This window comes from Pyrgilauda ruficollis, unplaced genomic scaffold (genome assembly GCF_017590135.1).
Source record: "Pyrgilauda ruficollis isolate IOZ18807 unplaced genomic scaffold, ASM1759013v1 scaffold6, whole genome shotgun sequence".
Lineage (NCBI taxonomy): Eukaryota > Metazoa > Chordata > Aves > Passeriformes > Passeridae > Pyrgilauda > Pyrgilauda ruficollis.
In genome coordinates, this window is record NW_024527710.1 from 1,086,159 (window position 1) to 1,158,247 (window position 72,089).

The 72,089-nt window shown below is 38.6% G+C and overlaps 1 protein-coding gene across 2 annotated transcripts; it reads right to left on the reverse strand.

Annotated features, from left to right (window-relative positions):
- Window positions 1-5,503: 5,503 nt before the first annotated feature.
- On the reverse strand, window positions 5,504-31,690 carry PLPPR4 (phospholipid phosphatase related 4). Of its 2 annotated transcripts, XM_041483578.1 has the most exons (7): window positions 31,571-31,690; window positions 19,722-19,907; window positions 15,344-15,473; window positions 13,451-13,646; window positions 10,269-10,326; window positions 8,815-8,988; window positions 5,504-6,841 (listed from the first exon to the last, which is right to left on the reverse strand). In XM_041483578.1, exons 1-7 carry the CDS (start codon window positions 31,646-31,648, stop codon window positions 5,504-5,506), a joined length of 2,160 nt encoding a protein of 719 aa, XP_041339512.1. In that variant the 5' UTR covers window positions 31,649-31,690. The 2 variants fall into 2 exon arrangements, with proteins under 2 accessions (XP_041339512.1, XP_041339513.1); XM_041483579.1 differs by lacking the exon at window positions 8,815-8,988.
- Between the last annotated feature and the right edge of the window lie 40,399 nt (window positions 31,691-72,089).

Sequence of the window (72,089 nt, forward strand, 5' to 3'; positions counted from 1 at the left end):
ATTGTAGGTTTAGCTGTCTCCTTCTAAACCCTGGATTCAACATGTTAACTTTGTGTTGTGTGTGTTTGTGTACACATGTATGCAGCTGGAGTTGCCTTACTCTCATTTTGAATGTGGAGTATGGAGACATTTGCAAGTTTTATCCCACCTTTGATACATTCCGTGCTTTAAGGTTTGTGAAAAGATTTTATTCATGACTTTATTAAGTCATGAGGTTCTAATGCCTCTAAAATGTTCCTGCTAAATTAGGTGTGCACTGATCTGTCACACAAAAGGTCTTCATAAATCTGTACCAAACTGATTCTGGTAGTCTTGTCTTACATGACTTCTTATATCAAGACCTCTGAAGCTCTTAAAAAATCCAGCACAAAATAGATTTAAGTTTCAGTTTAATCAATCATACCTTTGTAAACCCCTTTGCATGATTACATTTAGTCATCAATCTGGATCACAGTGAGCTCTCTTAAATTAGTGACACTCTTGCTGTAGCCAGAATGGTCTAAGAGAATGTGAGAGGATTTGTTAATAGAGGTACTTTCTCATCTTAGATGAAGTTTTATAATATAATCTCTGCATCAAAGATACCAGTCAGACAGGGGCTTTGTTTTTAACCAAAATTCAGATGTTTAAAATGTGCCCTTTAAAACTGTCTAATTGTCTAGGCCCCTTTGTGATCCATGGAAGGGGCCATTCCCAGGGGAGAACTCATCAGATTTGCATTACATGTCACCTTTCAGCAGTCCTACCTTAGTCTGTTTTACTCTCTTGCATTTTTACAGGGCATCTCTCAGCCATACCAGCCATCACTGTCTGTAGCTTTCCCAGGCTACCAACACATGTCCCAGAGGATGGGACACCTTAACCTTGGGCATATAATGGACTGCCACAGCAGCATCTGCTGAGGCCAAAGGAGAGGCCTCTCCTGAAACTGGCTACTTAAGCTGTGGTGGCAGGGCATTCTCCAGCTCAGCCACAGGAAGATAGTGCTTTCTGTCACTACAAAGGGAACAACTGTACAGACTCTTCCCTTTCTTTGAGAGACAACATACTGGTTTTTGATTCTCTTTTGCTTGAGGGCTCCCATCTTAACTTGTCATGAAAGTCATGGGACAGGGGTTGCCAAGTGACCCAGATTTGCACCACAGCTTAAGGCGATGTCAGTGCACCCTGCTGCCTTGGCGTGGATCACGACACATGTGACATGTGACATTGTTGTACCACTCAGCGCTGCGCTGCCTGGCTGCAGTCAGAAGTCACAGCAGCTGCCCAGTGCCCCCCAGCCACAGCAGGTTACCTGCTCCAAGGACACACAGGTACAAAGGGGCAGCCTACACTTGGGAAAGCTTCTCAGTCAGTTTGCTGCACTGCCATGCATTGCAGGGGCTCTGCTACTCCCTGTGGTCCTTAATTAGGCCATTGGCAATGTCAGTGCGTGTCTCAGCTACAGCTGTGTCTTCCACCCCAGGCACATGGGCCCTGCTGTTGCTGTTTGAGGGTGTTTCAAGCCAGGCTTGGAGACAGTCTTTGCTGTCTGCTTACCAAATACCTTGTGTGCCTTCTAGGTAAGACTGCTTTTCAGAGTGTGCTGTTACACATAAGGTCTTTCACTGTTGCCAGCAAAGGGTGTATGACACCTGCTGACTCCTGCATCTTAACTTCTTCCCCTGAGAGCCTGTCCTCTCAGTTTGCCTCTGACACCTGCCCTGTTCTCATTCACAAATCCAAGGCTGGCCTCACCATGTCTGGCCGCTCTACCCAACACTAGCAAGGTGGCTTAGGGGCATTAGAGGCTTAGCAATGCAGCAGGTGCTGCGGAATGACTGAGCAGGCACACCCCCACATGGCTTGAAGTTCCCAATTCACTTGGGGTTTTTTTGTAAAATGCTTTTAGGTTAGAGAAAAGTTTGTTTGGACACTGTTCCTCATAAATTCTTACCATTGTGCAAGGTCTCAAGGTTTCTCACTGATGACCCCCTTTACACATCATGAGATACCTAATATTGAAAAATATTTTGGGAGAAGTGGGACTTTGTTTCACCACATAGATAAACAAACATCGATGAGGAATTTTATCTTTATTTCATGATGTTAGCACAATAAACTCACACAGTAGCATTGATCTGTACTTATTTAACAAAATACATTTATAGCAATTTACAAATTATTTTCCATTTGAAAACATGGCATAACATTTTATTAAACACAATACTTTATATAGAGAATTCTCATTTAAAAACATATTTTATTTTTAAGTATTTTCTTTTCTCAGTAAAGCACAGCCTAACAAAGAAAATCGTGCCTGTTAGCAAGTAAGAAAATCAGAACACTAAGAAGATGTCACCTGTCAATTTATTTGATTAATTTTAAATTAAGGTACCAGTGGAATGTAAACAAAGAGTAATTTTACAAAAGGCTCCTTATCAAATATACATGCAGAGGTCTGAGTTCCAATGTATATATTATTACATTTCTGCTCTCTAACGTAATATAATTTGATAAGCCATTATTAAAAACAGTAGCCTTTGGCACTTTGAGTAAAAAAGAATATATCAATATTTATGTATAGAACATAATTTCAATGATTACACAAGAGCTTTAAAATCTTTTCTTAAGAAATAGGAAACTTTAGGAAAAATATCACACTGCACTTGAAATAGTGCAGCAAGTTTTAGAGTAATAAAAGCAACATATATGCCAATATATATCTGACTAAAACCAAGGAATAAAGAACAAACACTCCCACCAGGAATCCTGCTGTTTCCAAAACAGCTAAATTGCCAGAGGGAACGTTTTCTAATCTTTGCTTTATTGCCATTATTCTCCATTTCAATTTTCCTTTATTTCCAGGTTCATCTACTTACGTTCTTTTCCCCTGCACTTACAAACTAACAAATGATTGCATCTTATTTCCCTGCACTGATAGGCCAACAGTGTTTGTGTCTTACCCATTCCTTTAAAGCTAATCCTACCTCCTTTACCCTGTACCTAAACTAAACTAAAGCCAAAGGGTTTTGTCCATGACAGTCCAAGTGTTTTTAATTCCTAGGAATCTTGTACAAAATTTCATATTAAATACCAAGGACTAAAGATACATCCTTTTGAAAAGAAAAAACAACTCCTGACTTGTAAAGACTAGCATCTGAGAACTTATTTCTAAAAAAATTACTTTTCTTTTTCTCCTGGTATTTATGATTATTTTCCCCAGCTGATGTGCCTTAAAGTGTGTCTTCACACATACAGTGCTTTTAACATACACAATATGCTGCAACCCTACTGGGTAGCTTCTTACATGCAGCCTGCAGAATACTTTCTCCCAATCATCCTAAGTGTGATGGGGTCATCTTGTGTCAATAACAGAAAGAGTGTGGTGATTTCCTTAAGGACTGACACTCTTCCACAGCACTGGGTGATGGACAGGTGAGGGAAGCATAGCTTGGCACAGTTGGCTTGACAGCAAGCATTCAGCTAAGCCTGGAGCACCTGTAGAACTGGGAAGTACACGTAAAGCTTTCCATTGACTCGCAAACACCATCCTCATACTTGTGAAATTACTTAGGTTTGGGGCTGGGTTTGGGATTTTGTTTTGGTTTGGAGGTCTTTTTTTTGGGTTTTTGTTTTGTTGTTTGGTTTTATGTCATTGGGTTTTTTTGGTTTTTTTTTTGGTCTATGTTTGTGTTGTGCTGTTTATCTTCTTGAACAGGATGATTCTTACTTCTACCTCCTACGTGCCTGGGGTAGGGAGGGCTTTTCCTTAGAGTTCTGTGGGGTAGGTAGGGTCTGTATACAGGTTCTGACTATAGAGAATGTATCTGGTTCTCTGATACCCTAAATGAAAAGAGGACTTAGACCAAAACACTTCTCTCAAGAAGCCAGAGAACAGACCTGATCTTCTACTTCTTATTCAGTGAGAGGACTGCTAAGCCATTCCCTTCCCCTTCTAGCAGGGGAGCTGCCAGGTGACTGAGAGTAGCTCTTTTTCAGGTAGAAATAGGAGAGAATGAAGAGCTGCAGTGGGTGAGCACTGCCCCTGGCTTCCTTCAGGGTTTAAGTCAGAGCCATATGAAATGAGGCATTTCTTCTAGCAGGCCCATTCTAGGACATGCCATACTTATTCCTTTCAGAGCTTATCCTTTCAATAATTTTTGGCAATGGAGATTTTTAGCAGGCAAGTTTTTTCATTATATCCAAAGCTCAGTTTACTAAAGTAATTCATGTTTTCTCAGGTGCAGAGACCTTTTATATTCTTAAGTGGCAGTGGTGGAAAAAATATCATGCTTAAGAAGGTTCTGTAGGGTGTCTCAAGGGAGGTGAACTGTAGTAGTGGCACAATGCAACACTTGTTCAGTGGTTCTGCAATACCAAGGCATTCCATTCTTTAAACCGAAGCACAAATCCCCTGTGTGATGGTGATTGGGATGAAACTTGTGATTGTTCTTGTGGCATACTAAGCAAGTGAGGTGAATGACTGCTTCTAAGTGTGAGCTATGATATTAATTCCTGTCTCCTTGGAAGCTGGTCAGGAAAATTGCCATCTACTTTTATTTACTCATGGCTCACCTTTCACATTTGCACATCGTGCAGTTACTGGTGTCCTGCATTATTTGTTTAAAAACTAATAGAAAAATGGAAGGGTCGCTGAAGGACAGAGTAAGAAGTTTAAAAATGTAAAATCTAAATCACTTGTAGTACTTGATAAGACCCCTTAAAAATGTCATTTAAAACAATTCTACAAGTTAGCCCACTAAGAAGCAGCCTCTTCATTAGTAGCACCTGTTCTTAAACAAAAGTTGAGCAGTAGCAGCAAAACTATTCAAAATAGATAGTCATTCCATTCTAATGGAATGTCACCCACACATTTTTTGTTGCAGTAGACATCTTAAAGAACTACACAAAACCTTTGCAATCTTTGAATGTGACAGATCCACTATAACAAAGCTGTAAATATTTCCTACGCTAAATGAATGCAGCCAGCATCATCATAGTATTAGCAATATTACTTGTAAAGTAACTGCACATCAATATGTCATGTTTGCAGAATCTAATAATTATGCAAGTTTTCAAAACATGTAAAGTTATCATAAGCACCATCCTGTATTAAAGATTTGGTGCAAATTCTGCAAAGGTGAATATATACCACTGATACAGCCTTTGCTGTGAAAAAGGTAGTCAATTTTGGACACAAATATAAAATAAAAAGTTGGCACATTCAGGAAATACAGTGTGTTCAAGACCATTCTTTTAATTGACATCATCACCCTCAGATAAAAGTTTTGAATCTGAAGAAACAAGTTGCATGAAAATGTTTCACATTAGTTCTGGCATTGTGCTTTTCCCCCCACCACATGCTTTTCACAGGCTCATGCCCATTGCACATCAGCAATGCAGGGCTGCTGGTCAATAATTTGGCACATAAGGGTAAATATCAGCTCAAAACAAAGGGAGCAGAACCTGTGTCAAGATGTGTTTACTTTGTGGTGGCATGGACCAGCTGATATGTCTCCTCTCAGTCCTTGTACGCTCGTGTGGGGGATGTGCCTTTATAGAAGATGTTTCTGGTGTTCTCTGGACTGCTCCCTCTCTCAGGGATTAAAATGATGTTACCTTTTCTTCGAAGTGTTGAGTCCCGGCTAGAAGAAATGGACAGAGTCTCTGAGCCAATCTCACTTCCCTCCACTGGTGTGACTCTTATTGTAGTGATTCCATGATGGTGATGCTCAGTGTTATCTATGTTGCTTCTTTTCCTGTCACCTGACCCATAAGTGTCTTTTAAGGAGTCACAGCTCTCAGAGTCTCTGTTAAGATCATTTAGCTCGTATGTTTGACGAAGAGTGACTTTTTCAGGACCTTTCCATTTCCATGACCCACTTCCTTCACCTTCTGATGGCATCTGAATTACAGGTCTGTTATTTTCTGGATGGGCCTCAACTCTAACAATGCTACTTGGCTCATGGTCTGTCAAGGTTTTATATCTGATGGCTCCTGTACAGGTCACTGTGCTTCCCTCCGAACTTTTTGGACTGCCCTGAAGCACTCCTTGCTGCTTAGACATGGCTATTACTTGCATGATTCTTGGCTGGCTATTGCTCCTGCATGCAACACTCTTCTCAGCAGCTTTCAGCCATTTAGCTCTAGCTGAACTACTTTTGGGTGATGTGTTCACGTTCTCCTGAGTCTCTTCAGGAATGTGTACTAGCTGGGATGAGCCAGGACGGGACTGAATAGAGACCCTTGGCCCGCCAGTTAAACCTGAGTTGTTACAACCTGGAACACTGCCAGGTTGGATTTTCAGGTATTGGCTAGTTGGGCCATGATGATCACCATTTACACCCACTCTGGAGGGCTCTGAGCTTGACCTCATTTCGATAGCCCTTGGTGGTGACTGGCCAGATTCAGTCTCTATTACTTGCAGGGACAACTTTCGATTTTCATTCTTGTTCTTCCACTGGGACAGCAGCTGTTTGGAACGGGCAGAATCCATTGATGCGTGTATTGTTGCATTGCGTCTTGCTGGATCTTCCAAGGATGGTGTGTTGACTCTTGGCAAAGTGTTGCTGAAAGTAACCATGTTTTCCTTTCCCATTGGGCTTCGTGGTGTTATGATTTCTACATCAGCATTTGCCCTCTTGAGATTGGTCAGAGAGCCTGAATCTCTGTGGTTTCTATTCAGGATGCTTTCTGTACGGTGAGAGACAATGCCGTCGCTGCTGCTGCCATTTTTACCTGGCAGGATTCTGTTGGCATCTTGACTGAGGTCTGTCAATGACCTTAGAGGTTCTCTGTGAAAATTTGGGTGAAACACATTCTCGTCACTTGGTAAGAAGTTCCCCACAGCATAGAGGCCCTGATATTTGGACAGAAGCATCAACAGTTGGTTAAGAAAGTTAAAAGGGACACATTTTAAGGTACTTTAATTGCATTTTGCTTTTAAATAGAATTCAGTGACATAACTACTTCAGCTAAACTGATGAGTATGCAAGTAAGCATACTAGTATATTTCCTCACTAGTATAGCCTGAGCCCAAATTCTCTCCTCAATCTGGTACCTCTAGGTACATGTGAAGTAGTCTCACTAGGGCATATTATTCATGGCAATAAATAGTTGAGATAAGGATTTAGCCTCCGTGAGCTTTCTTCTTTTTATCTAGCAACAGGTACAGATACAGAAATAATGTTTTGTTAGAAAAATAGCAATATAAGATGTTTGCAATCTCTTAGGCAAATATTACCATTTACCCTGATTTACCGAATCTTGTTACAGCTTGAGTTTGTTCTCTGCTGTCTGCAGATTCTTTTTACTGCACAATAACCATGTAATACAATATCTACATCATAGAAAAATTTATCAACTTTCAATCAATTGCTTTCCAAGCTGTGCAGAACTTTAATAAGATTTACTTCTAAAACATTTTCCTAATCAGAAAACTCACTGTAAAATGCTGTCATTTTAAAAAGACTCCACTGAGAGTGTTCTGTGAGAGGGTCAAATATCTGACTCAATCATTTGAGTTACTAGTTCTTTATATTCCTTTCAGAATTATTTGTAGTTTCACATTATTTCTCCTCCCCATCCTCCTATTGGTGTGTAGTTTTGAGGGCAGATTTACTGAGCACTGAGTATCCAGGAAAACATACTCTCTGCTGTATGATGTCACACAACAGTATGTGAAGACCTAACAAAGTATACTTGTTTGTGCATTTCAAACTGGGGGCAGCAGCTCCATTTAGGTAGATCTACAACAGAGAATCATTTGAAATAATATTCTCAACAGAGTGCCTTTCTGCTGACAGTGCAATCATAGAAGCTGACTTTAGTAGCTCATGGCATTTCTGTTACTATCCTGACTGCTGTTTCTTCAGCCACTGTGAAAGCCATTTTTCCCTGGACACCTTTGCAGACCATCTGCAGGTACATCAGGTTATGCTATCACAGAAAAAAGGGGGTCAGGAAATAAACTTATTTTAGCATGATAGTAAAATTCATCATTGAGTTCTTGGGGGTAAAACCATCCTGCTGCCTGCTAAGACTCTTCTCTTCACCTGCCTACACTCAAGCAGTGATGTCAGCAGAAGCCCTGATTGCTCCCAGGCACCTGTGCTGCTCTCTGAGCAACCAGGGCAGCAAATTCCTGCTGGAGACATACTGAGAGCAGCAAGCAAAAGCAAGTACTTGATGAGCTTCCTACTGGCAGATATGACCTACATGCTTCCTTACAGAACCCTTCCAAGGTGCTCCATCACTTTTGACACAGTACAGAGGAAAAGCATAGGAATAACCTGATTTGACCATCCTTTTTCCCTTGCATGGTTTCCCTAAGAACTCCAAAGAATGACAAGTGTATAATATATTGCCTTTAATTTCCTGCAGATTCAGCAATTCGCTCAGATGAGTTGCTCATACTAATGCAGTAATTTTTTGAGATCATAAAGCAGACACTGTCAATATCAACTCAGGTCAGCAATACCAATTAATCAAATATTTATCTTGTGTTATGCTTTTAAGTGTGGATTAGAAAAGATGAATATTTTTAAGTATTTAATAAAGTACATAAAGCTAGAACCATTTCTGTATACAATGCCAGATGATTATATTCCACTTTATGCACTGTTATGGAACTTCACATTGAAATACTTTTTTGCTTTTTCCTGTTGGCTTTTAAAGTCATTATCCCTAATTAATCATCTTCAACACATATTGACTTTATTTATACTTATGGCATGTGAGCATGATGGAAAGTTTTCATAAAAATAACCAGTACTCTTATTCCAGCCTTATAAGTTTAATTTTTTAAAACTTAATCATGACTATCATATTTACCAAATAAAGAGCAATTCCTCCTCCTATGAGAAAGCCACAGTAAACATCAACTGGATGATTCTTATACTGGGTGATACGAGTCAGACCGCATATAATTCCACAGATGATAAAGGCAAAGACCAAGAGTGGTTTAAGAAGCTTTGAGGAGTCTGTTAATGTAGAATTGAAGTACATCTTAAAAAAGAAAGAAATAAAGAAGCGGTTGAAGAAACCTAAGAGGATTTTAATTTCTTATGTTCAGTGTTTCTTTTATATACAGATCTCTAGTACACAGTAATATTACAAGTAATCCTTTTAGTTTTACTTTACAGCCCTGTTAAAATTTGCTCACTTTCTGCAGAAAATCTGAAATCACAAGGAATGGATTTCCAGAAACATAGGCAGTGTTGCTAATTGACATCAATTAGGATAAGTATTTTATGCCTCAATACTGTTCCAAATCAGCACCTAAATGTTCTATAAATGTGACTAAGGAACCACCACTTGTGAAATACAGAAGCCAGATGTCACGCCAGATGCACGCAATAACCTGTTCCAAGAAAAGCTGCCACCAGATGCTTTAGAGAGCCATTTCTCAACTGAGGGCCATAATATCAGGGAGGTTACAAAAATTACGTGGAGGTGGTTCATCAGTGTTGTTCCAAATTCTGGCCTTTCTCTGGGCAGAATAAATACTGGCAAGCTCCCAGTACATGCACAATACTATTATCTAATGTCATTAATTGGTCGTTACTGTTGTTTTCCTCTGATTTTTACAGCATAAGTGATGGAATTACTTTTTAAACTTCAAGTAAGTTGTCTATAGTACAAACATTGTGGACCACACTGAAGAAAAGTTACTGTTCAGAAATGCAAAATCATCTGTGATTGTTGCAGCATGTCCCACAATTCTCTGCTGCTGACTGATGGGTTTTATTCACTTGCTTTGCAGTAACACCTTGAAGGCCTCTGGGAGTGATTGTGCCATTTCATCCATGCTGCAAATCTCTGGAGGTGAAATCAAACTACATCACATCAATGTATGGCCCTTAATGCCTCAAGTTTAAAAGCAGCAAATCAAGTGAAGACAGCAACAAAGAAAAGGCAGCATACATAACAGTTAATTTGACTGGTAAGTTAAAATATCACTCTGTAACACAGATAAACACTGCATTTTATATGAGGATAATATGAGGCATCAAACATACCTTAACATAACACTTTTGTTTGCTTCTTAACAAAGAATATGAAGCAGTTGAACCTTTTCCTTATTCTTTAATAGCTACAATAAAACTAGCTTTATTAGTAGTTTTATTTTACAAATTTATAAATTTTCAGATTATTAGGATAAAAACATCCATCCGTCCATCCATCCATCCATGATATCAAGGCAACACATAATTTTACAATATACAGGAAATTACTTTCTGACTTTTGTCTCGTATAAATGAAACTGAACAGAGTTGGTTACTCACCGAAATGTACACTGCTGCAAAGGCTGCCAGGGTGGCATGTTGAGAAGGGAATGACTTTCTGCCAAGGAAGGACACTCAAATTATACTGCTCAGTTCAAATGTACAGTGCTAGTGTTCATTGAAAAAAAACCACTGGGTGGTACAGCCATCTTATACTTCCTAAGCAATATGTGATCTATCAGTAACATTTGTCATTAGGTGACATTTTTCTCAGAGAAAGGCAAACTACATCTTTATTTGCTATGTCTATAGGTTTATTTTAAAAAAAAATTCAGCACTTTACATCATGACAGAAGCTAATGGAGCACAGCAACATAGGGAGGGTATTCTAAGAATTACTGGGCCCCTTCTTGATGGCCAGAGAAAGAGAATAAATGAAAACATGTCCAAACTCTGAGACAGTAGGCAATATCAGGTCTGCTCTTGAAGGGCCTTCTGCTCCCATTGAAAGTCTGGAGAATGACCACTTCAATTATCTAAAAACAACTAAAGAAAAGTGATGCGAATGTGGAGGTTTTTACATAGTAGAGAGAGAAAAAAAGCTGGGTTTGAATTCAGTAATTCCTGCCCTGCAGCAGACATCTAGATCACAGAAGCCCTAAAAAAAGTCTATGACCTCTGAGCTCTAGGAATGAGTCAGATACAGTGAGGATTTCTCTCCTTACAATGGCATAGATATGTGATATGCTGCATGTCTTGGTGAAGAAGAGTATGTTTACCTTTCAGTCACAACAGCAGCTTTCACCTGAGAAAGCTCAGCTTGGGATAAATACTTCAACTATAATTTGGCTTCACAGATGGGTCTTGCCATCCTAACTGGGCCCCATGTACAGTCAATTTCCTAGCAACACCTGAGTGAGCTAGTTTCTAGTTTAAAATAGCAGAGACTGAAACACAGTTCTTTAGCTTCAGACAGACGTTTGTTCTGCAAAGCAGCAGAGTCTGCTTTCTAAATTTCTTTCCTATGCATTTTGCCTTGTCTGTTCTACATAATTAATTGGCAATTAAAAATGTGCATGTAGTTCAGTGTGAATGCCACTCTGCTGACCTCAATTTGAGCCTATGCCTCCAGCAGGTTCATGACTCTGGCCAAGATGAAATCTGCATGGCTCCATTTGCATTTCTAAAAAACAGACCTAAATTCTTCTTCATCTTATTTTATTTTTAACCTCCCTGAACAAATCTTTCACAAATAGAACAAGCTCAGGTTTGAGGACCGGGGAATAAAGACATGAAAAAAAAATAGGGTAAATGTTTATAATAGCCAATCAACTTCTTTACCCTTTGCAGGCTTTAATGAAACATACATCTATTTAGAGTCTCTGTGGGGCTAATGTGTATATTTGAGTCCTATGAACTTTTCTAGCACTTAACCTTAATTTGATGGCATTTTAATAGCATATGAGGTGTGTCACAATGGCACAGTCAATTTTCTCTTTATTCTCTTTTCTATTCACATTGCTTTCAGGGCAAACAGACTAAATGCACTCTCAGTACTTTCTAATCGTGTCACTGCTTTTGTTCCTCTATTTGTTATCTTTTAATCTCAAATGAAAATAACTCCAGCTAAAAATATGTAGCCTTTTTGTATGGCTCTGTATTGAAAAGGTGAACAAAGGTCTCAAAGAAAACATATCCTGAACTCAGATGACAGTATAGCACTCTAAATCTGCATGCATGAGGCTGTGTAGAGGGGGAACAACAATGAGAGTCCTACTGAGAGAGAGAGAGTCACACTGAGTCAGAGCATCAGAGATGACTGAGGACAGAGACCTCACTAGAGAGCTGAACAAAAGTGACTGAAAAGGCTGTGAAGATAATAGAGGAAAAGATGGACAATAGGAACCATTGGATATTTGGGGATGTTGCAGAAAAATTATTTGATGTAATCAGTTGGATAATTATGTGCTCCTCTCTATGCCTTCATACAGGAGTCCAGAGGCAAATTTCTGGAGCCAAAATTTCTGGGAAGTACAAATCAAAAATGAAGGTCATTAGCAAACTCAGAACAAGTTCCTTCCAAACTGAAATTATTGAAGTCAAATTAACCTCCTGTACTGTAGAAGTTGTACCATAGTTTCTATATAGGTGACTGAAGGAAGTAGCAAGTACTACCAAAGAACCAGTAGCAAGTGCTGCTTGCTGTGATAAAGCTGAGACTGGCATAAGGAAATAGCAACATAATAAAGGAAAAATGCAACAAAATTGAATTAAGAAGAAATTGTGGGTGGTGCCAGAATATTATAGAGAGACAAATATATCCTCTGTGATGGGGATAACTTTGAGATATCAAGATATGGTTGTTTTTCTAGGGAAACAGAAACACCCAAAACTTGATTGCTTAGTCTTAATATGTTACAACTAATTTCACTGTTTTTTTAGAAGTGATGGTATTTAAACTTAAGAATGATTGGTGATTTTGGAATGGCTACAGGCAGTCAATTCAAAGCAGTAGACATCATATTTGAGATAATGAAATGAATGAGATGTAATTGTGAAAATTTTTCTGCCTGCTCCTATGTAATCATTTCCTGATTTCTCTGGGACACCATGCAGTTGCAAGACACTGCTTGCAAGCATCAGGCTTCACTGTCAATATCCCAATAAGAGCAAATGTTTATGGGGAAAGAGATAAAAAACCACTTAGAAATACCATGCAAGTAAAGACAGGTTTGGGAACACACAGCTTTGTACTATTGTGGTATTTCCTCTAAAAAAAATTTTTTTTTCAATGCTGTTTATATAAAAAAATTAATTAGAGAAACAGAAAACAAACTTGCCCAACAACTCCCAAACACCCAAGCTGTAATGTATGTTATACAGAGGTCTCAGACCAAGCACTTGGGAGACTTCTTCCCCTGCCTGTTACAGGGAATTTTGTTCCTATACCACTTCCAAAAGCAGTAAAGCTATACATAGTGACAATGGTATAGGAAACTGCCTCCTTTGTGGGGGCAGAATAGCTGCTAATGACTGTGCTTTGGAACCTGACAAGGTCTTCCAAAGCCCACTGCTAGAATAATACCTTTATGGAGAAAATTAAATATCACTAAAAAGACATTTATGCATTCACCTTTAACTCATTCAGACTTTAACTCGGAAAAAAAATCTTGAAACTGGAACAGAAAATAAAAAAATAAAATGAATACTTAAAAATGTACACAATGAAGAATAGAACCAACCTTCCAGCATTGATAATATTGAGATCAGCTCCTGAGCAAATATCCTCCACAACATATGAATTCTCTGAGCAAGATACGTTTAAGGATGTATAGTTAGGCTTGCAAACAGTCAGAAAATATGGGGCCTGATATCCTGTTGATAGCTGTATAATATCAGTAACAAGAGCAGTTGCACAAAGACCAAATACATGAACACCTAGGAAAGAAATCAACAGAGCTTGTTAGTTATATTATATGCATTAATTAAGTTGATTAATTGTGCAAAGTACATTCAACAGAGCTCTGATGGCTTTTGTTATTGGACTTGAGAGAATTTAAATGCAGAATAAGAGAATTTAAATGCAGAACAAGAGCTTATTGCAAAGTTGAATTCTTTAATATAAAAATTAGGATAGTTTATGCTTGTTTTCTTCATGTTGATACTTAAAATTTTGTTTTAATGTCTTATGTCCTCCAACATCTTTTCATCAAAGAGAGCTACATTGGAGTTGCTTCAGTTTGAAAAGAATTTTTCTGAACTGACTAAAGAGTAGCCAACTATTTGAGGAGAGCATATGTGCTTATCCAGTCCTCGGAGTTTCCCACTGGAAGACAGGCCTTTAGGAGTATGGACAACTGCCCATTAGATCATTGCTCTGAAGACCTGTTCTCTTTTTGCTACCACAGAATCACCAGCTGGTGATAACTTTGGCTACTTTCACACCTCTGATGTTTCTTGAGTACTGTGTCCTTGTCACTAATCCAAATTTTTAAGTCTATTTCATAAGGGATCAATGCGTCAGACTGATTAATAATGCCAAATTCACAAGACAATTGAAGTAACGCATTTGCTTTACTGAACATTTTCAACTGCTCTTTTCCTAAGGATTTATCTATAATTCCATACTTTTATTCACAGAGATAAATTTATTTTTCATCCTAAAATTGAAAGAATGTTAAAGCCATTAAAATATGAAAAAAACTTCAAATTCAGAGTGGGAATTTGGGATGAAATTAATATGTCTTTGTTTCCTTGGTGATACCAAACAGGAGAAGTGGATGTGGGGTATGTTTACAGTCCTCCTTGCTCATGGTGTAATCCACAAAGCCTTTGCTTTCTTCCTCACTGCTGCTCTTATGAAGCTTTACTGGTCACAGAATGCATAACCTCACTTGTCACTACCTCCCTGTTTGCCAGACTGCCAAAACCCAGAGAATAGTTGTCCTACCAGGTTTTCAGTCTGCTGTCCTGCTGGTTGTCTTTGCCTAGGCTGCCTTCTCTAATGAAAGATTTCTGAAACACAGTAAACCTTTTCTTTAGCCACTCACTGGGAGAGAAAATTAACTGTAAGAAGGGGATCAAAGTCCAATTGCCTTTCAAAGCAGAGTTTTTAATAAATGACAATTAAAACAAAGTAAAATGAAAGAATTTGACATGTTCCTCTATCATTTAAGTTGCCAGATTCTAGCCCTTTTTGAGAGGCACATAAACACATTCCAGAAAAAGAATGTCAAACCTACTGAGAGTTTCTGACAAGTTTTCACTGTCATGCTGAATACTGTGACAAGTGGGTTGAATCCTTATGATGCACTGAAGACAGGCAGGGGAAGCTATACACTGAAATCATTAAAAAGCAGCCAGTTCGAGGTGGGCAGAGAAGGAAAAAATTACTCTTTTAGAAACACTGACAATAGTACAGGAGAGGAAAGGGGAAATGGAAAGTGTAGATGCTGCATTACTGAGTAATGCAGCTGTTCTGTTGCAGTCTGAGTTTCTTATGTTTTCTAGCAGAAGATCTATGCTAGTGACAACTCCGCACTGTTCTGAAAGGCTGTTTCAGAGAAGCAAACCTGCATGGTGATAACTGAATGTATGTGGAAAGTTCTTTTTTGGGAGTAACAATTGAAACCCACCAACAAATCTGACAGCTCTTCTAAGAAAAGAATTGAAGTTGCATCCTCCTGCATTAATATTGGCCTCTGTTCCAATCCCATTTCTTCTTTTGGACAGGCAACAGTAGAGAATTCCTTCTCCTATCATTATCTGCAATGACAAAGGAGCCATTAAATTGAGTGTAGCACTTACTCAGAAGATCCTGATTGAATTTAAAAGGCTGTAATATAAGTGTAACACAACCAATGTCATCCACTGACTCAACTTTAAAAGATTTATATCAATATATAAACATAAAGTAATGCAACTTAGCCTGAATGAGGGCAGGCAAGAAGATGGCCCCGAAATTACATGCAAATAGCATACAGTATATAGTGCTCAGGCCTTGATCTACAGCTGAAAATTGATGCTTCTACAATAAAAAAGCAGTAATTATAAAATATCGCCTCTAAAATAATCCAGAGCCACTGCATCTTAGTGCTCCTGAAGTGGTTTTAGAATTCAGTCTTGGCCACAGGCCTAGCAATCCCGAGCACCTTCTAATTATGCGACAGCCTGTCCTCCTGTATTTGTTTGATTTGGGTTTTAACCTGATCCACAGCAGCAGAAAAAGTTCTGTCCTTATGGTCCCTCGCAGCTCACCAAGCAAAACAGATTGTGACCAAAACCCTAGACAAAGGTTTATAAAAGGAAGAATATAAAAAAAAAAAATTGGTGTCACTTTCTGGAAAATCCAGACACATTTATACATTTGCACTCTCAGATTTTATTGTTTTCCTTGTTCAGTAGTGCAGCTATTTTGAATTCTGTACAGCATTTGTACAGAGTTCAGAGTAAGGGTTGAATTGAAATATTGCAATTAATGAGGCAGTTCTCACCAGCAAAAGCAGAGTCATTTTGCCTATCCACAGCTGCATTGAATACTAATCCATGCAATGCACAAAGCTTCTAATGCAATGAATTATGCTGAATCTGCTGCAATTACATGTGGTATTTGTCTATAGTAACTCCTCCATCTGAGGAAAAGGCAGGTAAAGTGGAAAAGCTTAGTCTAACTCTTTATTAGCTAAAGTTTTTAATAAATTGAAATTTCTTGACCAGGAAGATCAAAGTAGTGAAGGTTCTCTTACACCATGGAAAAGCCAGTGGTAAAGATTATTTAAGGAATTCTAATTAGCTGAGAACTATGGCCACTATTATCTATGTTTCATCAGTTTCTTGCTGAAGATTCCCAGAGAAACCAGTAGTGTTCCAAACTTAAAACTCAGAAAAAGTCTAATAATTTTTAGCCAAGTTCTAGGGAATGTCTGGTACAGGGAAAATACCAGACAGATGGATTAGCTTGTGTGATAGAGCAGAAAACAACAAGGCCTATGTCAAGGAAAATTCAGAGGCTGGTATTTCCACAGAAAAAAAACCCAGAGTAGAATGGGCAGTAGGAGTGAAATTGCCAGCAGTGAATTTCTCTCCTTGAGAATTGATTTCCCAGATCAATGGGATCTGATGTCCTAGTGATCTCTGTTGGAAAGGACATTGTTACCTCGAAGCAGGTTTCTAGTCAGTGGCTGGTAAGAGTTTGAACCTTCACTGATACGATTAAATAACTAGTCTTAACATTTCTGAATGAGTAACTAGAGAGAAAATCCATCAGAGGATCAGATTCAGAGTTCTTAGAAGCAAATTGAAATCATGCTGCAATTCAGGTGTATCTATGTTCTAGACATAAAATATCTATCTTGATAATTTCTTCAAGTCCAGGTGTTCTACACAGAAGTCTCCTGCAGTTTTTGAATACATACGCAAAATTTAATCTATGCCACAAGCTATGAGACATATGTCAATAATACAGGTAGTTATTTTCTATAACCCTTCATGGCTACAGAACAGACCTGTTTAAATGTGTTTGCTACTTACTAATAATGAGAAAAAAAACCCAAAGAGAAAAACCAAAATGCAAAGCCCCAAAGCCAAACATATCCTTGTGTAATAATGGCTTGGGAAAATAAGTCATAAAATGTTAGATTTTTTTGGTATAAAAAATTACTCTAAAGTGAATAGATTTTTATATGTTCTCCAGTCTTGGGAAAAGTATTATATCAACAAAAATAACATAGAAAAAAAATCCTATTCTATTATTTATATAAGGTTTTAAAGAGGGATTGATACAGGAATTTGCTTGTCTTGTTCCCCACACACATATTTTCCCCCCTTTTTTTCTTATATATACACTCTTTGGTAATATTTAAAATGTGGCTTAATCACACCTGTATTTTATTGAGTCTTGATGACCTCCTGCCTCATACTGCAGTAAGTCCCTGAAGTGTGGACAGAGGCCAGGATATGCAACATTACTGGAGATCCTCAATTCCTCACAAAGCTCATGCTTTCTTTTCTATCTTTTACAGGTTTTATAAAGTGTGTAATCAATTGAAATGTTTATGAAACTAACTTACAAAATGCTCAATTCGACAATATGACCATGTCACAATTGTAATCTATTTACACTAAGCTTCATTGGCCTATTTTTCCAAAGAAAAAGGGAAGGATTGGACAGAAATGTCCCATAGTTCCTTAACTCCAAAGTGGTATCAAATAATGAGTCAATGCCTTCAGAGCAACTGAAGGAGGTTGTGTATTTTGCACTGTCACTGCCCAGCCTCTAACCAGCACAGGCATCGCATTCATGCTCACACCAATACAAATGAACTACATCTTCCCAAGGCTTGCAGCTTTTAGCTAATTGTACTCTGAAGCTTTGGGATTTACTTTCTTTATCAAACTTTCTTTTTTATAGGCATGCTCAAGTATGGGTTTGAGTTCCTCACATGGCATGATTCTGATTAATTTTCTGTACTGCTGGTAGAATGATTCAAGCAAGAATAACATTTTCTATTGCAAAATTCCACGCAATGATGAAAGAATTGAGTTATAATCAAAGCCCTTAACAAATAATATATCATGAAAAAGGCATCTTTTATCCTGATTTAAGGTGTTTGATATCACCTAGGCTTAAGAGAAACTCTCTCAAGTAAAAGCCAAGTTTTCCCACCTACTGTGGCCAAAGTAAGCCTAGATAGATTTCTTCTATAGGTGTCTCAGAAAAGTCCAGTTTGTTCTCAGCAGAAGCACTTAAGAAACACAGCCAAACCCCAATACTCGTGTTTTGCTTTTATCACAGTATTTGGTGTTTGCAACAATCATTTGTACCAGAATCACTTAGAGTTTTAGCTCCCAGTTCCTAAATGTACAATTTTTAGCCTGCTGGTTGTGCAAAATCCTTCAAAAATGGTTTCTAAAGCAACGGAAATTAAATGCAGTAAGAACTGTTCAGTTAAAAAAAAAAAAAGACAAATAAAGAAAAAACATTTTGGAAAGCAAAGAGAGAACAGCACTTGATAATTTTTATACGGGCATCACATTTTATACATTTTGTAATTGCAAATTGGATAGTATCATAAAAAGAATTAACTGATTGAAGTTAAGGAAATTAAGAGAAGCTAGAAGCAGAGTTATATTTGCAGCTGGCCTTTGAAAAGTGCCTAACTGAGATGCATAGTCATTGCTGTCAGTGGGGAGAAGAGATCATTCAAAAGGTTGATCATGTTTTTTAGGTGCAGAGAATCACCCACCCAAGGTGAATTTCTGTCTCCACTTGCCAGACAGGAGTGGTGTGAGAATTAGGCTCCTATCTGAACTACTAAAATCAGACAAAATGCATAGTCTTTATATATATATATATATATATAGACAATTTCTACTTTTCTTTTCTGTAAAATACTGACCCAGCTGCTCATTCTGACAGGATACTTCTGTTCTGTTGAAATCATCTCCTCCCTTTGGGTGAATGATTAAACCAGCCCACTTTGCCTGCTTTTAATGACTAACTTATCATTTAGAGGTGTTTCAGTGCTTTTTTAGAAAATGCAATTGAGTTCACTGAGAAGATTGATATACCTTCTCTCTGAATAAAGCTAATTCTAACAAAAGTGGCAAGTTCAGGACTGTGAAAGGCTTGCATTTAAAAAAAAAAAAAAAAAAATCCTGCATTTCTGATGATTTTTGATGCATCAGAGCGTATGGAGATGCCCTGTCTGTAAAAGTTCAAATATTTGTACAGCGTAACAGAATGATTCAAGCTATTCTCATCCAACTATAGATGCTGTTTCTTAACACTAAACCCCACCATCAAGACAGTGAGAGTAGATGAAGTGCCACAGGGAATGTTATAAGGAGGGTATCTCCTTTTGTTACAGAAGAATGAAACGTGAATTTAAAATCCTAAGGAAACTATCCTGCATGACACTACAGCTTAACTGAAACAAAAGGAGCTATTTTCTTTATGCCAACTGAAACTCTATTCAAAATCTTTATTAAGTGACATTAGCACTTCAAACTTACCGTAATTGATGGTCCAGCAAAAACCAGACTAAGCAACATCAAGAAGGGAACAGACTCTTGTGTAGGTTCAATATATGGCATACTCAGACTCTTGTCATAGCAATTAAATCCAGAGTGAACTGGCTTGAAGACATCAGTAAGTTCAAGAAAATAGAGGCTAACAACAGAAGATGCCAATATGGGCAGCTAGAAGAGAAGAAAGCAACAAATTACTGTGTGGAAATGGAATAGCAATGCTTTTGCAAAGATGACATAGTCTGTTAATAAATCCCTTTGATGTTTGTTGTTTATATCTCACTGCTCCTTGTCATGCCTCTTTTACTATCTCTAAATAATTAATTCTCTGGAGATATGGTACTGTTCAGTTGATATCAATAACCCTCTGTCTACCAAGCTAGTCAAAACACCCAGCCTAATCTTTAGCACATATAATTTAGCCTTTTCATCTATGAATCATTAATAGAAAAACTTTGATTTAATTTTTTTTTCCTAAGGAAAGTATCAGGACTGCAGTCTCCCATGTGGGGCCTCAGCACTCCGCTGTTCATCAATTACCCTTTTTGGTCCTTTAGCAACTCTCTGTCATATATGACAGTCTTTACATCAAAGCCATTTTGCATGAAGTTTCAAAGTATTAGTTAATGAAAACCAGTATCCTGTCCTTCCCTAGAATCTAAATATGTGATAATGCACATCCATTTTACAATTCTACCAAAAAAGCAATTAAACTTGGCAAGACTTAGTCTGTTTAGAGCCTTGATGACTATGGTTCATAATTATTTTATCATCTAGCTGTGAGCATTACAGAAATAAGACCAGGCATCTAGGAAGTTTGCTTCAGTAAATAGTGTACATATGTATATATATGTATAACCCAAACACATTTATATTTGCACTCACATACTATACCATACATACGTATTATGTACAGTATATAACATACACAATATGTAATACATATTATGTGAATACATCATATATAACTATTATATAATCTGACAGAAATATGTATATATCTATGGAATAATCACATAGAATGTCACTAAATTAAGTTCTGTTTCTTGCCCATCACAGGAAGAAGTCCAGTTCTTTAGCACGATGCATTATATAATACATATTTTATATACATATATAAATATAATACAAATAATCCTCACTTTGTGCTGAATGCTGATTGACCATAATGCAAGCATGCATGATTCGTCACCATGGCCTAGACTGCTTCCAGTCATTACATAGATGTGCAGGATGAATTAGGGCTTCCCTGAACTCTTCATACTCTGGGAATAATTTAGATGGTTGTGGAACTGGGTGCCCTTCTCTCAACACCTGCCTGCACAGAGACCCTGCTGATTGGGATAAGTGGCCTCTGGACCCAAAGGCTGCCACAGGGTACCCTGCCCTGGTGTGCAGGGAGCTTGCACTAACTCTGTGCTGCTCTTGCTAGGATATTGAAATTCTGCACAGCATTTGAGCTCTCAACTTCCCTTCTGCACTACATTTAACTCTTGAAACATTTGCAATGTCATTTATTAATAACTATTTGAAAGTCATACTTAATGACTTAGTCAGGGTCCATGTCCCATTGGGCAAAAGCACCTTACAACAGGATAAAAACAGGACAAAACAAGCAGATGCCTATTGTCTCTTCTTTTGAGAAATGATGCCCTTTTACCAAGATGTCCCCAAAGGTAATTTCCCAGAACGGAAACACAGAGCAGGCCCACTCATGAAACACCTTGCATTCAGAGTTTAATCTTCAGTATTTTTCCATTTCTCCAATATCAGGAAGGGAAAGTCTCTCCTTGAGCAATAGTTAATGCATTAGCCACAAGGCAAACTCTACTTGGATCACAGTATTTTTAGGCAGGCAACTGTTTTAAATGGCAGTATTCAACTATCAAAAATAGGCAATATTTGAAGTGGTATTTTATTGTGGAACACTAAAATAAAAGGTAGTGAATAACTTTTTCTTTAAATTACTGTATGTAAGCTGTGACTCTATTATTAATTTAAAAATCAAAGAATTTAAGGAATTGTATTTTACTGTCTTATGACTTCAGTACAGGACTCCCATATTATTTCTGACTCTAATTATCTGTTCTACTAAAGAAAATATATAATTCTAAAGGATTATAAACCTCTGACATAACTGCTTACAATACTAATTATTAAGTCTGTAGTCAATTTGCTATATACAGTATGTCATATCCCAAAGAACATTTTTCTTCCCATCTTTTTAAAAATACAAATATAAAATATGTCTTCTACAAGTCTAACATTTATAAAAAAGAAAAGGGAAATGTTTCTAAAGTCTTCTAAACAGTATAACTGACTCTTTAATATATGAATATTTATGGAGTGTTCTGCTTAAGGCAGCAGCATTTCTGTAATTATAGACTTCGGTGCCCAACACCTTGAAAATGTCAAATATAATTAGGTGGTAGAATGTGTATTGTTTTAATTACAAAATGGAATAGGAATTTTCCTGTGCCTAATTAGAATAATAAAACACCCAATGTCAATTCTTGACTAATCCTGACTAATAAGTCTTTATACTCTTACTTCCTTGGATGGATAATGGAGAAAGATCCCTGTTTAGCTTTTAATTTAAACCTGTAAATTTAAAGTTTAACCCAAATGGTCAAATCCTGTTCAGCTTAGAGCCTTAAAGTCAGAAGGATAATCAGCATAGCTACTGAAAAAGTTTGATTTGTGGTCTATTTATTTTTTAAAAAGAGATTTTTTTGTCTTTTCCCTCCTTGCTATTTTCTTAAACTGTAAGTTAAAAGCTTTCAGTAAACCACAGAACTTTGCTATTAATAGTAATTAACACTATTCATATTTTAAAAGCTTTTTACTGTATTGAGTGAGGAATAGTCCAAGCATCAGAAAATATGTTATCTGTTCCCAAGAGTTCAACAAGGATGCAAATACCCAGAGGTGTTGTAAGGAGAAAACTTCCTGTGTTACATAGTGCAGGACAAACCAAAGCAGCATTTAGCAGCACAACAACTTCTCTGAACAGATGGGGCATGAAACAAATCTTTCTTCTGGCCAAGAGCCAGAGGACAGCTATCACAATGACAGATCACAGACGTCTGAATAAAGAGTAGAGGGTCAAGGCTTAGTAGGAAAGTCCTGTTGGAGTGGATAGAACATGGGAATCCCTGGCTTCTCTGAATTCTCTAAAATTGTACACTGCTAGTTTTATATTTTACTCTCATAATCATCAGCACGTAACTAACCAAAAAGTCCCTATTTATCTTCAGGAAAATAACATCTTAAAATTCATGGGCTTCGTGAGAATTCAGCTATGGAATGTCACGTACTCAGATGTCTGAACCTGTCTTGTAGGTTGCAGTTACGTGACTTTTGCTTTGCTAAATTTGTGCTGTCTGGGTGTTCTCTCTTACCAGGAACTCATACCCAGATCCCATGGTGATGTTGCCTGTATAAAAGGTAGGCAGGAAAGAGAGAAGCAGCATGGATGTAGCTTTCAAAGAAAGTCAAAACATGATTTGCCAGATGCAGACTAAAGATGGTATGACTAGGCCAGCTGTCGAAATAAAGGGTTGTGGGATGCCTGATACATTGTTTGGATATTTTGTATTTTGTAAATAATTTTTAGACTTGGATGGCCAGGAACTTCTCAGATTCTTAAGCTGTTCTGCAACCCTTCCTGAGTATGGGAGCTGCCTCCAGATGTTTCTCTTGTTTACTGGGAATTGGGAATCTTTGTAAGCAATCAAGTCAATAAACAGGATTGCCTCAAAGAGATAATAAATGAATGCCACTGGCTTCCCAGCATGACAAAAATATCAGCCAAGTCTTTCAGAGAAGGATGGTCTAATTAATAACTATGTTTAGTTCTCATGACAAGGCTGTGCATTGTGGAAGATTCTATTAAATTTATCATAAATGTCGATCCTTGTGCCAAGGAATTCATGGTCTAAATGACAAGGCGCAACAGATGGATGAGAAAAGAAAGAGGGCTGTAGTGGGTTGCAGGAGACAAGGTGTTCCTGAGCCAACTACTGACAGCAACTGCAGCTTTCAGCTGCCCTGGCTGCTGTCCTGTGGTACCTTGCTGCAAGATTCACAATGGACAGGAGCAGAGAATGGAAAGAAGACAGGTTTCTCTTATCCTGACAGGGGTGAATACTGAGGTCATTATCATCACTGTGACTGAACATCTTCCAGAATAGGTCACTATTAAGAAATGGCATCAGCCAAATTCTGCCATTTTCTCATTTTTGAGAACCCATGACTCTATGAAGGGAGTGCACTAAACATGGCACGCCTATAGAGCAGGGGACTAGCTTGACAGAAAAGTGAGATTTTTCAATTTATTTTTATGCTCTAAACTTAATTCTTAAATGTTGCAGGCTTATAAAAGAAGGCATTTGTATTTTCAGAAACTTATGGCTTCCATCTGTATAAAGGCTTTTTTGCTTTTCTGCCTGAACTTGAGTTTCTGCTCTTCCTTGTCCCTTTTCTGGATGCAAGTTTCATCTGGCCCAAAGCTAGAAGGAATTAGTCTTTTCTCTAAACTACTTGTGCCTCACCATTGTCTGACTTTTGTGGAAATTGTGTACAGATACATGATATAATGGTCTTTCTTCACCTAGACGTAATGCTATTTGATTTAATTTCAACCTAAAGCTGAATTTCAAATCCCAGATGTCTTTGAAATCTATTATAATTACCATTTTGTAAAATTAAGTTATATATATTTCCAGCATTGGTTTTAGAATTTAACTTAATTGCTTTGTGACTGCCAGTTACAGTCTAGCTTTGGAAATACAACAGCTATCTTCATGTAACTCTTCAAATTATCCTTATCTTTTACCAAATCTTGAAAGAAAGGTCTCAGTATGTGTAAGACCTAAAACAGAGCTGATATACCAGTGATACAATTTCTTTTTATTTCAGAAATCTCAGTCATGCTGAATGCACAGTATCCCTAAAAGTTCTTTTTTCTTTTTTTTTTCTTTTTTTTATAAATAAATATGAAGCAGCAATTATACAGGGAGAAACCAACAAAATAAAAATTGTTTAACAAAAATATTTTTGGGGAGGAGTAGTCTATAAATATTTTACAAACTTTTTATATTATATATTTTTATATATATATTCTATTAAATATATGTGTTTAAAGTAAATTTTCAGGCAGAAATTTAAAACACAAAACCACCAGTAATGCATTTCTTTTCAGTGTGACTTCAAACATAATTGATGACTCCTTATCTTAATTATTGTTTGATTACATCAATTATAATTACAATAAATTAATAATTGTTATAATCAATTAATAACTATATACACTGAGATTTAGGATATTACATGTACTGTTGATTACAAAATTTATGCTTCTGCTGCAATGTTATGGTAAATCAAGAACAGCAGTACTTCAACAAAAGTCTGTTGTTTTCAGGTCTGTGTCACCAAATTTCAGCTAGAAGTTTCTTCAAAAACCCCATGTCTAAGGGACAAAGCTGCCAGTCCCTATGCAATGCTACAATTTGTTGTACTCTCTAAATGCTGATTTCCATACATACAAAAAAAAATTAATCCTGTAGGTGCCAGCCCTTCTCCAAAGGCTTCCTCCCATGCTGTTTAGCCACTTCGGAACTCCCTACAAACGGAACTTTTAAGTGACAGGACCATCAGACAAGATACCATGTTTGTAATAGCTCAGTTCCTGGGCATGTTAAGGTTCCACAGTATGCTGGTTTTTATTAACTTTGGCTCCGAAGTAATAGATTTTTACCAGCTATAAAGGAAGATCACAGATGGTAGGATTATAAATTTCTGGAAGAAGTATTAATTCAGAAAAATGTATCTCCATTAATTTCTAACATATTCAGGCCTTTTTTACTACTGGAAGTATTAGGTCAAGAGGATGTTGCTGGACTGAAAAGGAAGCAGGGCCTTGTTTCACTGAGAGCTACTCAAACTCTACACTTGCCAAGCACATAGCCAAAACCAGAAGGGACATCTAGCTTGTGGCGTTTGCATTTGTTTCCAAAAGACAGCCTCAGCACAGGTGTGACACCTCCCTTTTCATCCCCCTTTCATGGTCATCTCCTGCTGAAACTGGTGTTGTTTAGGCTGTACAGCTCTTCTATAAGCACAGAAGTGACAGGGAGGATGCAACATTGATAACTTGGCCAATGAGTTATACAGCTGCTCTGAATGCACAGCAGCCTCCTCAGGTCTCAGATAGCCCCCTAATATTTGGGGATATTGGTCTGTAATGCAGCTTTATAAACACATGTGACGTCTATCTTCTGAGAGTCAGCCACGTGAGTAGGTCAGCTCAATGAGCAGAGAACTAAGTGTCTTTCTCCTTCTCCTCCTCTCACACATCATTGACTCTTTTGAGAGAAAAAGACATATTTGGAAAATATTATACTTCTTTGACAGTAGCAATGCGATAATTTCATCTTCTGCTATTGGGGATCTTAACTTAAGTATAACAGAAAACCAATCTGGAGAGAAATATGACTACACTGTGCCTCCAAGGCACAGCATTACAGTTTAATTCTTACATTAGATCCAAACATCCTATTTTTAGGAAAAAAAGCCTATTCTCTCTCATTCTAATCACTTCACTGATTTTTTTTTTTAATGTCTTTTTTGCAGTCACACCTATACATGACTTGCAGGTCATTGCAATTTAAATATTGTGGGTCATGCATGGCTGAACAGCTGAAAGGCATTCCAGATGTGACTAAGAAGTGCTACTGAGTTTCAAATGATGTTTCAAGCGCAGCGCAATCAGCGTATGTTAGAAACAAAAGGAAGTAAAGCATCTGTTACTGAGACATGGTGGCCATTCTCGACATGCACTTATTTCAGTGGGGTCTCATGACCTCCTGAGCTCTGCAGCCTAGAGTTCTAAAATGATAACAGATCTTTGTGCTTCCTGCTGGTGAGAATAGAATTCCAACTCCTTTGGGGAACAAGGAAAATAAGTGGCCTTCTACCACTGGAAGAACTGTTTCCAAACTGACTAAGGCCTGGCTGAGCTCTGGAAAATGTAGCAAAAGAAGCTGTATCCATATGCATTCGTAACACAGAGTCTAGAAGAAAACATAAGGAAGAAAATTTAACTGCACAAGGGACAGTGTCTAAAATATCTCCAATTTTAGTCCCTGGAAGTTACACAACCAGCAGATGAAGGCTGTGCTACAGCAACACAATTTAGCTGGAAAATAAAAGCATCAAGTTATGCAGATTGACAACACCTTGACCTTTTGCATTTCCACATATTAGGCACTGGATGAAGCAGTAATGCCACTGAAGTCAAAGGCAAAATTTATGCAACTTCTATGAGAACAGGATTTAAACCAGGAGCTTTTGAAATGGGAGAGCATGAGTAGAGACAGTCTATGTCCTTCACTGAGAGAAATCTGTCTGTCCTGACTCCAAAGTGTGACCATTCTGCCAGGAATGGAAACTATGTAACTCTGGAAGTTTTTCAGATTGATATTAAAATTCAAGACATCAACATTTTTTTTCTCTAAGTGAATACAATAATTATATACTCTGAATATGCTGAAAACAAAGTCAGTTAACAAAACCCAAAACTTATTCCAGGAATACTCATTTTCAAGATCTCCCAGAGGTATGTAGAAGATTTTTACCACGAAAAGTAATTCCCACTAGGCCAGAGGGACTATGAATTTTCATGGAAAGCTTTGTCATTCTCAGCTAAGCAAATGAAATTCAGATAACCCATAGAGTCAGTCTACAGAACCCTAAAATGCCTTAAGCAGAGTTAGGAATACAAGAGGCCCAACTGCCTGACGGTGATGATTACCATACCCTTCAGGTAAGTGTGCATAAGGCAATCTAAAATTATTCAGCTCTCGGGAGTGTGTGCTAATCAGAGGTTCTGCTAAGCAGAACTATTACCAGTCCTTTAAAATAACCTCTAAAACATTCCTACGAGACATAGCATAAGTCATCAAGTTACTTTATTTTATGAATCATGAAACTGGAAAACATGTAATTGAAAATGTGTTGAGATTTCCTTAATAATGTTTATTTGCCTCTAATGCTTTTAGAGAATGACCCATCCACATTTTTCAGAAGCTGTCTCTTCATTTTCTTTCAATTTCCCTGTCTTTCAAAGCTCTACCCTGATTCTCCTTTTGCTTTTCCCATGTAAAAGAAGAATAGCTCTAATGAGGAGCATGTTAGAATAGCTCTTAAGAGAAGCATGTTAGTTTTATGTTTTAACTCTTTTGTTGCAAACACCTGCTGGTTTGAATTATCCATCAGTTCATAGAATATGTATTGGAAGGGACACAAGGATCACTAAAGTCCAACTCCTGGCACTGCACAGGACCATCCCCTAGAGTCACACCATGTTGACGCTGTTGTCCAAACAGTGAACTCTGTCAGGCTGGTGCTGTGACCACTTCCCTGGGGAGCCTGTTCCAGTGTTCAGCCACTCTCTGGGTGAAGAATCTTTGTGTAATATCCAACCTAAACCTCCCTTGACACAATTTCCTGTCATTCCCTTGAGTCCTGCTGCTTGTCATCAGAGAGGAGAGATTGGGACCTGCCCCTCATCTTTTCCCTTGTGAGGAAGCTGTAGACAGCTGTGAGGTCCCATCTCAGTCTCCTTTTCTCCAGGGCAGCTGGCCTGTCTACATTCCGTGTAATCATATTTTTATCTAAGCCTGATAGTCACTGCCACTATACACATTTGTTTACTGGAGTTAATCTCATTCACAACACATTTTAAGGATCTTAACAGTTGAAACCCCTTAGTGTCAGAACTGTATTTGTGTGTTGCTGTTTCTAAGTTCTGCATGCCTGCATTATAATGGTTGTTACATGTATTATTTCACTCATTTCACTCTTTAAAATATATTTCATTTGTATAACATGAATACATCTCTTTCCTACTATGTTGAAAAAAAATTTAACTTTCAACTCAACATCTTTTTTTTTCCAAGTGTCTAGCATTCAAGAAGAAAAAAAAAAAAAAGCATATTTTTAGAAATTTATTTTCTAAACAATGTGGTTTTCCCTGGCCTAGACCTCCTAAATAGGTCTTGCTGGAAAGTGGATGTCAGCAAGCCCTACTTTCCTTGTTTGAAGGTGGAAACTTAATGGGCTATGGGGTTTTTTTTTTTTGTTGCAATTCAGAATGGGAAGGCACTGTCTTCTATGAACAGGAGAGGGAAAATAGAAGTGGATGAGTGTCAAAAGAAAAAAAGCATAAAAGAATTGACAACGTTCAAAGGCAAGAAGGCAAGAGGTTGAAAGCCTGTTTCTTACATCCATTTATTAAAGTAAAAGCTTTAAAATTCAGAAAGCCTTATTTAAAGTAGGTAAGTGTGGGGTCTAAGTAGTTGGCTGTTGTTGGATTGCATTAGGACCTTACCTCCTGCTTACAAAGGAAATCCTTATTACATGGTAATACCCGTCAACCACACTGGGTGACTCCCCTATCCCTTACACTTGCAAACTTCTCATTGCAATTAAATGATCTCTGAATAAATCCCTCTTTATGGAGTACAACTCAATCTGGTTTTGTCTGAGCCAATCACAACAGAAGATTTTAAGTCATGTCCTTTCTCTGATGCTGCTGAAGTGCTGGCAATTTGCTGTGCTCCAAAGCTTCAGAAAGGCATTCTCATTAGTCTGATTAGAGTTGGTGCGCATGCGTCAAACGCGGAGTGGGCGTTCACAGGGAGCACAAGCTACATGCTCCTTTCAAGTATCACATGAATTGTTGTTACCCTTTCACCCAAGTGATTTCAGTCCTCAGCTGAAAAGTGGGAAATGGTTTCAAATCCTCATGCTATGTAATGGAACAGGGCTGATAACTCACCAAAAAGTTTCCTAATCAATGTTTAGGTTTGGGTGTATTGCAATCAGTTTTTTCTCTTGATGTTGCTTTTGCTTTTCAGTTCAAGAAGGGCTGTGAGTCTGCAGTTCAGTAATTAGAAATTACTCCTGGTGGGGAAGGGCTCACATAGGCTCTTGACTGCTCCTGTGACTGAATAACATAGAAGTCTTAAAAGTTCATTAGGAGACTTGTCTGTTAATTGAGGGCTTTGACTCCCTCAGAGCAATTGTGTGTTGAAAAGATCTCTACCTGTTTTTAAATGAAGCTTGGAATGACTTGCTGAGGGACCTAAGAGTCTAGACCTGAGTTGAGAACTTGCCTGCCTCATGTGGGGGCTGTAAGCAGAGCTCAGTGTAGGTTCTTTGCTGCTCACAGAATCCTTTACCTTATTCCTTGTAACAGCTGCAGGAAGCTTCTAGGGAAACTATATGTATGTATGCAATCAGTATTACATAAGGCAACTCTTAAGAGCAGCAGGCACACACTTTGTCCTGTTGCTCTGCATTTCATCCCATCTTGCTGCAGGCCAAAGCACAGCACAAGTTCTGTTGTGTCTTGCAGGACCTCTACATCATTTCCAGCATTAGAGTCCTGCTCAGGCTGAGGTACAGCAACCTCCCTTCCTGTCTGGATTCCAAAAGCAGCAAAGAGAGCACAGAGTGACAAAGGCCCTTACCTTTTCTTAGGGGCTTCCCCAAGCGTGACCTCTGCCTCCTATGCAAAGCTAATATAAGACACATGGCACAGCAAGTGCCTTCCATCACAGGGCTTTTCTTGAGCAGGCCTGATCACATTGATAGGATGAGCTCGATGCTTCCATATAACGAGTCTCTGTTAAGCTTTCCAGTTGGTGCAACTTAGTGTTAGCTGCTGACCATATCCAGGTGCTTACGGAACAGAAACCCCCCACTGTTACCTAAAATTCCTTCTGAACCCAACCCCCTTTTACCTTCTAGAGAACCTCCAAAGCCCTTCAAGTGCCTCTGAGAGAAAATATATTTTGTTTTATGTTTCACCCTATGTTTATATTTTAGTATTTTATATATTAAGTATTATACATATTTTATGCTTTTGAGTGCCATGTTTAGTTAACTTACACCATATTTTACCATTAAGTTCTTCACATTATTTTCACAATCTGTTTCCTACCTAAGTTAGGTACCTCAAAGTGCTACAGGGTCTCTTCCCTGTGAGTAGGGTCACATGAAAGGCTTCACTCAACCCATAAAACATTTGTACCTTCCTCTTTCTGCTGTGCCATTAAACAAATCCACATCACAACTGTTTCTTTAAGCTTAAACTGTGTCTACTCATGATCTTCCAGAAGTACCTAAGAGACTGTACTTTCCAGGGAGGCTAAGTGCCTCCAAGTGACACACCAAGCAGCCAGTGTCTCTGCAACTCCACCTGCTACCAGCTGAGCAGCCATAGCAGGTTTTGCCCTAGAAGATGTGCCGAGGACCTCATCCTGTTTTCCAAACAGACATTTTTAGCTCTGATAGAGGAAACACATACTTCAGGGGTCAGCAAAAATATATCAGTGATTACCTATTTGAGAGCATTTCTATTTTTCTAAGCATTCCCTTATGATTTTTATTCTATCAAAGCAATGCGAGCGGCGTTTGCCTGGAAGCCAGCCCTTCTTGAAACATGTCTTCCTCCCGAGAGGTTCCTGTGCCATAGTCCGATTTATCTGAGGCACCCTTTCATGTTCTGAGTAATTCTTAGAAATAATTCCTGCTCCAAAAGGCTCGAGAGAGGAGATCAATTTATTCCTGCTCCTTATAGGGAGCTTCGATGCTGATTTCGGCGAGACAAAGCATCACGTAAGGGTTTTGCATCAGCCGGTGCGGAGAGAGCCCCGAGCCGAGCTCGCTCCCCGCGGGCGCACCGCGTTCCCCGCGATCGGCTCCGCGCCGCTGTCCGCGCCCGCCGCCAGCCCCCGGCCAGCCCGCTCGGCGAAGCGGCCACTCACCTCCACGAAGTAGAAGCAGGGCAGGAGGGTGACGCTGTCCTTGGTCACTTTGCCCTTCTGCCGCTCCTTCGCGGACATGCTGGCGGGGCTGCGGGCGGCGGCCCCGCGGCCAAGCGCTGCCCCCGGCCGCTCGCAGCCGCCCGGCCGCCGCGGCTCTCCTCCGCCGCCGCCGCGCCGAGCGCTGCGCCGTGCGCGGGGCTGACGTCAGGAGCCGGCTCGGCGGGCGGGGGTCCCGGCCAGCTTAACTCCTTCGCGCCGGGCCGGGCGGGGACCGGGGGGCAGGGGAGCCCCGGGCCGTGCGCCCACCCGCGGGGATGCTCTGGCTGCGGCGGGAGATTTGTGCGCGCACGTACGGGTTTGAGAGACCTGAACGGGATCCCTGAGGGCATCAGGGTGCTCGGGATGCTCCTTGGGGAGTCTGCGGCGTTTATCTTGTTTCTGGGAAATATTTTTTCTGAAACAGAGCAGTAGAACGTTCCAGGGAATAGCATTCCTAAACAATCAATATTCCTTTCTTGCAGGTGTACTCTTTTTGAAATCAAGATGTTAATGACAGCTCACCTCAGTCTTAGTGCCAGTCAGGGGGAGTAATGTGACTGGGACTGAGCCAAACTGAGCTTTTCAACCCCATGTGCATGTGATTTCTCTGATCTGTCAAGTATCTGGTGCAGTTACTGCTACAGTCTTGAAGAGAACGGAATTAACCCGAGCAATTGTTTCCATGGTGAAATGTGCTAAGATCCTATTTATGGATCAAAGTTTGCAGTCTTTTCTCAGGCAAGCTCCTGTTGATGTCAATGAGAAGTACCCTGGATAAGGCCTGCAGGAATTATCTGTGAAAGATAGCATTTACATTCTTTGTAGCACATTAATAAGGTCTGCAGAAGTTGTCTTGTGCCCATAAGCTTATTCTTGCATTGTGATGTTCAGCTTTAATGTACAAGGAGAGAAGCATGACTCAAGCAGTCATTGTTTATTTCCTGTCTTTCTCCTTTTGGGGGAAAATGGGAAATTACCTGCTGTTTTTTTTCAGATGGTTGCTGGAATTTTGGCTGCAGTGGCAATGGAGGTGAAGATTCTCATCAGCCCCTTTTCTTTTGTAGCTTTTCTCTTTTCATTTATCCAGAGTGGATATGCTAATCCATGCTCTGCACTGAGTAGACAAGCTTCATGAGAGGGTAAAATCAAAAATGTACTTCATGCCTGCAGGCAGGTGTGGACTCCAAATCATTGAAAAAGACTTTTCAGAGCTGCAACACACGTTGCCATACCAACACATATTCTTGTCTTAACCCTGTTAGGTAAGATTTACAGGGTTTCTGCTGGCTCAGGAGTCAGAGCAATTGTTGGTAGCCTTGTAAAAGGCAGGTGAGGGGCCTCCAGGTAGCAGAGGTAGCCTGGGGGGTTACTGGGAACAGAGGAGATGTGAGAAGAAGGGTTTTATTCCTGTCTATCAGCACTAAATTCCAGGAAATTACTAAGAGTGCTGTGGGGATGTCCAGTAGTGGTTCATACCCATCAGTATAAGTCTAGCTTTTAAATAAAAGTAGTCACTTTTTGTTAACTTTGCTGGTGGGTTATTCCACCAGCAAGAAAACAGCAAATAAACAGCAGTAAAACAGCAAGAGTTGAGGAGCTGTTGTAAGATTTTGTTCTTGCCAAATATGTAACTATAATTGGGGAGAGTGGGTAATGAGTGATACCACTTAATTGCATTTAGTGTATCGGCCTTGATTGTTGTGAAATCATGAATCTAGCTTGAAAATAATCAGCAAACTCTAATAAAAATTATTCAAGAGTACTTTTTCTGCCTGTTTCACACAAAATTGCTTCATTCTGTGTGAATCAGGGGCATCAGGTGCTTCTCTGGTAAAATGAACAAACAAGCTCACATTATGATGCAATTTTAGAAACTGGAAAAATTCCTCCTGCAAGTTATAATTTATCATTGGACTACCTAAAGGCCTGTTAGGAATGCAATTATGATAGATACAGTGAAATAAAAGGTAGTAGCCAGCCTCTATTCTGCAAACTCACTATAAACATGTGTCTAATGGAAAGGATACCATGCAAGCTGTGTGACTGCTGTAAGGGCAGGAAGAGTTGTGCTAATGCTCTGTGTTTGATTCTGATAGAGCTAGGAGTGGGGTTATATATGAGTTAGCCAAAGTGGTTACTTTTTTCAGTGACATAGCTTGCCACAGAATAACAGAACACGTTGAGTTGGAAGGGACTCACAAGGATCATCAAGACCAGCTCCTGGCCCTGCAAAGGACCATCTCTAAGAGTCACACCATGTGCCCAAGAGCATTGTCCGAATGCTTCTTGAACTCTGTCAGGTGCTGTGAGCACTTCCCTGGGTCAGTCAAACACTGAGAAGGAAGATGCGCCTTGCTCCTGATATGCAGTGACCCAGTTCCAGCCTTCATCTTTAACAGGCCCTTGACTAACAGTCCTTTGACTAATTACCCTGTAGGGTTCTGAGTCCACCTGCTTCTCCACTGCACTGGAGGTTCAAGAGTCCCAAAATTCTTGAGATTCTTGTAGTGTCTCTGAAAATAATCGGTCTACCTCTTGCTCATTCACTCAAATAGTGAGTAGCCTGTCCACTTCTTCCTATAGCTCCTTCACCTGGTGGCACAGCTCCTCACCCACAGCACACCTTCTGCAAAAGAACTGTTTGTCATCCCCAGTCTCAAAAAGAGGCACCAGGCACTCCTGGAAACCTGTGACCTGGACAGCTACATCCACTGTCAGCACGGTCTGGCATAGCTGGCTCAGTGACTCTCACAGTTCCATGGGATTCTAGTCAAACAGAGGATGAGAAGGTTCATCAGCACCTGCGTCCCAGCGTGGGGCAGGTCTGTCTAGTGCTAGCCTAAAGGTGACATTGATGGGCAAGCATGGACATGTCTAGGCGCATGTCCCACCCTTCTCTCTGAGCTTTCACTTAGGTCCTCACTTGAGACTCAGCTAGAACAACCACATTCTCAGGACCAAGGTACAGCTAAGGTGCCACTTCACCATTTCAGCCTTGGTGTGCTGCCAGCAGTAGATTCCTAGCTGCCAATAGGGTTGGCAATAAATTTTCTAATAAATTGATACTAAATTAAACTAATTTCCCCAAGTCTAGTCTGTTTTGCCCAAGACAGTAACTAATGAGTGATCTCTTCCTGTTCTTGTCTTGACCCATAAGCCTTTTGTCATATTTTCTGCCCCCTCTCAGGCTGAGGAGGGGAGTGATAGAGAGGCTTTGGTAGATATCCAGTGTTTGTCTAAGGGCAGTCCAACACCCATATCCATATAATCTCCTAAAGGAAAATGTGTTGGTGGTAACTAATTCAGAAACACCTCCTGTCCATTTCAATCATGATAGTCTTAAAAGAAGGTGTGGTGATGTGTGACTTATGAATGCATCTATGTGCTGGATATTCATATTTACAGGATCTGCACTATTCCTGACAGCTTTTCTACCTACCTTCAAGCAAACTCAGAGAAGTGTCATGGAACATTTAGCATAAAGTATAAAATTGTTTGTTTATGCTTTGCTTCAGCAAAACCAATCAAGTTCATAAAAACATTTAAAGGAGTTGGGGAACTAAAAGATGAAATTTATAGATGTGGACTATAGGCCTCCTCTGACTCATCTAGAATGAGTTTTTAGGAGTGATTTATTTTTCCATCAACAAAAAGAAAACTTGGCAATCAATAGGTGCCCCTGGTGACTGCAAGCTGATTTTTTAGAGCTCAGTTTAACCCAAGACCTTGACCCTCTAAAGAAGCACTGTTGGTGAAACTTCTTTAGGTGAAGAAAGCACCTTTCTTTGTGCTTCTCAGGCAGACAGTAGCTGCCACAGTTATTAGAAACCTGATTTGAAATTCTTTTCCAGTACAATCTAGTGTGTTGGCAAGGTTGCACTGCATTAAATGTGACTGAAGGTCATTGTCTCTTTGTCCAGGTGCTTTCTTCCCTCTCCAGCCAAGTCTGTCTGTGCTCCCAGGCTTTGGTAAGTGCTGGACACAGGCAATGGCTGTGGTTTCACTGCTTCCATGGCAACAGAAAGCATACTGCAGAAGCAGGGACCACTGTTATATCACTGAATAAACCCACTTGCAAAAGCAGTATGAAATAATATGACAAAGATTTAGAGGAGCTGGTGAGTTTACGGCTGTGCAGATTACCTGGTCAGAGAGTGGCTCTGGGGGTTTGTAGCAAGCAGAAGTTTGGCCAGAGGCTGCAGCAGCAGCTGCAGTTGCAGTTACCATTGCTTAGTAGCCGAAGGAAACCTGCTTTCTTCAGGTCACCACACAATTTCCCCACAGAAAGGCCACTTCTGGGGCTATGTGCATGGATCAGGGTTAAATCATATTATATAGATAGATCTTTTTTTCTTTGGCTTGCCCACTGAATGCAGAATAGATGATGTGAACTCACCATATTAAAAGAGTAATCCTCTCTTGAGAAAGGGTGGCATATGGGAGCTGGGCTTTGCTGTGTGGAACTGACAGATGTTTTTTGTTCTGCTTTGCTTGCCATATCAGAATTCAAAAATGCAGCAGTGTATATTAGTATATATATTCTTCTTCCCCCCACACTCCCAGTCCCTCAGGAAAGTCTGTTTGGGGGAATTCTTGTGTGTATTGAATTCACATGTTATTCCATAGGTAAATCTGCCCTGAGCAAGGGAGGGGATGTTGCTTTAGTCATTCATTTAAAAGATTGTTCTGGTCATAAAACAGATAAAATTGTATGAATATTTGATGAACAGGCTTTCTAATCTTTGCTGCAACTACCTCAGTAGGTAAAAATACTGGAGGAAAAATACTGCTGGCTCCCAGGACAAAGATCATGTCAGATAACATGGCAGCATCTAAACAAGGTACCTTACATATGAACCTGATAAGTGCTATGAAAAGGAAAAATTATAGGATGAAGCAAAATTGGATAGATGAATGGTATCAAGGGCATTCCCTTAATTATCAGTATTTGCATTAGTTTTCTTCAAGTGCAGGATTTTTTTTTTCCTTGCTTTTTCATGTTAGGGCAAAATTTTCCTTTTTGACCCATCTGTATATCCCATGTTGGCAGCACATTGCACTCTTGGATAGATGACATGTGACAGCACTGGGAGATTCATAGTGGAACAAGTTCAAAACATGCAAAAGAGATGCACAGTGCAGATGGGAGAGTTAAATTCTGCTTTGAAGTTGTAATTGCAACAAGCAATTGTTTCTCTGCTATGCTTAATAATCTCCTGTTGTTGTAAAGCTCTGTCTTCTAATGTCTTTTCCTTGGCTGCTAGATATAGGTCACAGCTTTAAAGTAGCAGATGACTCTGAATGATTCCTGGCTTTCCTGCTGCCTTTTACACTGTAGTGTTTGGTTTGAAAAATGAACTTTCCATATTTTGCATGAGTCAAGCTAAGATCATTTTTCTAAATCTGTCGCGTTAAATACTATTTATGAACACATCTACATAGTATTTTGCAGACTTACATGCCTGTGCTTTCTGGCCTTAGGCAAGTTATGGGTTGCAAGCCATGTGGCTGTAGAAGTGTGATGCTGGACTGTGGTTTGTATGAACTGCTTCCCCTTAAGTCAGATTTAGCAACAGCCTGAGTGGTTATGTAGCTTTTTAGTGAAGCTGCTTTGTGGCTGGCTGATGTCAAGTCTGTGCTCACTATGGACTGTGCCCAGTGTGTGTTTATTTCTACACTGATAATGGTAGATTCTTACCTGCACACATCTGTATTTCAGGTCTTAGTTACAGGCATGAAGGTTTGAAAATATCAGAATGTGAAAATTCCAGCCCATTTCTGGAATAACAATGCCTCTTTAAAGCAACTTCATGTAGATATCAATAAAAAACAAATCTGGATTATTCTGCAGTGACCTGTCACAAATATTTGCTTGAATCTGAGCAAGTAATCACCAGCTAATTAGATATCAGCCATTTGGTGCATGAGCTCAGGCAGAGAGAGGTTGAGTAAGAAACTATAGTCATGCAATTAACAGTAGAACCCATTTGTCTAAATGGAAAAGCTGGAGTCCCAGCAGAAATTCTCTTTGCCCTGCAGTCTATATGAATACCCTGCCTGAAAAGGACTGGTACACTTATCTGACATTTTCAGGACTACAGTAACCTGTTGATATTTATTAGTCCATCCCTTTCTAACCACTACACATATTTCCTTCCCAACATAGTTTTGTCGTATCCAAGACTCTGATGTCATGTTTTTCAGCTTAAATAAACACCTTCTCAAAACAGAGAATTTTTATGAAAAATGCATGTTTCAGATTCCTTGAGAAAGGCAAACTGCATACACAACTTTGAGAAGGAAATTTAGCAAGTGAATGGTAACAACACAAGGTAGTCTTACTCATAGGAGGTAGAGGAGAAGTATCTACAGTACTAAAATTTGTGTTTTTCAGATTGCTCTTAGATGCTCCAAATTCAAAAGAGACAAAAATCTTTTATTTTTACAATATTGAAGTCCAGTATTAACTTCCATATTAGTACATCAATTATTTTGAAAGCCTGTAATCATAGTGCTGTTTGTTGTCAAGGACACAAATGAGGTAGCCTCACAACTGAAGAAAACTCCTGTCCCACACTATTAAATATTAATTTTCACTGTTAGTTAGTAAAACTGAGACATAAAAGCCTACCCTATGTATACATATGCACATAAATACGGGTTTTTTTGTATTTATGAAGTCTTAAAATGATGTGACAACTGAGTGAAATCATGTCAGCTTAAAAGGACTGCAATTCCACAGTAGAACTCAATATATATCAGGACTAATATTTATACTGTATAGCACCAGAAAACTCTGACTGAACTAACAGAAAGGAGAAAACCATGAAATACTTATTTCATTATTTGTATAACATTTTCCTTGAAAAAAATCAACATCATCAGGCAGCAGAAAAACTCATGTTGAATAAATGCAGGAACAGCATGTTGCAGGAATCAGTCTATCATATTGTTAGAATAAAAGTGAATAGAAACCTGATCTATGAACAAGTTGAGTAGAAATATCTGGATTATAAAAAATAGTTGAATATTCCCAGCAACAGTGTTCTTTATAAAATTAGCACTTGGGCAAAAATATAAGAGGTTATACAATGGTTTTGTACTTTGGTTCTGTAGTGTGAGAGTGAAGAGCTGTCAGGTGGCTTTCAGCCCCTTTGTAATCGTGCTTAGAAGGCTGTTAAAATCAACCTTTGCTGAATTAAATGTGGAAAAGTCTGTTAAGAATGTAAATGTAGATGTGCACAGCCAACAAGCATGCACCATAGAAGTATCTTGCTAAAGTTCAGAGTTGTAATGGCAGCTGTGATAATAAGATATCATGTAAGGGAGTGATTCTCCTGTGCAGTTCTTCATCTCTCCTGACTGGAATACCTTAAACACCTTCAAGCCATTATGAATTCTCACTGAGTTTTAAGGTTTGTACCTATTAGGTATAACTTGCAGAAATTAAATTAGGATATATGGAAGATATAAGATGATTTTGCAACAGTTCAAGCAGGAGTGGATGCTTGAGCTGTGTGCAGGGCATGGAATAGTGTGGCAGTAAGTTCTTGTTTTGTGTAGCTGCTCCAGTAAACACAAACAGTAGGATAAAAAAGAATGGGGAAAAACAGGGAACAAGACATATCTGATGGCTTAATGAGTTATCAGTTAGCTGAGGAGCAAGGAGAAATGCATTGCCTGAGGCAACAGATCATTGTAGGCTAAGGGAGCGCTTATTGATTTGCTTTGGTAAAACCTGTATTGAGCTAAAACAGTAACTTCAGCCAAACACTTCCAAATCCATGAAAAATAAGGCATTCCTTCTGAAGGTATTACTTTAAAAGGCCGACAGCATTTTATATACTAGGATTTCAAATTGCAGCTTGATTAGAGACCAGAAATTCATTAAAATCTGATTTCCTGTTGTGGACAAAGGGATGTCACTCTGACCATTTTTCAACAGTATCCCTGAATTGCACTGAAATAGAATTATTGATAGCTTTAATCTAACTCAAATTAAAAAGCAAACTGTTGAATTTTCAAAGAACCAAAAACTTACAAAAATAATACAAACACACAATAGTGTAGTTTTATTAATCTTTCCCAGGAGTTCATTTATGTTGATTGAAGGATTTATTTATTTGGAGTTTAAATGACTTTGATATCAGAATATCAATGGAAGTACTTATTTGGTAGAATGTAATTTTCATGTGTTTTTCATTACTATTATTTGCCTTCCTGCTCTGGTAGAATGCTTTCCAGATACAAATTCTAGTGATAAATTGGGAATTGTGACCAGTGACAAATTACACGTCTAAACCCAAGGAAAATAAATGAAGGAGGTATTATTTTTGTAACTGCTTAATACTTGATTTTACAGTTCTTTGAATGGGCTCATCTGTCTTTCTAATGGCAACCATTTATTTCAACTATTTTTTCTACATTTTTATTGCTTTGGTAACACAAAAGTTTTCCATTTTGTTGTAAAATTCTACATTTAATTGATAATAATTAAATAAGAGTGTGGGAAATAATTAAATAAGAGTGTGAGAATAGTTCCTTTCATTCATGTTGGAATTTAGTTCAGGGAGTCTGATCTGCTGTTAAATGGTACTAATGTTGTAAATTTTACTATACTAGAAGAAGTAGGGCAAGTAATCCACAAAACTTTCTTGTTTATGTGCATGCAACTTGATGAATATGCAGATGAACCCTGTCACCATCTTTGGTACCAGAGGAAAATTGTTTATGACTCCTGGATATCATCAGCTAGTTTGTTTATAGCACAAAAGCAAAATTAAAAGCAATTAATGCCCCTATCATCTAAATTAAACAGGGTAAAATGCTACATTTTAAATTGCTCTGATGTCAAGATTGTGACCATTGTTCAGAGGACAGAAAGTATTAACATTTTCCCAGGACTTAAATTGTATCCATTCATCTGTTAATGGATTGGTGGCTGGAATAGTAAGTATTGATTTGTCTTGGGATATAGATATGAGGTTTGGAGATTTGATGTGATGTTCCAGAAGCAGGTATTACTGCCCATAATATGGATTACATATTTCAGTAATTCAGTTCTTGCCACACAATTTTGTGTGTTTGCATTTTATTTTATGCTCTCTAGATGCTTGTTCATGCTCTCTATCTCTTGTTCATATCTCTTTCATATATTTTCCCCATTTTCCTTGCCATTTCACCATCCCAGTTCTATCACTCAATTTTCTATAAACCTTTTCTTTTCTTCTACCTCAGTGTCTTGTTTGCTCCCTCCTCTACAGTTTCTTACTTTTCTTGCCTCCTTCCCATCCTCCCTTCCTTATTGTTTTCTGTCATCCAGCTCTTCCAGTCTTCCATTTCAGTGTTTTCTCTTGTGTTTACCTTTGGCATATCTGTTTCCCAACTCCCTGCACCTTTCTCCATAGTGCTCCAATTTTCTGTTTTTCCCTATTATGCTGTCTCCTGTGTACTGGAAGCCAACTAGCTCTGCTTAGGGCAGTAGTTATTTGAGACAGAAAGCAGAAACCGGGAGACTGAGCCTGGAAGTGAAGAGCAATATGACACCCTTCTCTTTGCTTGGGCTCATGCCCAATGCTTACCATACCCCTCAAAATATTACCTGTACCCAGGTCACCGCTGTCCAGTGGCACTGTCTCCTGTTCACTGGCAGAAGTGATGCTGAGGAGCTGTCCAAGGTATGACTGGAGGTCCCATGTGTCCTGTTCCATCCTGTTTCGTTCTGTCCTTCTATCTCTTTCTCCTTCAGCATTTTAGTACAGAGCTTTTCAAGAAGGTGGCTGAAGATGTAGCAAGGAAGCCTCTCTTTCTCTCATCCTAGTAATTCCACTGCTGTCTGTGGGGCAGTATCTCTTATCTGTGCCCAGCTAATAGAATCCAGGATAGCAATCTCAAGGTGCTGGAGTCAGTAGGATGTTGCAGTGAAGGCAGCTTAAACACCACTTTAGCTGGGTAACATAAGGAACACAGTGGAAAGCTGTATCTCTTATTGCAAAGTTTGGCAGAAGAAACATGCAGTTTATGCATGGAGATGGAATTCCAAACAGATCACCAGTGTCCTGCTTCTCTAATCCCTTGCCTAGTTAGATTTCTCAGATATGCAGATATGTTGTTCTATATCAAATTCATACCATCCAATTTGATTGTTTTTAAGTGCTGGGGAAATGCATTTGAAATGTGCTTCTGTGCATTGCTATTAATATTGTGAACTTTTCTAGTCTGTTGACCCAACCTTTCATTTAGAATATATGTAATGGATACCTGGTGTATCAAAGATGTGGTGAGAGATACTGACAGGTACAGGGGATCAACCTTCACCTCTCCTTGTTCAAAACAATTATTTGTTTTCATGGGCATTCTCAATTAAGTGATCTCAATTCTTGCCTGTAATATTTTCATCATTTGTTTGACAAAGTAACTTCTCTACACAGAGGATTAGGGAAATTTTGTCTGTTTTTCGGTTTGCTTAATTTGTACATTTGAGAATTCCTTGTGTGTATTTAGTTTGTTCCTCAAGAGGTTCAGTTTCCCACTCATTTATGTGACTCTTTCCAGGAATGATATTCCCAAAACTTAGAAAAATAGGATTATAAATTCACCTTCTACAAAGAAGAATGGTGACATTAACACAGAATATAAAAAAGTTGTTGTTTCTTTCATTAACTTTTTTCTACACTTTTTTTTTGTCTCTAATAAGCCCTCTCTGCTGAGGTTTATGCCTTTGTAAAGTGGAGATAATGTCCTTTGCAGTGTTAGAAGATGGTATGAGTGTTATGTAAATTATAATTAATTCAGTACTGTGAGGCCATTAGAAGAAAATCTGTTGTTATTGTGAGTTACTTTAACTCTAAAGATACTCAGTTGAGTACAATTTCTAACACATTTACCAAGTCCTCTTCCCAGAGGAGCTAAGGGACTCTTCTGATGTCCCTAGAATTTTTAGGATCAGGTGTGGTAACAAGAGGTTCAGCTCCTCCTCTGTCTTATCTCTTCCAGTCACACTGTCACTGAATGACAACACAGCAGTTCTTAGCTCCTGCTGTGTCTCCAGAAGATTTTCCAAATATTATATGAAGTTCTTCTAGGAAACAGTGAACCTGAGGTTGTGACTTCCAATGGGTATTTTCCATGGCTAGTGGGTTTTTTTTAATGCAATGACACATTTTTAATGACACAATGGGATGATTTTTCATGTAGAAATTTCACAAAACAAGAAATAGGGGTTGTTTTTATTAATACTGTTTATTAGAACAGATTATCTCATATATTTCCCCCTTAAATGTAATGCATAAGATTATTATATTTATGTAATAATTTGTCATCTTTTACTAAAATTCTCTAGTACTTTTTTTCCTCAATATATTCTGAGTCTCTAAGGAGTCTTTTAAAATGTAAAATAGGAAAGGTAAGAAATAATGGTTGACAAAGCAATGCTGAGATTGTTTTTTATATAGATCAGCTATTTTTCCAATTTTTTCCTGTTATGAAAATAGCGTAAACCAGTAGTGTTAGCAGCGTAATGATCAAATGTCTTGGATATCACTTCTGAGTAAGATCAGCTCTTTTATATTTGGAAAACTGTTGAATATGGGAGAAATGGAAGCTGATTCTTAAGTGGTGGTATAAAAAATAATTAAAGTCATTTGTGATTCATAAAAAACTATTCCTAAAAACATACCTCTGGCATGTAAGAAGAGAAGTTTGCCAGGTTAAGTGTAGTATTCCTCTGTGGGTTTTTACTTCAGGAGTTGTGTGGACTCTAGGGATAGGAGAGAGGACAATCCTCACATAGCTCTGTAGATAAAAGTTGCATTGACTTAAAGCTCATCCCTGCTACCACAAGATCTATAGGGAATAGGTTACTTCATAAAAAAGTATTTTTCTGAGTTATCTGCTACTAGTTAATCCACCCCAAGAAATAAGAATTTCAATAAGATGCAGGGCAGACAGGTGCAGATTACACCTGATATAATGGGACATGCATTAATATTGCATTAAATGCAAAAATTAAAAGGGAGTATTCATAGCTGTTCCTCACCTTTGACCTTTTCCACCTTCTCAACCTACTCCAAGTCCTGGGAGTGAAATGCTACTTTAAGTGCTTTTTTTATCTGGAATGGATTTTTCAGTAATCAGTATGTCAGGACAAGATCATTTCCCTCAAGAGTTTCTCTGTAAAAATTGTTGAAAACCAGCAGCAGTCATTTGCCCTCACTTCCAGTCTCGAGTGCTTAACCTTGGATGGAAGAATTCTGCTGAGTTCTTTGCTCCAATGAATCCTCACCTGCAATTAAATGCTGCAGATGGCATTAATTACTCACTCACACTTGATAACATCGATGGCTTCAAAGGATATGGACCTGCCCCACCCATATGTGTGCTGTGGTCTTTGCCTTCTGCTGGTTTGTGAGAGAATTGTTGATGAGAATTGGGCCTAAGTAACCTGTTCTGTACGAGTGCAGCCAGGGTGTGTGTGGAAATGCTGGTTATTGCTCAGTTCAGATGGTAGAAGTTTCACTGGAATGCCTAAGGGAAACCTTTACATCTTCAGTTAGTAATTCTGCCCTCAAACTTTTCAGGCAATTATGCTCTATTTAGTGCCTGGGACACTAATGGTGTTTAGTAAAACAGCCACAATCCCTTCAAAATGTGGTGCTTAGTAAGGGATGGTGCTGAACAAAACCAAATAAACAAAAAAGTGTGTTTGGTTCCTTCATGTTTTCTTAGGAGATGAAAAGTAAAGGAAATAATTTTGTGACTATGGTTAATAGAAAGTGCTCAGTATTTCAATACAGGAAATCCACCATGTAAAACCTGACTATTTTATGACCACTTTTTAGATTAGTACTGTATTACACTTAAAAGGAAAAAATCTGGGCCCAATTGAAGGTAATGACTTCAGTCAAACTGTATTTTAAAGCATTTCATGAGGAACTGCACTCTTTTGTCTTTCTGAAGAAACAGCTTACTGAAATGAAGCCACGGTCCCTTTCTATGCTGAAAAAAAGTTAAATCACATGTCCATAAAGCTCATATTTGATATACATACAGGACAAATTTGTCTAGAATTGCCTGAAATTTTTTTAAGATGTCTTTTGATTGTTCCGTTCCAAAATTTGGATTCAGCTTTCAAAGCATTAAACTTTGCTATAATGATATTGATATTTCCTGCCTCACTGGTATTGCTTACATCACTTCAGTACCTTGTAATGTTGGTTCGTTACTATGAAACATCTTTTTAAGCAGAAAGAAAGAAAGAAGGACTCAAGAAAGCATAGCCAGGAGAAAATGATTCTGTCTGTCTTCTTGAATGAAGGGAAATGGTATCACAGATCAGACTACACATGCATAATGTATGTATTTTTTTCCTCCTATGTTCTCTCAATCAAGTCTGATTATAAGGGGAAACTGAAAAAATAATGGACAACTGGAAATTGCTAGACTATCTTGGTTTAGAATCCTTTGATTATTATTGAATGAGTTAGTTATGCCATCAGTGGTAGAACAGCTGCATTCTGAACCAGAAAATAGCCTGATTCTGCCTTCATTTTTATTTTAAGCCAGTGAAAATAGCACATGACTGAAGTCAATGCATCTAATGAATCTTTCAAAATACCGTCCTGGCAGGAACTACTGAAAACATAGCCACCTTGTGAGCAAAAAACCACTACAAGTAAATATTGCTTCCTGGTGTTTCAGAGCAGCTCCTTTCATTTCCAGTAGGATTTGGGAACGTAGTCTAGTGCTTTGTTTTTATGTCTCTTCAGACTATACATTACAGAAAGAAAAGGTTACCAGTTCAGCAAATTTGTAGAGCTCCACTGGGTAAAGGAGCTGACTTAGTATGGCTATAATACAGAAGAATATTTGGAACGTTTTATAAGAACAAAATACTTATTCCCTTACAATGTGTTTTTTAGTATTTACTGTATATTTTAGGTCATATTAATTTAAAAAACTGAAATAGACAAAGGACCCTATAAAGTCGTATTTCTCTGAGTGTCCTGTGTGTTTGCCCCAGACATGAGATCTGTGAAAACTGGGACAGTTGCTCTGAAGATGGAGCATCAAAGTGAACATTTACTTTGAAATATATAAAGTTGTCTTCATCTTCCTCTGTCAGGGTTTTCCCCCTCCTACTTGAAAAGGCAAGACTATCTTGGCACCTATAATGCAAAATTCTCAGGGATATATGCTGTGATGAAAATACATAAGGTAGCCTGGAGAATAACGACATTTTATAATTTATATAAAGCCTAATAATGCTGGAAAGAAAACTGGTCATTATGGAGTGTTTGACGGTCAATTGATATTTTTTAATGCTATCAGCCCAGCAGTGCAGTGATCCATGTTAATGAAAGTAGCTGTGTAAGGAATAAAAGACTCCTGCTAAAGCTGTATTGAACATTTTTCACAGAGGAAAAGAGGGCTTATGTTGCTACCTCCCCAGTGAGATGGGTATTGCAAAGTTCTTGGATGTCTCATGAGCACTGTTCTGTTCTCCCATTCTTTGTCCATCACTACTCTCCCTTAGTGCTGTATTCTTCCATTCCACAGGGAAGCCACAGATGTCTGGGCCAGATATTTGGGCACAGAGTAATTCTGCCCAAGTTTAGGTACTCAGTGCCCAAGTTTTCCACATGGTCAATGGAAGGAGTGGGTGTGTCCTGTGAGACACAGGTGTCTCCAGCAATCAACTCAGGTTTTAGGAGGACCTAATGTACTCCCTGACTGTAGTTCACAGTTCTGTTGACTTTTGACTTTTCTATCATCAAGTTATAGCTGGAAGCCCTCAGCTGAGGTATTTCAGTTAAATAACTAAATTTGGACAAACCCAGGCCCTGGTATGTGTTTTATCCCACAGGTTATGCCAGGGAAAATCTGTCTCTTAGAATGTCAGGATTAATTTGAAAAGAATGCATCCCACATATATAGCACTGTACTAAGATCCACTGAGAGTTGTAGCCTTTAGAATGTATCTTCAATTAATGTCATGTCAAATTATGTTTGTGGTGGAAACACAGGAAATATGAAATCGCAAGCTCATATTTCACTGAGTAGAGTCCTCCTTGTTACAGCAGCTTGTGTTGTGTGAAGGTTTATCTGCAGTGCAATTGTGAAAGCGCCCCAGGCAGCGCTGGTTTCATGGCTCTTTGCCCCACCATGGTAACTGCTGCGTTCAGCTCAGTGCAGAGACCTTCTTCTTCCTTGTTCCAAAATGGACCCTTTTGTTGCCCACAGATTTCATAGGGATAAAAGATATGATAAATCTGTGGGGGTTAAACTCCTTGCCCTTTCTGGGTAAGAGCTGGTCATTTTAACTGCGCTCTAACAATAAACTCCCAGGTGTGGAGCTACAATTGCTGTGAAATATCTAATAAACTGTTACATTTATTTCTCTGTAATGGGATAATGGACTCCCTAAAAATTACTGACTTGGACCTGCTAGTTTTCTATTTTAAAAAGGAGAAAAATTTGACTCCAATTACCACAGAAACAAAGCTAACCGAAGAGGAAAATCTGCATGATATGGCACTGTGTGTTTTTAGCATCTCTCATCCTTAGCTCTAAAATGAACTCTAAAATGCTAATTTTCCATTTCAAATTGCTGGTGGTGTAATTAAAATAGACATTTTTATTGGATTACATACTCCTTCTTTTACAGTGCTATGATATTTTAATATATTTTAGTCTTAAGTCCTTAATGTACTACCTTGTGAAAAGCTGTTGTGGCTATTCTCACTCATATATATATATATACTGTTTTCATGGCCTACTTCAAATATCTCTATTAGCAAAAAACAGTAAGAGAAGAATAGGGTGACAGGTTTTAAGAATGATATGCTTCAAATCTTCCTGCTTTAGTTTAAATAGATTTCTTGAAATAAATTGAACTTTCAGTACAAAGATTGAAGAACCCTTGTTTATGGAAATATGCAAAAATTCCAACATTCCCTTTAACTCACTTTTGCTTCAATGATACATTTACTTTGTTCTAATCTTTCAAATTCAGCAGGAAGATAAATATACAAATCTGTCCTAAGATTGTGTAGTCCAAAGAGAAGGGATGGTAGCCATCCCAGGCATTGCGGGGACACGTTCCATGGATGCTGCCTTAGGAAAGCCTGGTGTTTGCAGCCTGCTCAGAATTGTGTGCCTAAAGCTACAGTTGTGACATTGGGGCATCTTCTGCCTACAAATGGCTCTTCACAGCACCAACAGCACTCTGCACCAGTGGTCTGTCACATTACAGGGGACATTAGAGCAATTCTCTTTCCCTTTGGATTTTTTACCTTCTGAATAAATGATTTGCTACATGTGTCACTGAACATCATGAGGAGTAAAATCTCCCTATTTTGGACAATATCTCTCTGCTAGAGAAAACCTTTTTCTTCAAGGTACAAGTAATAAATTGAGAATTTCTCAGTGTGATTTCAGCCTTGCTAGAATGTATATTGAAGGTTGGAGGCTTGTTTTTGCAATAAATACTGAAGAAGAAAAATATGAAGAATATAAGCTATCCCATACGCAAAATTCTCTAAATTTGGATAAAGCTAAAAGTGTTTCTTTTTGAAGTAGACAATCTCATAGAGAAATCACATAAAGATCTTAAAGAAAAGCAAAAATATGTGAAATTCGGTGGGAGTATCACTGTTGTACTAGAGTAAATACTACAAAACTGTTCAGAATGTGTTAGTATACACTAAATGCAATGACATTTTCTCATGGGGGATCAATATACCATCAGAGTCCTTGGGGTCTTTTTTAAGTTACAGCTACAGACAGCTTTCAGTTCAGATAAAGTGATGTCAGCCTCTGTATCTGCTCCATCTCAGCTGTGTGTATTGCATGTGAAGGTTGCCCACATATGTACTTCACACCCCTTTGTAACTTTGCCCAGTTTCCTGTGTATCAATCCATATTCATATTGATGCACTTGCAATTAGCCTGCTTGTTGGAGCCCTGAGAAGGAAAACGTTCCTGTATAAGGGGAAGTGAGGGAAAGGATGTACATTTGTCCTCTATTGTACAATTAGCCTCCACTGTACAATTAAGGACCCAAAAACAATCAATGGGCATAGCACTAACTGGATAAACAGGCAGCACTGACCACAGAGAAACCTTGCTGTTTTTAATGACTAATAAAAAAAGGAATAATTATTGTTTGTATTACCCTCTAGGGAACATATATTGCTAGGCACGATATAAAGTGTGGAGTATGGGCTGAATATGCTTGTGAAGAGGGTTTAATTTAGAATTCAGCTGATCTACTTGCAGTGGCACACTTCAGAAGCAACTGTACTGCAATGAAGGGAGTAATCCCAGCACACACTCAAAATCAGGCCAGTCAGACTGTTTCTGTATTTCATGTTAGGCTCAATTAAGTAGCTGTTTCAGATGTTTTTGAGGTGGTATTATGAACAACCGCAAAGATAGTACTGCTCTTCAGTACTAAGGCTCATTTTTTGTCTGCATTTGGCTCCTTCATTGTTTTTCTATAGCCTAGAAAGCATTCAGTAAAGGAGAAGATGGAAGCAGAGACTGACATCCAGGCATGTTTTTAAAGAGCATCTTTAATAAGAGAGAGAACAAGTATTTCACTCTGCTCACTCAAGCAGAACGAGTTATGATACGTTGCTAACACAGAGTGCACGGGCACATGAACCCAAGCGTGCTTCCTGCTCTACTGTCTGCTCTTATCCGTGTGGTGGATTTCTTTCGCACAGGAACAAAAAGCACATGAGCCATTTTATTTCAGCCTCTGCAGCTCATCGCGCAGGGGCATCACAGATCTTTTTTTTTCTGCTAGGAAAAAGATGATCTCCACACAACTGTATGAAGAGAAAGCATGCAGCTTATTTATTCTTTCAAGTCAACTCAAATAGCTTAAGCCTGGTGCTCGCTGCTCCCGGCCATCCCGAGCGGTGTCCCCGGGCCGTGTGCGGCTGCGGCGCTGCCGCGGGGCTGGAGCCCTCTGCCGAGCGCTGCGCTCCCTGCCTGCCCGGCTCTGCTGCTCTCCTCCCCATGCCTTTTCACGGTGCAGGAACGTGCCAGTAGGATTTTTATCCAGCTTCCCCACTGTTGGTCAGGGGGATCCGTGAGCGGTGCGGGCTGAGAGCGAGGCTGAGCAAAGGGAGCCCGGACGGGGCTGCCCGAAGCGCGGCGGGCCCGGGCTGGGGCTGCGGGGGCGAGCAGGGGTGGTGCAGCATTGCCTGGGACACAGCAAGGGTGACACCAAGGCGGCCCACGGCCACCTCGAGCCCTGGCGTCCTGGCAGTCAAACAGGAATTCTGCTGTGGGAAGTAGAAGTCTGCTGTCTTTTGAGCATAATTGATTAATAAAAATCAATCGCCAGTGATTTGCATTGCTCCTTACTGAGCTGTGAGGGACTGTCAGTCATGTGTGCATAATCCTGTTTCAGTTGGCACCAACAATTCCTGCTGGGATTTTCCACTGCATCGACACATTGCATTCAGAAGTGACTATGCATCAAAGTTGCTCAGTCAAAAAACAGACTCAAATATTTGGCTTTTTTTTTTTCCTTTTTCATTTTCCCAGTAAGCTCATGTAATGTAAAAGCAGTCACATGCTATTAGAGTTTTCCATGCTTATCCCATTACTTCTCTTACTCCTTGCAGCAGCTGTGTGTGGGCAGACAGCCACCGAGAGCAGCCTCTCGCCATGCTGCTCATCGTCCTGACTCTCCCCAGCCCAGTGCTCTGCCATGCTCTGCCTTTTCCTTGCATTGCCTTTTTAAAGTACTTTGGGCACCTTGTTTTCCTACAACACAAGCATTTAATTTCATTAAAAGCGTGTAAGGTAGTTTGTTTACATAAATGCATGATGCATATGGATACTTCCTAAAGACTCTTGTTGCTTTGTACCAGGTTCTATTAACGTTGATTTAACAGGCATAACAAGTAACTGATGTTGCTAAGGATGGCAATAATTTTTAATATTTTTAATTACCTAAAATTATCTATCCTCTGGAAGAAATGAACCAGAGATTGAAATATGCAGTGAAACATTTTTAATGCATTGGGGAATTGAATATATTATAAGAACTCACATAGATGAAGTGCTGATTAGTATTTAGGAAGACTAATTATAGCTAAAGATTGCTCTGCAGAGCAGAGGTTGATATGCAGCCTTGCTGTGTCTTAGAGTGCAGGACATACAACAGACTACCTTTTTTAAAATCTGGTACATGTGTATTTGTACAGCTTACAAAATACTTTTTGTATCCAGTGAGTGAGGGATTGGTATGTAAATAAGGAGCCAAAGCATCACACAGCTGTAGCAAAACTGGATACAACTTCCCTGGAAAAATGGAGTCTGATTTCTAAGGGTGTTCATCTAACAGGATGAAACTGTGCAAAGCTTGCAGGATGTAAACAGGAATGTTTTTGCTGATTTCAAGGGCTTCGTGAGTGGGGAATAAAGTGTACTGGAAGGGAATATATGGGGTGGGTTTTTTTTAAAAAAAATCTGTATTTGTGTATTTTTTTCAAGTAGGTTTTTCTACTAATATACAGTTCCAAACTCAGAAATGATTTTTGGATTTTGATAGAAGATGCTTTCTGCAGTAGAGCTGTTCAATTCTATATATGATGCTTTTTCATACTGAACTTTACATATATTGGCATGCAGTGTAGCACCAAGAATTTCTAAGTCTTGGGGCATAAATAGATCAGCTACTCAGAATAGGAAGATGTTTATCCTTCTACAAAACAATACATTATTGGAGTTAAATGTGTTCTGGAGCAACAGTGGTTGTTCAGAAAAGTTATAAAGCTAGATAGGTCTTAAGTCTTTTCATACATAGTTCTAAATTGCTATTGACAGCTAAAATGGAAAGAAATGTTGCAAATGGTGATCCACAAAATAGTTTCTTCCTTTACACAAAATGTTCCACTGAAGACAGTTGGGTAAATCTCTGAAGTATTACGATTTGGTTCAGAATATTAGATTTATAAAAATGTCGAATACTAAATAAGTGTTCAGTAATATTTATCAGTAAAAAATGGTAAAGCATATTTCATTTTCCAGCCACCAAAAATTCCCTCTCATAAAGCATTTTTCTCTGAAAATAGAAAAGGAAACAGCAAATCCAGTAAATGCCTTAGTGGCCAAAGCATTTCTGCTGAAGTCCTTGATTTATGTTGATATAGTGCTAGATGGCTGTAATGCCCTTCTGCCTAACACTGTCCCTCACTCCAAACTAGATACCCAGAATGGGATCCAATGAGACAGTTTAGAAAACAAGAGCTTAAACAGTCAATAAAGTGACCAAAAATCAGCCAAATGGATGTACTCCTTCTGGTCAGGATTTTATTTTTGTCTGGTTAGTAGGATAACCAAACCAGATGTATAATTCCTATAGTTCTAGAATATAATGTGTCCCAGATTGCAGCAGGTGAAGTGAGAATTTTATTTGTGTCTCAGATGAATGTTAAAACAACTACTTTCCTAATTATTATTTAAAATTCCATTAGAAACCAGACCAGGGTTTTATGGATGACCTCCTCTAAATAGCTGTATCACATATCACTTTTTCTCTAATTTGCAGAGGCACACAGTACCACTCCTGTCCCACAGAGCAGCTATCTGCCCACCACTCACCCATCCTCCTGCCCTACTCAAATAAGCTTTATTGATTTTGTACCAAATTCATCCACTATAATAATGCTTAAGATGTTCTTCCTACAGGATGTGACCAAATTTTTGGGAAATTCCCAAATCCCCAATTCCCAAATTAGGGAAACACGCACCTTGCTTTTGACATGGCTCTCTGGGCAGCCTGTTGGCTGTGGCACATCACCCCAGTGATGACTGAGTCCTTAACGGAAATTAGCATGTGATCTGTGGCCTGTGGTGGAAGAACAAAGCAGTTTGTAAGGCCAGAGCTCAGACCTCGGAGAAACAATTGTGCCTTTGTCATGGTCCAGGTACAGAAGGAAACAAAAGGTATTGAGAAAATGAAGAGATGAAGGTATAGATAACAGCAGTGGATGGAAGTACAAACGATACAAGTTCTAGCTTCTTTTCCAAATTTACATTTATGCAGATGTAGCTTTCTTGAGCCACATCCCTTAGCCTTATTTTCTAGGAAAAGACTTTCAATAATGAGGCTGAGTAGTGCTAAGTATGTGTGAAATACAGGAATATGGGGTTCTAAAACAAGTGTCATTCCTTGTAGTAAAGCCTATTGAGAAAGTATGACTAAAATTTAACAGAATTTCTTTTCAACTTTCTCTTGCCCAGCACCTCCCCCAGGCTACTTCTACAATACCACAGTCTAACATGTTGGAAAGGAAACAATCTTGACAACATATTTTATTATCCACTAAAGACAATGCAATTTTTTTTCTACTAGAAAATAATTTTTTTCTAATGCATGTCACTGGTCGTGTACCATTCATAAAATCCAAACACAAATGGGTCTTCTTATAGGAATTATAACCTTCAGCTTTCTACTAACTTTCTATTACCTATCTACTCTGAGGTTTCTTTTATGTACATTAGAAATACTTAGAACAACTCATTATTCTTGGAAATCAGTAATTACCTGTTTGTGTGTCTTTAGATAATTTGAAGAAAATAATTATTCCAGCTGAAATGGAGAGACATCTTGGTAGGGATTGACTGGTGAGGAAGTAGTGAGAAACCAGCCATTGTAAGGCCACCCAGAGACAGGCTCGCCTGGTGGACCTGTGGCATCAGCAGTATTTATTCCCCATATTTTTGAATCCATCATGCCCATTCCTAACTGCTGTATACTCTGCAAAGTTTTTCTAATGTATCTGTTTGAAGTGCCAGGAGATCAATCCATTGTCACTTAAAATCTCATTTTGAACAACTTTGAAATATGTTTTTTTAATTCACTACAAGTAAGAAGCAGGTTTTCAAGACAGCTGAAGCTAGCACTTCACTGACTAGTAAGTCTGGATAGACCCCAATGTAAACTATTCTAAAGATAATTTTTAAAATGTATGAATTTCATCTTAAGAAATCTTATCACCAATTATTTGAAATTATGTACAAAAGTGTGCAAAGTGATACTCCCAAAAGTAAAGACACAAACTTGTTCAGAAAATAACAATATCTTGAGATTTGTCTTTCTGCACATTAAGGCCAAAAGTCCAATTCATTTCAACAGTAAAAGCAAGGTCATTAGTACTTTCTTTCTAAGAATGACAAAAAGAAATTAAAAACTGCCCTTATCAAGAACCATTAACTTCTCTTCCAGAACCTTTCAAATATCACAATTCAAGTTGTCCTTCAAATGTCAGCACCAGATTTCAGTGTGAGGTAGTCACTGCCTGTTCTATTATTACTACTGCTGCCTGCCTTGATAAAAGTCTGTTCATAATACACTTTTTTAAAAGATGTGCAGCAAGATGTTAATTTGTCTTTCCATCTATCTCTTCTACTGTTTTTGTTGCAATAGCATCTGGATCTCAGGAACAGACACATTCTAATGCTATTTAAAATAAAACCAGAAAAAAAATTGTGACTGTCTGTGGCAGTGGGGTGCATTTGCACTCTTTTTTACTATGTGGCATTTAGCATTTATTCATTTCGTTTAGGGAAGTTAGCTAGAAGCTAAGTAGAAATATAACTTATAGCCGTAGCTAAACTGAAGATGGATCGTGACTATATCCATAGTTTTCAACTCAGTGTGTGTGAAATTATGAGCTGTATGCTTAATTGTATAGAAGTCATTTTAGTCTGCATCCCTCTTTGCCCACAGAGTTGTTCTCCCAGAGTATGCTAAATCTTTCAGTGGTTCATTCAAATCAATAGAAGTCATTGCACATTTCCAAGTTCTGCCATTGTCCCAGTAGTCATTGTTAGCTGCCTGCAAGCCTTGTATTTTCTAGTAAGTGACTTGAGGGAAGAACAGTTACATGGACATTTTCTGATCTCACAACAAAGACCCAGCAGGCAGTTGTGGTGATCACATGATTTTGACACTACTCACTAGAACTGCTTTTACACGCTGATTTGCCCCCCTAGATTCTCTTCTTTCCCACCACCCCCCCCCCCCCCCTTATTTCTTAAGCATCTGTCACATCTTTAACTGTGAAATGTCATTTTACTTTATTTGCATTTATATCCCTTTTCTGGCGACCAAGTTCTTTTTGATGCTGGTATCCTCATCACAACTGCTATTTCAACAAGCTTTCCCTCTAGAGGTTCTTTTCCATTATGAAAATACTTTTCAGGTGTTCCCTACTGTTGGGGTTTTTTAAACCACTTTATCTTAAAAGTCAGATTTTAGCAGCTGTGTCACTGACTCACTTGATGATGCTACTTAATATTATTTTCTGTGCCTGCTTACAATCCCTTCCTTAAAATGTCTCTCATAAAAAAAAGTCCTCTATTGAGTGACCAAGCAACCTAAACCCTGCCTTCTAAGATTAGACATTGAGTCACCCTGCAGTTTATTTCATACCATATTTCATGTATGTTCCTTCTCCTGGGTCTGGAAGAATTCCATTAAAGACAAGAGAAGGCAGTCTTTCCTAGCTGGTAGCTCTTTGATCCTGTTCTTGATGAAACTTTGCAGTGACATTTATCAGCATGAAGCAGGATTAATGATTGCTTCTTTTCTCCCATGATAACTTTTTGTAGCTCAGGACAAGTATTCTTTGCTCCTGCCACACCATCTTGCTTTCCTCCAGATCAGCTTTGATGACTTGCTCATAGACTCTTCAATGAAAATCCTCAATCATTCACACATACCTGGTTTTCGTGTTGTAAATCTGCTTCTCCCCGTATCCTCTGTCTGCTATTTCTTTATCCCTTCCTTTTGTCCTTTTCTTGTATCCTTTATGATTTTCTGTATAATGCAATTCAGTGTCCTCATGATCCTGCTTATTTTCATCTCCCCTTCCTCTTATGGAGCTAGTTGCTCTTCTTTGCCTCTTGGTGTGCCTGCCAGTTCCTGCTTTTTATTTCTCCACCTTGATAGCACAGTGAGCTGTCTTTTCTCTTATCTTGTGTTCATCGCATGAATGGCTACTTTTCTTTTTTGTGTCTCTGTGTTTCAGATCATAATTTTCTTCAGGCATCTACAGTTCTTGAATCTTCCATGATGTGTTGTCATTTCTCCTCCTTCATGTCCTTAAATCCCTTTTAAATACTTGATTCTATGTACCCATGGCAACAGCCACTTCAGATTCTGTGACCAAAGCAAGCACTGAATTAATTCTGCAGTGCTTTTCTTGTTTACCACATCACATAAAAATGGGAGAGCTGATTTTTCTTATCTGATGACTCATAACTCTCCAACAGAACTGATGTTTAAGCCCTTTTCTTCAGAGCTGAGTGAACAACTCCCAAAGAACAAGTAATTCAGTGAAAGTAACCTTTTTTACTTTTTTTCTAGTTACCACGAAACAGAATCCACTGGAGTTTTACAAAGAGTAAATGTTAAATGGCTGTTTAGGGTATGTTGAGCTTTGGAATATTCTTCCACAAACCTTTAGAGAAGAAAGTCAGTGAGGAGCACCACATAGCTGGTATGGTGAGGGAGAAAATAAGACAGACCAACTTGGTTAGCAGCCATCTGTCACTCCCACAGACACTGTCTCTTGTGAATGAGTGACTGAACATGTGAAACAATGCAGTAGGTTCAGTCTGAGGGGATGGCTTTGCAAATCCTTGGCAAATGCTAGTAGGAAGCTGCAAGCATCCCTCAGTCAATAAGGACACCTGCTGATGAGCTCATCACAGCACACAATGATAGAGAGCATGGAGTAAGGTGTTAGAACTGCACAGCTGTTACATGTATCATGTGCATGTTATCAATGAGAAAATTAGCACTGAAATGCAGGAGTGGCTGTGATACATAGAAGGATGCTTAATTAAGCAGGGGTGTAGGTGTATACAGTTGATTGAACTTGTGAGATAGCGTTCTGGTGTGGTTTCTCATGGCAATGGTACAAGGAAGAACCTGCTTATCTGATTATACAGATTTTGAAGACCAGTTCTTTTAGCAGAAGACTCTCCTGCAAATAAGATCCATCTTGACCATCTGTTGCCAGATGGAAGTGTTCTACTTCTGAATCACTGGCTGCAATGACATATTTAGACAATGAATCTTTCATGGTTAGATACAAAGCACAAACACACATTGAGGTTCTATTTTCTGTTTACTTGGCCTAAAGTTGTAGTACGGCAATATACTCCTGTGAACATGCTGCTAGATAGTAGATAGAAAATCCAGCAGTCCACACCCACCCTTAGTGATGTATCCCTGTTGCTTGAATAAAAAGTACATAATTTATCACCAAAAACTATAAAGACAACATAGGGGCCCTATTTCACTTTGTTTTGATATCTGTAAATCTGTTTGAGGAGTCTGAATGATTCAGTATATGTGATGGCCAGTGTAGGCAGTATTTTGGTGTTCAGGCAGGCTCAGAATACAGCTCATCAACTCATATGCCTTAACTTACAGTTCTATACTTAAACCTCTCTGGTGAAAACAAAATTGCGTTATTTCTTTTTTTCTGTAACTTATTTTCTGTGATTTTTTTTTTTTTTGCTTATTTTTAGTGAACAGAGTAGGAGAAAATAAAGAAATGCATAAGCTAACTGGGAAGTTTACAATTATGCAGTAAAATTTTAAATTATTGCTGTTTTAATGAAGTATAAAGATGATTATCATGGTTAAGTTCTTTGAAGCTTAATTGTGACTTTTTGCACATATTATTATGCACAAATTAGGTTTTAAGCAGAAGTTGAGAACCGTTAGTGAATTTTATCACAGCAGAAATAATGTCAGGTTTTAGTCTTAGATTAGCTGAGTGTATTTGGCCTGAAGGATATGGAATGAAAAAGTGTAATCTGAAGAAATAGCATATAGAGATTTATACATGCCAGCCTCCATCACGTTCTTTTAAATGGGAAATAATTGATAAATTATTATGCAGCAGTGTCATAGAGACTCATACTGCTGACATTGTGCACCACTTTGATCTTGAAAAAGAAGAATGATAGCTGCTCCCATCTGCAGTAGTATCACATCTTGTTGGCAGTACAGAATTTGCTTAGATAGTCACATGAGGAAAGTACTTAATATATTTTAGGATACAGTTGAAAGAAAAACAGCAGCTAAAGGCTGGGAAGAAAACCATTACAGTGTATTCATCCCAGCTCCCCAAAAACCACCATCAGAAATTCTGCAGATCAGCAGTTCAAGACAACTGGAGATGCAGCTATTCTCAAGTACAAATTACTTTTGATATACATATGATTGTGGTGACTCTATGCTTCTTCTTTGCACTTTTGCTGAACACTAGTGGAATTGACTTTTTCTGAAAAAACAAAATTGGAAATAGTGAGTTTCACAAGGTGACATATGAACTAACTTTTAATTAATATAAGGTGGAATTGATCCTTGCAACAAAACCAATAATGTGTGATATTTATGTCTATTCATAACTAATCAACATTACTCAAAATCTGAATATTTGACAATTAAGAAATTAAAAAAATCAGGACAGAAATTTCAATACTGAATAAATTTAGGGAAAACACAGTATGGTTTCACTCTGCTAGTTTTGCTCTAATAATACTGTTGATGAGACACAGAAAAAGTGCATTAATCAGCTGGATAAGTTTTATCAGCAGCTGTCTGACATCTGATCCAGACGATGACAGGCAGGTCAATGTCCACTACTGACAGTGGGCCAGCTCAACATTCACTGTTGGATAGTGGCTGTGACTGATTACTCCTGGGGCTGAGATAAGGGATGCCCAGATTTGAAAGAACAGAGAAAGTGTGCCTGGCCAGAAGGCGCTTCAATGACTCTAAGCACTCAGCTGGGCACTGAGTGAGGCAATGACCTGTGAGACAGAAGATTCTTATCAAATATAGGTACAAGCATGGATACATCCATCAAGCCTGACTCAGCCACCGCCTCCACAGCACTCCAGCCGTGCCTGTGAGGAACTCTTGGCAGCAATAATTCTAATGTCATCAGTGTGTAATTAAAACAAATCCCTTGAAATTTGCATTTATCATTTGTGAACTATTTGTTCAGAGCTTTTAGGACTAAAGACTTGGTTTCATTGGGTTTAAAACCCAACATAAATACCCATTGTATGGCTGGTGTCATTCATACCTCCCTGGCCATTGCTAATGCACAGAGAACTGCAGCTGATTTGGCCTTACTTTGTAAATCCCCTCCTGACTGGAGAGCAAGCTGCAGACTAAGACATAACATTCCATATATTTGAATATTTTGATTCTAAATCAGAGACCAAAATGAAGACAAAAAGCCATTCCAAGATCTATATTATTCCAGACAGTTACACTGCACTAGCTATTCTAGAGAATTTCTGCAGAGATTCCCACCATCAGCTGCCTGTGTGGGAAGGTGTCTGTGTAGATGCCTTCTCAGTGGCAAGGGCTTCCTGTTGTTATTGTAGAGAGTTGCTGTCACATCTGTAGTGGATGGGAATTTATGTCAGCACCAGAATTTTGCTCTTTCACTCCAGTGGGCTTTTTTTATGTACAAAGCTGTAGGATTAAGATTTGCCTTGTTTTCACAACTGGAGTAATTTTGTGGAATTGGTTAATCCCACATTAATTTTCCTGCTTGCAAAACAAGTGCATTCTCCTCTCATCTTAACAGAAAAATGACCTTGTTATTTCTGATACTGCAGCTTGTTGGGCAAAACTTAATCCTGTCGCTGCAAGCATAATCCCATGAATCCTCTTCTTGCTGATAACACTTTTTACTGTCTGAAGTCCTGTGGGAGCTTTTGATTTGGTGTTTGACAGGCTTCCAGGTCCTTCTCATGTTAATCTTCAGATAATGAGTAATTTAAGAAAGAGAGGGATGTAGTTTCTCTAGTTCCCAGCTTTCACCTTTCATGGTAATAAAACTGTCCCTCTATGCTGTTCCAACTGTTTTACAGTTTTTTAAAAACTAATTTTATTTCATTTCAAGACAGGAGAGCACAGTTTAGCTCTCAATATCATCACAAATGATACACGCATCAGAAGGTCAGCAAAGAATGAAGAAACAAAACATTTGTGCAACATATGTGGAAGTCACTGGGGGAAAAACTCTGTGTGTATTGCACTGCTTCCAATCTGCTAGTGACATTTCCCCCCATATTTCATTTACCCTTGACATAGATGTTGCTGTGTGTTTGCAATCACTGACAGCCTGGCAGATGTCACATGGACCTTGTTGCCTGTGGATTAATACACTTGTGAGGTGGAAGGTTATTTCAAGGAAGCGGCAAAGAGAGTAAATGCCCTGGGCTTCAGAGGGAAGGAGCATCTGAGTTCATTACTAAGGTTCACCAGTTAGCGGCACTCATGAATTTTCAGGTAGCAAAAGCAGCCAAGTGTGTCATTCCCTGCTCTAATCAGGGTGATTTGCAACTGTTCTCTCTCATGTGTCTCTCAGCTGATAGCAACCTATTCTTGCACATTTGTCATTGGTTTCACACTTTACTTTTGAAAATACATTTAACGCTGACTGTATCTGTATGATCTTCATCCAAGTTATCTTGAATACTTCTCCCCCAGCATCTTCACCATCAGTATTTGCTGTGTTTCTTCTGTTTCTTTTTCCTGTTATGTATATAGAGAAAAGCTCTCTTTCCTAATGGAGAGAAATGCCTCTCATGTGTTTCTCTGGCAGATCTAAAGCCTGAAGGGATCATAATTCTTAAGTTTTCATTTTAAAATATTTTTGTAAGAGAAAAGCAATTTGGAAATGTCACATATTTGGCTGAGAACAAACTCCCTAGCATTTTACACGAAAAGGTGTAGACATTAGTGTACAAAATTCCCTGTTTTATCAGTCCTATCTGCAGATGAGTTCTTTGATATTCTGTAGTTTGGTTTGATATTCAGGTTACATTACATACCAGACTCATCTCTGTTCTGTCCGTTATTTCAAATAATGCCTTTGCTGTTCACAGAGATAGCTTCCCACTGCTCTGTCTGTCCTCTGTCCTTGCACCCTGGGATCAAAACTAATATGCATGTCAGAAAAAAGAGACTTTTAGTTACTGCAGCACCAAGCTTAAAATGTAAGAGAAATCCTCTCGGAGAAAGAGGAATAGAAGTGTGAATATGTGGAATAATTTGATGAACTCTGTTCCTCCAAAGATTGTTTGGAATATATGTTTCAGTAGTTCCACCATGAATATAGTTCAGGTTATTGCAGTATTTTTCTCTGATCTTTTTTTTTTTTTGGTTAGCCTTAGCAAAGCTAAAAAATCAGCCAAGGCTGACTTTTGTCAGCTTTAGATCATGTAAGAATTCTTTTTGATATAAGAATGAACACTTTGTTATCTGTGAAAGCCTGAGTAGTGTTTGAAAAGGCACCTGTCCCTGTGCATATGCATGGAACTGAGGGGTAGCTGGCACACAGATAAAAGTCAAAGGAGGACCTTCGCTAACAGCAGTTTTCATAAGTAGAGTATCAATTACTGTAAAAATTAATTTGTTTTCTCACCCCATGGCATCCAGCAGGAGCAAGAGCCATGAAATGTAAGTAGTAAGTCTGAAACTCCTCGGGTTCGCACAGCAATCTAATTCTTGTGTAGCTGGGTGTCAGGGCTGTGCCTTTGCGCTCACCAATCTGCCACCACTGGCTGCTGCAGCAATTCTCAATCCAGTCAACTGCAGAGACAAAATCGTGGACAATTTAAACAATGAGCGTTAGCTCATGAGATAAAGTAGCTGGATAAATTCTTAGCCACCTTCACAGCTAAGTGGTTGACTAATTAGTGCAGGAACTATTTTGGAGGGAATTTTGGACTGTCCAGAAGGCTTCCCCAGGCAGTTCCCACTATGCCCAGAACAATTTATGTGTTTCAATGTGTTGATTGTCATCTGGGCAGGAAATCTGGACCTTCCAGGAATTCCTCAGTTGGTTCACCTTAGAAAATTGATCAAAGTATATACAAATGCTCACTAGCCCACATATTCTAAGCTTTCCTGCATTATATTCATGCAGCACATTTACCCTCCTGACAAATAGATATTTATGATAAATAGATAGATATGATACAAATGGGAGATAGAACTGTCAGTAACTCAGAGGAAAGTATCAACATTCTTTATTTTTCTTTCTCTTTCTCTTCATTAAAATGTCATAATCTTCATTATGCTCCATCATCTCTATGACAACTATGTCGATTTGGCATCTAAAAATGATTTCTTACTGTGGAGATTTTCTTCACAGCACAGTGACCTTATTTCCTTTTTCTTTGACTAATTCAATTTCCCCAGACACATTCTCTGTTTACCTTCTCACAAGCCACTACATTTTTACCACACTGGGGAGCGTAAGTGCTACTGATAGTTCTAGTGAGCTTTATTTGAATTTTAGTCCATTTTTTAAAAGGTTAGAACATATTCTACATCTCCTGATTTATTGGTAAGCACTTTTTGATTGGTATAGATGAGCTTCACCCATAAATGGAAAGAGACAAATGAAATAGAATATGCCATTTGTATTTCTAGATAAATCCTAAGTAGTGCCTTAGATCTGCTTGGAACTTGTATAACACTGTCTTTCACCAAAAATGCCAGAAGATGGATATACAAATGGCAATCATGGATAATAGAAGTAGCAAAATAGTGAGATTAGGGAACTCCATTTCAGAACTAAGGATATTTGAGTTAATTTTTCTGGCTGTGAAATGCAGTATTAAATAAATCCCTTCAAGTCATATTTGAGCTATGAGCACAAGTACTTCCTCCTCTGTTTCCTTGTAAATTGGAAGTGATTAAAATCTAGGCATCTTTTTGCATTGAAAGTTGTTGAAAGTTTCCCAGAGCTCATTGCTGATGTTACATCCTAAGAGGATGTCTCCTTGTGCATCTGAAGTACCTGAGTCAGTAGATATGCCTAGAAATTGCCCATAGAATTGATTCCTACACCCTACTCAGAACAGTTACTACTTTTTTGTAAAAATATTCTGCTGTTGTGGCCCTGGCCTTGCTGCCCAATTCCCTCCCCCTTACAGGAGCTAAGAGTTGGTTGTTTAGGGGTTACAGTCATAGTGCCAGGTTGATGGTTGGACTTGATGTCTTAAAGGTCTCTTCCAAACTTAATGATTCTATGGCTCCATGAAAACCCAGTCTAGAAACACGAATGCAATTGTCTCATGTTGAGGAGAGGTACAAATTGCGTGACTTTTGATCCAAATGGGTTCAGAAACACTGAGAGTAGGTTCGCATCAACTGTCTTAAGTGAGGATCTTCAGCCTACAGCTGCCAAGTGTGAAGCTCACCCTTGGCTCCCATGCTGCTGTCCTTCAGAGCTGCTGCTGCTCAGCCAAATGCTCTTGTCCAGAGCTCCTCCTGGAGGTGTGTGCCTGCTGTCTCTTCCCAAACCAGCGCAGCTGTGAACATGATGCTCTAGCCTGGCAGTGAGGCAGATTGGTGATGATGTGTGCCAGGGGTAGGCTTGTCTGGAGAGGGATCCTGTAGGTTGTTGTTAGGCATGCCCCCAGAACAGCAGCTCGAGGGAGACAGGCTGCCTAATGCATACAGCGGGGTACTGCCAGAGAAAATGTTTCATAGGCTGCCTAGTAACTACTTACATAAAAAGACTTCATATCACTAAAACAGAACTAGTTCCTTATCAAGAGATATTTATAGGGATGCTTGTAACATTTCAGCCATGCTCTCACAGATGGCTTCTTGATGTCTCATTCAGGCTCACTCATCTCTCTCCAAACTCAGAGCAGCAACCTCTGGAAAGGCAATGTCATGTATTATGTGTGCTTATCCTGTGTAAAGACTGGTCTAGGCTTTGACCAGTACCTACCTCAATGCTATGGAAAAAAAACCATCTGGGATACATCTCAGGCTCTAGAGTTCATCCCCGTTTGAGTGCACTGAGAGCTTTTGACACTGGCCAACACACATCTGCAGTGCTTGCACAACATTAACAAGAACACATTGCTCCTTTGGTGCTATTCTGGAGAAGATGGATCTTAGTCCCTTTTTAGTCTTGAGATAATGGCTGAAGAGCCGACACATATTGGTCCTTAATTCTCAGAGCTTGTTCCCTTTTCTTCAGTGTATTGTTAGCACTCAATAAATAATAAATAAGGGCTATGTTGGTGTCTCTTTAATGAACAGAGCCTATAGTCCCAATGTGCAGTAGCTGTGCATGCACATCTCCATGTGCAGTATTAATGGTTGTATTATGTAACTGTGTAATGGAGTGTCAAGGAATCTCTGGGACTCTTGCCTGAGAGAGGATTTGAAAGGAATGTGAACAGCAGAGTTTGGCCCTGGATTCATAAAAGTGAATTGATCAACAGTAGAGCAATATTTTCTATTTACTTGATAAATAAGTTCAGCCTCTAACAATCTGAGAGAAATTTCAAGAACATATGCCATATTTGCTTGCTTATGAAGCACTTTTTTTTTTTTTTCATTGCTTTGGATAAACACTAGCTGAATGCAGATAATTGCAGCTGTGTTTTAACACACCAAAGACAGGGCTAAAAATGCCCAGAGTGACAGGGTCACAGCTAAAATTCTCCCAGCTCCCAGTGATACCTGCCTGGTACATGTCTAAATCTCACAGAATTGAGCAATCACTCTGCTTCACGTTGCTACTGGTTCCCTCATGAGAGGAGAGATGCACAATGTCAGGCTCCTCCAGCCACCTTCATGAGGGGAGCAGAGCATCAGAGATGGTCAGTGCATTGCTGGGAGCCAGGCTGTACACACAGAGCATTTTGGTTTTTTGACATTGCTGGGAAGCATCTGCTTGCTCTTCTATTTAGCCTGCTGACTCCTGGACTGCTGAGCCCCAAGCCCTGTGTGAAATATGCACATGCACAGGCAGGGCATGAGAGGGAGAAAGAGTCAGCTGCAGTTTATTAAAGCATCAGAAGAAGAAAAGGAATCAAAGATGAATTTGGGAGGCCATGGAATAGAGAGAGAGGAGATGCAAGATGCTGAAAAATGTGCTACATGTGAGAAACTGAATGAGGGAAAGGGAGTATGTGGAAAGATTAAAGAGAAACTGGAGGGAGAACACAGGGACACCAGAAGGAGAGAGCATAAAAAATGGGTGAGACTTAAATGAAGAACAGTGATAGGAACAACTGGGAAAAACAGAAGACAGCTAATGGTCTATTTCAGTATCTTTTAGGAAGAGTCTAGAGGGAAGCTTTTAAAGTAGAGTTTTAAAAATTAAATAATCAGAGAAATAGTGGTTATATTGGTTATACAGGGTGTTTTGAAGGAAAAAGAGAGCAATCTAGAGGGACTACACAGCATTTAGAAGTTTTCTAATTCTTGAATATTCTAACTTCTCCAGAGATTTTAGTCAATTGACTATATCAGTCATGGGCTGTTTCCCAGTATCATTACATCCACAGCACTTTTTCCTATAGTAGAGATTAGAAGTGAAGGTTTTTCTTTCAGGCAGTTATTGCTTTTTTTTGTTTTAAGTTTAAAGTTTAACAACAGATCCTAATTTTCTTGCAAGGGAATAGGAAAGTTTTTGTAAGGGCAGTGTTGAGAATAAGGATTCAGTGGATCCTTAAGAACCAAACAACTTCACAGCTTGGCACTTCCTTTTAGTCCTGTGTTCCTATGCTTCCATAGAAGCCTGATAGATTAAAATTTAAATTTTGAAAACCTTTAAGCTTCAATTAATGCCTCCTCACCAAAGTCCTCTTGTTTATAATTTAAGAACATGCTTAAATTTCTTTGAAGTAAATAGAATTAGAAAAGCTCTGCCAACAAGAGATAAAGGATTTGTTTTGTTGATGTATGCAGGCATATAATTAGTACAATTTTAAGTATAAATCTTAGTATAGATGCCATTATTTGAAACAAAAATAGCTATAATCTATGTAAAAAAGTAGTAAAATCTTAATTAACTTGAAGATCTTTCATACTGGAATAAAGAAGTGCACCTGAAGAGTCCTCTTCCCTGATGTAATGCTCATCACTCCTTATTTTGGTACAAACCTGTGTTTTACACAGGTCTTTTCTAGTTTGCTGTCAGCACATTATTATAAACAAGGCCAGCTTCTGACAGATGGACACAATATCCTGTGTTTCCTTCACAGGTGAACATGATTTTGAGCAGCAGGTGTCAGCCTCAGAGAAGACACATGATGTTGCCGTGCTCCATATTAGTTGAGGTAGGAAAATATAGTAGATACATTGCTAAGTTCTTGGGTGCATTTTTAAATTAAATGCTCTCAGCAACTATCAATATGTTTGTGTTTATGGGCTGCTCCCTGCTAGCAATCACTTGTGGCAGCTGGGAACAAATTTCCTGCCCCTATAATATTCTTTCATGAGAGGGAATGGAGTCCCTATGCCTGCAATTAAATTTTAAGTGATTGTGATGTACTGAAGTGCCAGAATACAGGCTAGTGAAGTACCTCTGACCTGGACCCATAATTTTGGTGATTAAATTTTAACAATATCCTCTAAGTCTGTAATTATTTTTGTTCTTAAAACACTTTACATTTGGGAGTTGCATAACTTGTGGAGTCCAATAAAATATTGCTATGAAGGAGAATGTAACTTTCCATAGCCAGGTTTTACATGGTAACTCAGTTTAGAATAGATGCGCATTTTTATATTGGCAGAGGTTTTGTTCCTCTTTATTTTAAGCCCTTTCTATGTCCAAAACATTTGCATAACACAAAAAATTCCAGCAACGTTTTTATTATCTTTTAGTGCATGCTAATTATAAAGAAAAATACTGATGGCTCTTCTCAGGTTGCCAGCTGACTTGGTATGAGGGAGCCTCAGGGAAATGATTAAGCTGTATTTTCAGCACAGTCTTTCCTGACTTGCATGTGCACACTGGTATCCTTGGATTCAGTGGACTGCAGATCAAAGTGAAACCTCTTCTGATAAACATTTCTTAGGCTGAGTGAGAGCGGGGCATTTGCATTCAATTTTCTGCTCAGCCACAGACTCATGTACTATCCTGAACACCCTCTTGGGCCTTACTGCAGAGGCAATTCAACACTGTTTTCCCTACATTTCAGGCCATCAGCTGTTCCAGGGATTTCAGTGGTGCTTTAGTGGTCAGAAGTAAAACATGAGAAGTTTTAAGATCTGTCAATGAATGTAATTCCTAGACTCTGCATTTTGGTACCCATCTCCTTACCTCATACTGCTGCCGAAAAAGCAGTGCTTTGGTTCCTGTGGGATGCACAGATCCCTCTATGCACATTTAGAGTTATCTGATAAATGGAGAGTGGGGGATATCACAAATTGAGGGATAATATAGCTGCATGTCAAGCAGAAGTTTTTTATGGTGTAAACATTATGACTTAAATGACCTTTCCTGGTGAAATTTTCATCCTCAATGGAGTCATAGAGCCTTTTTGCCTTTTGAATTAAGGTGTTTAAGATTTTTTTATCAGCACATTCTGGAAGTTATTTCTGTGTGGATAGAAAATTGCTTCATTGTCTGGCATTATTTCTGTCACATAATTTCAGCAAGTTTTGTAACTTGACAATTTATGTTCTCCATTTTCAAGTGATGTTTGTGATCCATTGTGACACAAATCATGGCAGATCCACTGGTTTTTCTTGCTTGTGCAATGTCACACAGCAGCAAGACTCATGGCCTCTGTGTCATCACATCTAATAGCATTAGGGGATCAAAAACTCTGATGATGTCATGATGCTATTATACAAGTTTGTAATGAAATTAATTAGGGAGATTATAAAGAGCAACTAGACCTATAGATGGGGATTAGGAAATGTGATTTCTCTTTCTGAATGTTGGGGGGAATTAGTTAGCCTTGTGCCAAATCTGGCATAATTTGGAAAATCTGAATAAGAATTCTACACCCACATTTAATAAGATACCCAAGTAGAAAACAACAAATATATTGTAGGAGACAGTATTCTACAATGACTTGTTATTATCACTGTTCTCTAGGATTAAAAGGTGATCCAAATGTTGCATCAGCTGTAGTTAGGATATTAGGGAAAAGTTTTTTACAAAAGAGTGCTAAATTACTGGAATGATCTGCTCAGGGAGGAGGTGGAATCACCATCCCTGGATGTGTTTAAAAAAGATTGGATATGGCACTTGGTGCCATGGTTTAATTGAGGTGTTAGGGCATGGATTGGACTCAATGATCTTGTAGATCTCTTCCAAACTAGTGATTCTGTGATGCTGTGATTCTTTTTTTAAAGCAACTGGATAGGACAAGTATGCAGAATTTGCACATCCAGGTTTGGGTATTTGGGTGATTAAGAGGTCTGTGAGCTTTCTCAGCCTTCCTTCAAAAGCCTCATTATGTCCTTCCTATCATTAAAATGGAGTAGCAGCTGTGAGGTGCTAGTGGCAGCAGTGGTAGCTCATTTGGTGATGATTGTTTGGAGGGACCCAATGTGTCTGCAGTTCATAGAATGGGGCTATCTGTCAGAGAAACTGTTTATTTGCAGAGGCACAGTAGTAACTAAGTGTGTGGCTTTGCCAGCTTGTATTTCAAGTATTTGTTTTGCATGGAACACAGTATAAATCTGCTTTTCTGAAAGTCTGCCAGTCTTTATTGGCTTGACTATCAGAGTATTTGAGCAGGTGTAAATGGGGTGCAGGATTTGACACTGGACTGTACACAAGTTCTAGCTTGCTTCTCAGGGAAGTGTGCCTGAGATGCTGCTGCTCTCCATGCCAGATATCCTGGCAGCACTCTCTCCAGCAGTGGCAGTGAAGGCTGTATGATGGTCAGTAAGTACTTCAGCCCAGCAAGGAGATGTGAAAGTGTTTGTTGGAAGTTACAGCAGGGAATAGTTACATACAGGTTAGTCAAATTCTATTTCACTCTCCTCAGAAAAATATTACTTTTTCATGAGTAGCCTGCAGGTTAGGAGTAAAAAAAAAGGTGGAGATCAGAGTGATTTACAGTAGAGGAATACTAAGAGTAGTTTCTCTCTCTTGCCACAAGGCAGAAATAGGTTTTCTGCACTTCTTAGGGCTTGCTTACAAGCATAGCTCATCTGCTAAGTAATGATGTTACAACAGGTAGATCTACTTTCTGTGCTCTTGCCCATTTTAAGTATATTTAGTGAAATTTTTTCCTAATTAAGCTCTAACCTTGTGAGAGAAATTATCTAAGCAGACATACAAAAAATTTTATCCTTCAGGGATAAGAAAACCAGGATCTCTGTTTGCTTGATTCTTCTTGTGATACTAAGATTTATGCCTTTCATAATGTCAGCTTTTCTCCACTAAATAGCCTTGTAAATTACTACTCACAACATTTCCAAAAGTTTCCGTCCTATTTAATTCACAAATGGTAGAAAAGTTGCCCTGGGGTATTCTGTCTTCTGTTGCAGATTCTTTCATTAGTCAGTTCAAAGAAATGAACCTTATTTAATCTGTTGATCCTAGTGGATAGAACTAGGAGTTTATATTTGCTTATCCAAGCTGGAGGAAAGAATGTAATAAGTTCTGTAAGACTTTGCAAGCTCAAGTGAATCTGCACATTTGGGCTGTACAGAGCCTGAGCTGTACAAACATTTGTTATGTTCTGTTGCTGTTAGGAGATTCTGCTGATTCAAGGCATCATTTATGCACTCTTCTCTGAATTGTGTTCTGTATCATTGAACTCTTGTGTTATGTTGTTGCATTTGTTTGTTGTTTTCTTGCTAGTCCCTTTTACATTAAAGAAGTTCATGTAAGCATTAGATTTTGAGATTTATCTCCTAAAGATATCTGCAATATCAGAAGTTAGTTTCTCCAGCACTACCAACTGATGCAGCTATTATGACAGACCATATCTTTTGATTCCCAAGGTGAGGTATTTTTCAACTTTCCTTTAATCCGAGTTTTCCCAACCTTGTAGGTTGCTATGCAAAACCTAATTTATTTGCCTTTTCTCTGAGATATTTTAACTCATGTGTTTGTAAGTGAAGTATTTTTTCTAACGTGTATGCTGAAAACAGATGTCTAGGTAGCAGCTGTGAGGCAAGCATAGCTCTACTGTCTTTTAGGGAAATTCCTGGGACAAAGCAGTTTCCTCTCTGACTGCCTGCTGGACTCAGCCTTAACTGCCCAAAACCTAACAGTCTCAACTTAGAACTCCTTGGTGTCACTAGGTGCAAACTTTTGCTGATCTTTAACACTTCTGCAATTTCAGGCTTAGGAATTCTCACACTAGAATAATTAGGTGTATTATTATAATCTAGCAATTTAAAATATATTATATTTTTTTTCCCTGGATTTCACTTTTTTCCACTTGTGCCATTAAGTATACTCACTGGGATCTCTAGAGAAGGTATAATTTTTTGCCTGTTATGAACTTTTAGAAATTTCTAAACCCACCTTTTCTGAATGAAGGAATTAGAATATTACTGACTCTGAGAGTGGGCAGATGCTATAATATATGTACCTATGAGAATATTGACTTCTGTGAATTGCACATATATCATCAACCACATATCTAAATTTTGTGAAAAATTTATGCTAATATGCAAGGAACTTCTGAACTCTTAGCAGAGAGCAGAGTGCTTAACTACACTGACAGGCTTTGTGCTTTTTAGGGTTTTCTTGGAGGGATATGTTTTGTAGCAATACAGCAATAGCTTATTTTCATGCTTCTCAGGAGATGCTGACTGACATTTCTCTCTACCTTGGATATACACTCTGCAAAGTTCTTTATGCAGTTTACTCTCCACTGAATTGAGATTTTTTTTATAGCTGAGAATCAAGATGACTCAGACAATTTAGAGCTAATTTAACAGCAGAAGGTCAATCTTAGTTTCTCCTTTACCCTTTGGATTCTAAGGATTTATTTTCTGCCTAAGAAGGATGTAATTTATAATCTCTTTCTTGTGCAATTTTTCTCATCCTACAATTTTTTTCTCCTTTTTTTTTTCTTTCTATTTCCAATATCTAAGTAGCTTTTCAACAGTGTTAAAAACTGGCCAGTAAGCCCTCGCATGGGTTGCTAAAACTACTTGTGTGAATTTGTGGTGATACTGGAAAGCCAACAGTGAGTACTTCACATAACCCATCAAAATATCCAGCCTTCAAAATATCAATTTTTCAAATTATTTATATTTGAATTTATAACTCTGAAAATATATGGGGTTTTTTTCAATCTAGAATTTTCATTCTTTTAAAATGGACCTTAAAGATATTGCACTGAAGTGAAACACTAGATATGTGTACTGGAATCTGCTTTTAGATTAATAAAGTATGGTTTCTGCTTCTACTAAGTATTTTTGGGTGCTCATTTCTTTGTGTATTTATTTCATTTCTAGGCTTGTAATTCCCTTTAGGTGTGGAGTAAGAATTGTCTTTTTCTTCAACATGATAAGGCAGTACAATTCTGAAATGCTATGAAGATTTATTTTGAATAATATCATTACATATTGTTAATTTTGTCCCATGATTTAGCCCTCAAAGCTTTGTATAACAATTTGAATGAAAATGTAGATCCTAAAAGGAATTACAGAAAGAATAAATATTATTATAATAGCAGATCTTCCGTAAGAGTAATAAAAATATTAAAAATAAATTTAAAATATATTGTTTTATTAAGTATGTTGTAAAAAAAAAATCTATTCCAAAACAATGTCGTGCTTTAAATACCATAGATAAATGTAAAATACCAGGACAGGATCAATATATACAATTTATATACAAATAAATACTAATCTTGGATGGAAAGAACTCAGGGAAAATATACTTTTGACTGTCCTGCATGTTTCTTAGGGCATCTGGCACAAAGGAGTTGCTTAGGGAAGTATATCAGTTTTGAACTAGGATGTGAATTACTTAGGCATTCTTTGTCATTACATTTGTCCATGACGTTATAGAGATCATCTTACAAGACCACTCAGTGACTGACTGTCCTCTTAACCCCATTCCACAAACAGGAAAAAAAAAATCACTGATTCTTTTAAAATCTTGCTGAATTTGGTGTATGAATTTTCTGTCAAGGAGCATGGAGGGAACCTGTGAGAGTTTCCCATTCTTGTAGATTCTTCTTTTCTTTTGTGAACATAGCCAAGTTTATCAACCCAGATTCTGATCTTTGTAAAACTTATTATCATATATTGATAAGCCTGCATTTACTGTGTTGGTCCTTTAAGGGACTTTTGGATTGAAATTACCTTTCATGGAAGCAATTCCTCCACAATTCTTTTCAGTTCCTAATTTCTATTATTCATTTTAGAAGTGCTTTAGAATGAAAAATATATGTGCTATAATACAGATCCGTTCTGTCACTGCTAGAAAGGAATAGCCTGCTGTTAGAAACAGGGGAGGCTCTGGTTATCTGTGTAGTATTTAACTTTCAAGAACTGCAACACATTTTATTTGACAATGCCCTGAGAAATTAAACTTCCAGCCATATCTAACAGGATGATAAACATTCAAAGAGAAGAGAATTTCAACATTAATCATTCACTGAGAGCAATGCAACTGAGAGACCAAGCTGATGCTGATGAAAAGCACTAACGGTGCTA

Bases quoted from the DNA above. Each gene is read 5' to 3' on its own strand.
- PLPPR4 (XM_041483578.1), bottom strand. From the start codon at position 31,648: ATGTCCGCGAAGGAGCGGCAGAAGGGCAAAGTGACCAAGGACAGCGTC. The intron at 15,474-19,721 runs GTAAGTTTGAAG...TTGTCATTGCAG, and splicing joins TTGCTGGACCATCAATTACG to ATAATGATAGGAGAAGGAAT. The intron at 8,989-10,268 runs GTGAGTAACCAA...TTCTTTTTTAAG, and splicing joins TTGCAGCAGTGTACATTTCG to ATGTACTTCAATTCTACATT.